Genomic DNA, 72,089 nt, shown 5'->3' with positions numbered 1-72,089 from the left:
CAATCATTCAGGCTAAAACCTCAATGCCATCCTCAACCCCTAACTCACCCCACAAAGCTAATCAGGTACCAAATATTGGCATTTTTGCCTCCTCAATGACTCTCATATTCAGCCCATTCTCTTTACTCATAGCTACTACCTTTGTACAGGACTTTATCACCTCTCTCTGATCTATTGCAGTAGCCTCCTACTTGATTTCCCTGACTTGTCGCTCTGCTTTTCAATCCATCCTCCAGCATCCAGAATTAGCCATTTCAACTCTCTCTCTCTTTTTTGGGGGGGCAGGGCACTGAGGGTTAAATGACTTGCTCAGGGTCACACAGCTAGTAATTGTCAAGTGTCTGAGGCTGGATTTGAACTCAGGTCCTCCTGAATCCAGAGCCAGTGCTTTATCCACTGTGCCACCTAGCTGCCCCCACCATTTCAACTCTACATGATCATCTGCTCTTGAATCCCTCCCTGCCTTATGATAACTTGCTAATCTCTTGCCAAACTTCAGCCCTGGATTATTCCCAACATCCATCCCCTCCATTTCTACCCTATAGATTGCAGAACAGATCTGTAGGAAGTCACATTATCTAAAATCATGTTATTTCATCTTACATATAAAAGGAGCCAAGAGGGTGGAGGAAAGGCAGTGAGCTCTTAAACTCATGACACGATCACTCCAAAAAACATCCAAATAAGGCCATAGGAAAATGCCCGGAGCAGCAGAACTCACAGAAGAATGTGCTGAAATCATCTTCTAACCAAGAATGGCTTGGAAGGTCAGAAGGAGGGAGCTGCTGTGCTGATACAGGAGTCGGGCCCAACCCCACAGTCACCCTGACACAGATCCAGTCTCAGGAAGGCCTCACCAGAGAAGGAGACCCCCAGAGCCTCTGAATCAGCTGAAGCACCAGTGTCATCTGGAACTAAGCTCACAGTCTGGTGAGTGGGCTGAGCCCTGGGCAGGGGAGAGACTACAGGGGTCTATGCTGGTGCTAAGGCAGAACTTGGATTTTACACCCCTGCTGAGAACCAGGTGGTAGGCTCGAGTAGAAGTGGCCTGGGTGGGGGAGGGGCACAGGCTCATTGGAGCTAACAACCACAACACACAAAGCTGGTTGATTGGCAAGTTGGTCTGGGATCATCTAGGACCAGGGAACAGGCTGGGCAGGGAAGAACCTGATCCTCCTTAAATCATACCACCTGGGACTTCTTAAGCTTGGGACACTGCAGCCTGGAAGTAGTGCCCACTTTAAGGAGCTAAAAGTCTAGTAAAAGAAAGGCAAGATGAGCCGACAGAGAAAGGTGAGGACCATAGAAAGTTTCTTCAGTAACAAGGAAGACCAAGGGGCATCCTCAGAGGAAGATGTCAACATCAGGGTCCCTATATCTAAAGCTTCCAAGAAAAATATGAATTGGTCTCAGGCCATAGAGGCGCTCAAAAAGGACTTTGAAGAGGAAAAAATGGAAAGAGAAATGAGGGTGATGCAGGAAAGACATGAGAAAAAAGTCAACAGCTTGAAAAGTCAAATGGAAAAGGAGGTACAAAAGCTCTCTGATGAAAATAATTTCCTAAGAATTAGGATTGAACAAATGGAAACTAGTGACTTTATGAGAAACCAAGACACAATAAAGCAAATCCAAATGAATAAAAAAATAGAGGGCAATGTGAAATATCTTCTGGGAAAGACTGCTGACCTGGAAAATAGGTCCAGGAGAGATAATTTGAAAATTATTGGTCTACCTGAAAACCATGATCAAGGAAAGAGCTTTGACATCATCTCCCAAGAAACTGTCAGGGAAAATTGCCCTGACATTTAGAAGCAGAAGGTAAAATAGAAATTGAAAGAATTCACCGATCACCTCCAGAAAGAGATCCCCAAAGGAAAACTCTAGGAATATTATAGCCAAATTCCAGAGCTCTCAGGTCAAGGAGAAAATATTGCAAGTGGGCAAAAAGAAAGAATTCAAGTACTGTGGAGCCCCAGTCAGGATAGCACAAGATCTAGCAGCTTCTACATTAAAGGACTGGAGGGCATGGAATATGATATTCCAAAGGGCAAAGGAAATGGGATTACAACCAAGAATCACCTACCCAGCAAAACTCAGTATTATCTTTCAGTGGAAAAAATGGGACTTTAATGAAAAAGAAGACTTTCAGATATTTGTGATGAAAAGACCTGAACTGAATGGCAAATTTGACTTTCAAATACAAGACCCTAGAGAACCATAAAAAAAATTGGAGCTGGGGGACATACCTGGGGTCATACAGTGGGCCACTGTCTTGTGTCTGAGGCCAGATTTTGGCTGGGATTCCCCTGGGTCCAGGGGTGATGATTTGTCCACTGTGTCACTTAGATAGATGCTAACATCTTTAGGGTTAAATTGAAGGGTGAAGGGAATCCATTGGGGGAGGGGGAAGGGCAGAAGTGAAATCCTACATGAGAGTAACAGGAAAAGGCTTATGGAGTGGGGGAAGAGATGGGAGAGGAGCAGGGCAGTAAATGAATTTTACATCTTACATATAAAAGGTCAATTTGGGGGATCTATGTATATATAAACAAGTGATGGACAGGAGTATACAAAAATAGAATGGGTAATACTGACCATATATAATATTTAAAAGTTGTTGCCCAAACAAATCTAATGCAGAGAAAGGAAACAGGTAGATGGATAAAAAACCAACTTTACACAAAATTTCTCTGATATGGTCTCTCACCCAAGATATATAAGGAAATTATGCAAATTTATAAAAGTAAGAGACGATAAATAGTCAAAGGATATGAATAGGAAGCTTTCACAGAAAGAAATATATCTTCCTTTGTATTTCAAGTATATATGTAAAAATGCTCTAAATCCCTAATAATTAGAGAGATACAACTTAAAGGAACTCTAAGGTTCCACCTCATACCCAACAGATTGTCAAAAATGCCAAATACTAGAAGGCTGTGGAAAAACACAGCAGACACTCTTGGTAGTGCAGTGAATTGATTGGTCCAGTCATTCTGTAAAGTAATTTGGAACTGTGCCCCCCAAATTTACTACTACTATGCATATTCTTTGACCCAACTATAACACTACTAGGCTCATACCCTAAAGAGATCAAAGAAAGAGGAAAAGGACCTTATGTACAAAAAAAATTACAGCAGCTGTTTTTGTGATAGCCAAAAATTAGAAACCGAAATGCAATCTTCCTATTGGGGAATGGTCGAACAAATTATGGTATGTGAATATAATGAAATATATTGTGCCATAAAAAAATAATGAAATGTACATTTTTGGAGGAAAATGGAAAGACCTCTATGAACTGCTGCAGAATAAAATGAACAGAACCAACAGGACAATTTATACAATAGCAACAAATGTGTATAGAAAAACAATTTGGAAAGACTTTAGAACTCAGATCAATGCAATGATAAACCACAAGTCCCAAAGACTGAAGGTGAAACATGTTACCTCCTGCCAGGTGATGAACTTTAAATGCAGAGAGAGATATGGCGTGGTCAATGAGAATTTGTTTTGCTGAACAATGCATGTTTATGATGAAGGTTTTGTTTGGGGAGATTTTTGTTACTGTTGTTGAATGGAGGGACTAAAATGGAAGGGAGACAGATTACTAAGTCTATGTAAAAAATATAAAATATAATTGAAATAATTTCACGTTATCCCACTTCAACTAGACCCTCATTGAAAGCAAGATAATCCTTTTATTCTCCCTAATTGATCCCTTTCTCACTCTCCACAAAAGTTTTCCCAATCCCTCTCTTCTAACCTCAAGCTTTTCACAACATCTCTCCCCACCTGTCTCTTAGCTTAGCATATTACGTCTTACTTTCTTGGCAAATTGGAGGCCATTAGATATGAGCTTTATCTTCTCCTTTTCATTTCAAAACCATTTGACCTCATTTCTCCTAACCATCCTCTCTCTTAATTTTCCCCAATCTCTGACAAAGAAGTGGGCCTTCTCCTTGCCTAGGCCAATCCCACTACATGTGTGTTCTCCCCTGTCTTCTCTAGCAGAGTGACCCCTCTATCATTCATCTGTCCACTGCTTCCTTCAAGACTCAGTGGCTAGAGAGAATGGCTAAATAAGTTGTGGTCTATGAATATAATGGAATACTATTGTGCTGAAAGAAACGATGAGCAGCAGGATTTCAGAGAAACCTGGAAAGACTTACATGAACTGATGCTGAGTGAGATGAGCAGAACCAGGAGAACACTGTACACAGTAACAGCAACATTGTGTGATGAACAATGCTGATAGACTTGGCTCTTCTCAGCAGTGTAATGATCCAAAACAATCTCAAAGAACTCATGATAGAAAATGTTCTCCACATCCAGAAAAAAGAACTATGGATTATGAATGCAGATTGAACCATACTATTTCTACTTTTTGGCTGCTTTCCCCCGCTTTTTTTGAGGTTTTTCCCTTGTATTCTGCCTCTTCTTTCACAATATGACTAATGCAAAAATATGTTTAATGTGATTGTGCATATATAACCTATATCAGATTGCTTTCTGTCTTGGGGGAGGGGGGAAGAAAAGGAGGGTGGGAGAAAAATCTGGAACTAAAAATTCTATGAAAACAAATGTTGAAAACTATTTTTACATGTAACTGGAAAATAATAAAATACTTTTATTATTAAAAAAAACATTACCTAAAGCATTGGCTCCGAAGTTGGGAGGACTTGAGTTCAAATATGACCTCAGATACTTAATAGCTGTGTGACCTTGTGCAAGTCACTTAGCACAAATTACCTTTAAAAATCATCTAGTCATCCTGATGTATGTATATCTTGCCACTGGACCCAGATGGTTCTGGAGAAGAAAGTGAGGTTGGTGACTTTGCACAACTCTCCCTCACTTAAATCTAATTCATTCCAAGTCATGACATCACCCCCATGTCATGGTCCCCTTTGATAAGGAAGGTCAAAAAAATTTAAAAATTAAAAAAAAAAAGATAAGGAAGGACAAACAACAACAACAATGGAATACTACCTTTGATAAGAGGCTTTTATCATTCTTGCTGCTAGTGTCTTCCTCTCTAAAGTTACCTTTCGATCTATTCTTGCATATACCTATCTTGTATGTAACTATTTTCTTCCAGTTAGAATGTAGACTTCCTGAGGGTAGAGAATGTTTTTGTTTTCTCTTTGTATCCCCAGTGCTTAGCACAGTATCTTATACACAGTAAATGTTGAATGAATACTTGATGCTTGTTGGATTGTTTTCCCTCATGAGAAATAGGAGTAGGAAAATTCTTCTGAGAAGAATATCTCAAATGACTCCAGAACCTCAGACTTCAAAGACTAAGCCCAGATTAGCGTCAATGCCCTTCCTCAGACTTCCTCCCTGTATTACTTCACTTATTTCCCATCCCTTTCTATTTCTTCTATTCCTCCAAAAAGATGAGGACTCCAGAAACCAACTTGATCAGTGACTCCTTAATGCAATCATTCCCTTGCAACTTTATTTCCAACTGTCCCAGCACACTTGGAATAACAGTTTGTTCCCCAAATCCTTCCTGTCTTGTTAACTTTCCAAATCCCCCTTTCTTCTTTGAAGACTTTCTGCCATGGAAAAAGAGCTGGTAATTTCCAAGATAATCACTCTGGTTGTCACACCTTGACCAGTAGAGAAGTGTCTGGTATTCTTACCTCCAGCCTGAATCTGATGGACTACCAGGCCCCTCAAATATCTTGGTGGTATTTGGGTTGGTAGGGGTCATTATTGAAGCCTGGTTCTACTCCTACTGTACCTCAGAGATATTGCAGGTCCCATTCCAGACTGGCACAATAAGGCAAGTATCACAATAAAGTAAGTTGCATAAATGTTTTGGTTTCCTATTGCATATAAAATATATGTACCATACTGTGGTCTATTCAGTGTACAATGGTATTATGTCTAAAATAAAACCCCAATGTACATACCTTAAATTTAAAAAAAAAGCTTTATTCCTAAAAGTGTTAACCATTATCTGGGCCTTCAATAATCTTTTTGGCTGGTGAAGGGTTTTGCCTTGATGTTCATGGCTGCTGATTGAACAGGATAGGATGGTGGTTGCTGAAGGTTGAAGTGGCCTTGTCAATTTCTTAAAACAAGACAACAGTGAAGTTTGCCACATAAGACTGACTTCCCAGGGGCAGCTAGGTGGCACAGTGGATAGAGCACAAGCCCTGGAGTCAGGAGGACCTGAGTTCAAATCTGGACTCAGACACTTGACACTTACTAACTATGTGACCCTGGGCAAGTCACTTAACCCCAACTGCCTCACCAAAAAAAAAAAAAAAAGACTGACTTCCTTTCATTTGAACCCTTAGAGACCATTATTTTCAGCTGTTGTTCATTTTCCAGCCATGTCCCACTCTTCATGACCCCATTTGGGGTTTTCTTGGTAAAGATACTATAGTACTTACATCTTCCTTCTGCAGCGCATTTACAAATGAGGAAACTGAGTAGTAAGGAGTAAGTGATTTGCCTAGGGTCACACACCTAAATGTCTGAGGCCAGATTTGAACTCAGGAAGATGAATCTTTCTGGCTCCAGACCCCAAGTTCTATCCACTGCACCACCTAGTTGCCCATAGAGGCCACTGTAGGGTTATTATTTGACTGGATTTCAATATTGTTGTATCGTGGGGAATAGGGAGACCCAGAGGAGAGGGAGAGAGATGGGTAGGGCTGGTTGGTTGGGGCAGTCAGAACACTTGAACATTTATCAGGTTAAGTTAGCTATCTTAGTGCGTGTGATTCGTGGTGCCTCAAAACAGTTATAATAATAACATCAAAGATATAATAACAGATATAATAATCATGATGAAGAAGTTTGAAATATTTTGAGAATTACCAAAATGTGACACAGAGACATGATGTGAGCACATGTTGTTGGGAAAAAATGGCACCAACAGATTTTCTCTATACATGGTTGCCACAAACCTTCCATTTAAAACAAACAAAAAGCAGTATCTACAAAGCACAATAAAATAAGGTGTGCTTGTGCAGTGGATTAGGGGGACCTTGGAAAAAAAATCCAAACCTGCTGCACTGTGCCCTCCTTCCAGTTAAAAGTCCAAACTTCCTATGTGAATGGGGATACGGCATCTTCCACCATCCACTCTCAAATTATGCCTAACCATAAATGTTGAGGATGCCTGAGAGGTGTCCCCTGAGTGCTAGGCAGTGAATACTACTAATAATTTAATTTCATGTGTATAGTGATTACTTTGTTTCCTGCATGGTACCAAGTGCTTTGCAGGTATTGTTTAATTTGGTCCTCACAACAAACCTGGGAGGTAGGTGCTATTATTATTTTTTCTTTCTTTCCTTTTTTTTTTTTTGGTGAGGCAATTGGTGTTAAGTGACTTGCCCAGGGTCACACAGCTAGTAAGTGTCAAGTGTCTGAGGCTGAATTTGAACTCAGGTCCTCCTGAATCCAGGGCCGGTGCTTTATCCACTGCGCCACCTAGCTTCCCCGGTAGGTGCTATTATTATCCTCATTTTATAATTGAGGAAACTGAGGCAAATGAAAGTTAAGTGACTTGCCCAGAGTCACTTTGATAGTAAGTATCTGAGACTGAATTTGAACTCAAGATTTTTCTGACTCTGTGCCCAGTGCCGCTCTATCCACAGTGCTACCTTGGTGCTTAGTGAATGACCTCTCATGTTGGCATTCTTGGGCCCTCAAAATATTAAAAAGGGGAGGCAGCTAGGTGGCGCAGTGGATAAAGTACCGGCCCTGGATTCAGGAGGACCTGAGTTCAAATTCAGCCTCAGACACTTGACACTTACTAGCTGTGTGACCCTGGGCAAGTCACTTAACCCTCATTGCCCTGCAAAAAAAAAAAAAAGAGAGAGAGAGAGAAAATATTAAAAAGGATAGGTGGTGTAGGAATGCCTGTTTCCATGCTCAGACTCTGCCCTATCCCAGCTCTTTGGTAAAGCCCAGCACAGTATCCTATTGTAACCCCCAGCCCTAAACACAAACATATATGGTGTCTGGAAGCAAATGGCTTTTTCTATCAGTGTACTCTCAGGGATGATGACTCCCAACTCTGAAATTGTGGCTCAGGAAACTAGTCACATAAGGGGTATGGATGGAGGGGGAAGAATTGAGAAGACAAACCAGGATTTAGGAAAATGGGGCAAGATGAGATATCTGAACAAATACTGCAATAGAAGATAGGAAGGATGTGCGTCAAGGGTGTGAGGATAAATGAGGGAGCAGAGAGGGGCCAGTTGGGGGGAAGAAGAAATGGGGTCCAAGGAGGCCTCGGCAATTTGGAATGATGGGGGAGCAGAGATGGATGAAGGAGGGGGTGAGAGAGGGAGTTGGGAGGACGACTAGGTATAGAAAGGGGAAACCTTGGAATCGGGGGGAGAGGAGAAGTCAAAGACTTCTGAGAGAAAGACCCTGTAGACCAGGGGTGGGGGTGGGGGTCAACTACATGAGAAAGGTTCTCCCTCCCACTCACCCCTACCCCCAATCTCACTGCCAGGGGGCTCAGGTTACCAACGGTGTTTCCTATTTCAGGCTTCAGGTCCCTGCAGATCCTCCCAGCCCCCTCTCTTTCCTCCTCCCCCTCTTCCCTGGGGAGGGACAAACACACTTGATATATGAAGTGTTTCCACCAAGACGCTTGGGAATCCCACAAAGGCTCCTGTGTGCAAACCCTGGCCCCACTCCTCCCCTTCCCCCTCCAACACCCCCCTCCCTTGCTTCCTCCCTCTGTCTGGGAGTCTGAGAATGCCTCATTTCCCTGGGAGAGCCAGAGGAGAATTTGGACTGGGATGGGTGGGGGGGGGAAGATCCTCTTCCTCAGGCCCTGGCCCTGCCCCAGAGAGGGTAAGGAGCCAGAGGTACTAAGTAACGTGTAGGCCTGTTAAAGGGAGAGGAGGTTAAGGGTTAGAAGGATCCACAGAAGGTTTGCCAGTATCTTCCCCATCCTTCCCCTTCCACCACCGCCTCCTCCACCCCACTCTCCACACTCACTCTCCATCACTTCTCACAGATGCCGGTTCCCACCCTCTGTTGGTGAAGGACAGTCTTGCAAGCCCTGGGGGGGGGGGGGCTTTACGTTCAGGTCCTAGAAAAAAGTGGGAAGTATCTTATTCCCTGGGACTAGTAGGTAGGATGTGCACAAGAAATAAGGGAGGGGGTTCTGTATTTCTATGAACCCTCTCCGGAAGGACAGATGGGCTGTCTGGCTCCAGGAGGGACGCAAGTCAAGAGGGCCCACGAGGACACAATTTCCCATCCAGATATCCCACCTCCCACCAGCAAGCAGAGGAGGAAGGGAAGACACACTCTACCTCCATGGGTGGTCTCTCCAAAGCAGCTTCTTCGTGCCCGTTTCCACCCTTTCTGTGCCTCCCTATGAGGGCCAAGAAGACAGAGTGTTCAATGGCTCCAGGCCACATTAGACATTCACGCTGCCACCTTCCACAGGAGTGTTTGTGTGGACCACTCTTTCTGAGTGTTGTTCCTATGAACTATATTGTTAAAAAAAAAAAAAAGGAAAAATTCAATTGAAAATAAACTGCCCACACACCGTGTGTGTGTGTGCGTGTGTGTGTGTGTGTGTGTGTGTGTGTGTGTGTGTGTTTGGGAAACAGGGTATATATTTATGTAAATGAGTCGGCTCCATATAGGTATATATTTTCTTTTTCTACATGTGAGGTATGAGGATCCATGCTCCCAGGTATGAAAGTTTAATAGAAAGCCACAGATACAAGTAAGATCCTTAGGAAGAGTAGACATTTGTAACATGTGTTAGGCTATGTATTCGCATGTCCACATGTGTGTGAGAGACTGAATGTCAAACACACTCCCTCCCCTGGAGCTGGGACTTAGCAGGAAGGGTCAGACGATGTCTGAGACACTTTCATATGTCAGGGAAACCAGTCTCCCCTTTCAGGAAGCCTTCCCAAGGAAAATAAACCAGCCCCAGATCCTGATGGGAGTAGGGAGGGGAGAAAGGTGGAGAGAAAGCAGGACTGAGAGGGGAGGAGAAAGAAAAGAGGTGGGGAAGGAGCTGGACAAGGGTGAGGGGGAGGTAAGGAAGAGGGAGGCCAAAGGAAATCACAAAAGGAACACAGCTCCTTTGAGCAGCACCCCCCCCCTTTAATTGCTGTTCCACCTTCCTCCCTCTGCCCACCTTTGTCCTTCCTCTTCCCCTTCTCCAGATTTTCCAGATTCTTCTCATCACAGCCATCTCTTCCTTTCCCTCTTCCATTCCTAGTTTCCCTCCTACTTCTCCCTTTACTCCGGGGTCTTCATCTTTCCATTCTATTTTCATTGCCCCCCCTGCACCCCCACCTGCCTGGGCTACCTCCTCACACATACCCAGGTATTTACCCCTCCTCTCTGATATTCTATATAGGAGCAGAGAAGGAGGAGAGATCCTAGTCTACACATGAGGACAGGTGGCAGTAACAGATCCCAGGGGAGCCATTTTTAACCTCTGAACTTCAATGCCACCCTGAACTGGAAGTCTTCAGTCTAGTGGTCAAACCATAGAAGGATCTGTTAGTAGCCTAGTCACCTTAGGGTGTTGTGTGAAAGGGATTTGCAAAAGGGAGTTGTGCATACTTAGGGAGAGAGAGACAGAGAGAGAGAGAAAATTTATTAAGTCTTTACTGTGTGCTCATACTGGAGCTACAAATTAAAACAAGATAGTTATACCACTTTGGGTCTTTTTCCCAAAGAGATCATAATAAAAGGGAAAAGGACACACATGTACCAACAATATTTATAGCTGCTCTTTTTGTGGTGGCAAGGAATTGGAATTAAGGCGTTGCCATCAATTGGGGAATGGCTGAACAAGTGTCGGTATATAAATGTAATGGAATTCTATTGTGCTGTAAGAAACGATGAGCAGGGGGCTGCAGCTAGATGGCGCAGTGGTTAAAGCGCTGGCCCTGGATTCAGGAGTATCTGAGTTCAAATCCAGCCTCAGACACTTAACACTTACTAGCTGTGTGACCCTGGGCAAGTCACTTAACCCCCATTGCCCCGCAAAAAAAACAAACAAACAAACAAACAATAAGAAACGATGAGCAGGAGGAGTTCAGAGAAACCTGGAAGGACTTGCATGAACTGATGATGAGTGAGATGAGCAGAACCAGAAGAACATTGTACACAGTATCATCAACATTGTATGTTGATCAACTGTGATGGACTAGATTCTTCTCACCAATGCAATGGTACAGGAGAGTTCCAGGGGACTTGTGATGGAAGGGGATCTCCAAATCCAGAAAAAAAAAAAAAAAGAACTGTGGAGTATGGATGTTGATTGAACAATACTATTTCTTTTGTTTTGTAGGCTGTTGTTTTTCTATTTTGAGGTTTTTCCTTATTGCTCTGATTCTTCTCTTATAACATGACTAATGCAGAAATATGTTTAATGTTATATATATATATATATATATATAAACTATATATGATTACCTGCTGTCTAGGGCAGGGGGGGAGGGAGGGAGAAAAAATTTGAAATTGGAAATTTTATATAAACAAATGTTGAAAACTATCTTTACATGTAACTGGAAAAAAATAAAATACTTTTATCAAAAAAAAAATAGGGGCAGCTAAGTGGGACAGTGGATAGAGCACTGGTCATGGAGTCAGGGAGCCCTGAGTTCAAAGCGGCCTCAGACACTTAACACTTACTAGCTGTGTGACTTTGGGCAAGTCACTTAACCCCAATTGCCTCACTAAAAAAAAAAAATAATAAACCAAGATAGTTTCTGTCCTCAAGGATCTAATATTCTAATTGTGGAAGATCACATAAAAGAGAGTGGAAATCTGCCTGTTCATTGTTTCTTATAGCACAATAATATTCCATGACATTCATATACCACAACTTGAAAGTCATGGAATACTATTGTGCTGTAAGAAATGATGAGCAGGCAGATTTCAGGAAAACCTGGAAAGATTTAAGTGGACTGATGCTGAGGGAAGTGAGGAAGGAGAACATTGTACACATAACAGCAACATTGTGTGGTGATCAACTGTGAAAGATTTAGCTCTTCTCAGCAATACAATGATCCAAGACAATTCCAGAAGACTCATGATGGAAATCGCTCCTCACATCCAGAGAAAGAACTATGGAATCTGAATGTAGATTGAGACATACATTTTCACTTTTTTCGTTTTTTTGTTTCTTCTTGTGGTTTTTCTCTTTTGTTCTGATTTTTTCTTTTACAACATGACTAATGTAGAAATATGTTTAACATAATTGTACTGTACAACCTATTATCAGATTGCTTGCTGTCTTTGGAGAGAGAGGAAGGGAAGGAGGGAAGTAGGAAATTTGAAACTCAAAATCTTATAAAATGGATGTTGAAAACTATCCTTACATTTAATTGAGAAAAAATACTATTAATTTTTAAAAAGTGAGCGAAAAGGAGTGCTAGAGATAGTTGAAAGAGATAAGCATTGACAAGGCATGGATATGGACTGGAACTTCTGTGGAGGCCTGGATCCTAGTAAGATAAGGTCCAAACTAGCCTATCAAGGCTTAGAGTAGTTCCATAAATAGAATCTCAATTTCCTGGTGGAGAGAGGGTAGAAATGATGGACAGGGTAGAGTATGGGCATGACCAGGCAATGGTGAGAAATGGGAAATAAGATCATTTCAGTGCCAGGTATGTATATGTGGAGGAGAGGGCTAGGTTTCAGTAAATGTTGCTTGACACAGGACATAGCGGAACAAAGGATAAATGTATACATTTATATGCACATGTGTATGTGTGTATGTGAGCATGTACATTTTTAGGCAATTATGTAGGGATTATATGTGTTGTATGTGGTGCTTTACAACTGGGGACGTAGATATTTATTTTTAACTATGTGCAAGTCCATGTTGTCATGTATGTGTACATTTATATGGGTAGGGGGAGTGAATATGGATGTGTATTAGAGGAGAATATTAAACTGCTTCTTAACAGTAGCCTTTAAACTTCTTTGATCCTATACCCAGCATAAAAGACTGTTTAACGTGTCCCCCATTTATATTTATATATTTATATAAAATATATAATATAATATAATATAATATATAATTTATATATAATTTATGTAAAATATTAATATAATATAATATTTATATTTATATATAAATATAATATATTTATATTAATTCATAGTCATTTTTCAGTTGTGTCTGACTCTTTGTGACCCAATTTGGGGTTTCCTTGGCAGAGATGCTGGAGAGAGGTTCGCCATTTTCCTTCTCCAACTCATCTACAGATGAGGAAACTGAAGCAAACAAACAGGGTTAAGTGACTTGTCCAGGGTATACAATAGTATTTGAAGTCTTTTTGAATCAGGTCTTTCTGACTCTAGACTTGGTTTCTATCCATTATACGACCTAGTGACCCAAAATTCTATGGAGGTAAAATAGATGTGTGTGGGGGGGTACTAATATATTATGTATTATATATTGAGTAGATATATCTTATCAATTGAATATTCTATATACAAGTATATAGAATATAGAATATATAGATATGTATGGAGTTTCTAACATATAGAGATTAGATTTATATAGTTATCTAGTCAATTGATGGTAACATAATTACATATGTAATATAATATATATTAGCCTCACAATATAGCTTACATGTATTAATCATAAATTATTTATTTATTGAAAAGTTATTTATGGATTGATAAATATACATATATTGGGGAATGTGTTAAAATCTTTTATTCTAGGGGTGCATATATTTATATGTATGTTGTGGTATATGTATATACACACATATATGTGTGTATGTGTGTGTGATGGTTGGCTCACAAGTGGCATGGAAATATCCCTGGTATGTGGCCCACTCCTGTCTGAAGGAGGCATAAATTTCTGCCTTAAGGGGAGTGAGGGAAAGGGTCTTGGTTTCCTTATCTCCAAAAGGGGTATTGGGCTAGATGACATCTATCACCACACCTCAAATTATCTACCTAATCTATGGTATGAAGTTCAGGATGAAAGAGGCACTATCCCTCACCACTCTTTCTTTCTTTTTTTTTTTTTTGTAGAGCATTGAGGGTTAAGTGACTTGCCAGGGTCATACAGCTAGTACGTGTCAAGTGTCCTGAGCTGGATTTGAACTCAGTCCTACTGAATCCAGGGCCAGTACTTTTATCCACTGCACCACCTAGCTGCCCCCCCCCATCACTCTTAATGTGAAGTTGACCCTTAGTTTCCACCGTGCAGCTTAGCTAGCCCCCTTCCTACCATCAGCCTATCACAAATCACAAATAGCGAGCTAAGCCCATTTATATCAGCAAAACAGCAAACAGATGGGCAGCTAGGTGGTGCAGTGGATAGAGCACCGGCCCTGGATTCAGGAGGACCTGAGTTCAAATCCGGCCTCAGACCCTTGACACTTACTAGCTGTGTGACCCTGGGCAAGGTCACTTAACCCAATTGACTCACAAAAAAAAAAAAAAAAAGAAAAACAGCAAACAGAAATCAGAGAAGTTTGATAAAGCAGCCCCAAATCCACAAGAGTGGAGTGAACTCAGTAGCTGGTAGTGAGATATGATCTCCATCAATCAAGGAGAGAGGAATGATCTCACCCAAAGGAAGTCCCATTCTCAGCAGTCTCTAAAATGTAGGCAAGTTCAGGGGCATGATGTGACAATGCATTTGGCTTATATACCTGTCTTTTAACATCTTTTTCTCTGGTAGCTAGGTGGTGCAGTGGATCAAGCACTGACCCTGGATTCAGGAGGACCTGAGTTCAATCCAGCCTCAGACACTTGACACTTACTAGCTGTATGACCCTGGTCAAGTCACTTAACCCTCATTGCCCTGCAAAAAAAAAAAATCTTTTTTTCTTTCTGCATACTTCCCTGGAGCTCCTTTCTCTATATGCTTCCTGCTTCCAAAGTATGTGAAACTTAGTTCAGTTGAGTCCTTTAAATGAAGGGATATAACATTTCACTCAGCTTTCTTTAAAAAATTTTTTTTTTAGTGAGGCAATTGGGTTAAGTGACTTGCCCAGGGTCACACAACTAGTAAGTGTTAAGTGTCTGAGGTCGGATTTGAACTCAGGTACTCCTGACTCCCAGGGCAGGTGCTCTATCCACTGTGCCACCCTAGCTGCCCTTCAGTTTCTTTCTAATAATTAGGAATCATGCCTCTTTCAATGTCATGAATATGCAGTGTGATTATTGCAGCACAGTGACCTGTCTTATTGAGGTACCACCCAAAGGGGTAATTATATTTATATTCTACTACATTAATAACTATGTGCATTCTAAAACTTATAGAAAACAAAATTTAAGGGTGATGTAAAGGTTGAAAATAATATTTGATCTTAGAGTCAAGAGGGAAGCCCTTAGATATGACTGAGTAGGGGAATGACATGGTCAGACTCAATCTTCATGAAAAATCACTTTGGCATTTAAGTAGAGGACAGATACAGCTCGGGGGAGAGACTTGAGGGTAGTCTCTTAGAAGGCTGTGAAATCTTGCAGGTGATGAGAGGCAGGGGGTGGCTGTGTGAGGAAAGAGAATTAGGTGCATAGAGATGTCATGGAGGTAGAAAGGACAAGATTTGACAAGTGATTGGATATGGGGTTCAATAGTGAGAAATCAAGGATATCACCATGGTTGTGAACCTAAGTGACTGGAAAGATGGAAATGTTCTCCAAAAAGGGATGGGTTTGGGGGAAAAGATAATGAGTTTAGGGGGCAGCTAGGTGTGCAGTGGATAGAGCACTGGCCCTGGATTCAGGAGGACCTGAGTTCAAATCCGGTCTTAGACACTTGACACTTACTAGCTGTGTGACCCTGGGCAAATCACTTAACCCTGTTGCCCCGACCAAAAAAAAAAAAGAAAGGAAGGAAGGAAGGAAGGAAGGAAGGAAGGAAGAAAGAAAGAAAGAAAGAAAGAAAGAAAGAAAGAAAGAAAGAAAGAAGAAGAAAGAAGAAAGAAAGAAAGAAAGAAAGAAAGAAAGAAAGAAAGAAAGAAAGAAAGAAAGAAAGAAAGAAAGAAAGAAAGAAAGAAAGAAAGAAAGAAAGAAAGAAAGAAAGAAAGAAAGAAAGAAAGAAAGAAAGAAAGAAAGAAAAGATAATGAGTTTAGTTTGGGACATATTGATCTTGAGATGTCTATGGTTATTCAGTTTGAAATAACTAATAGGTAGTTATCGAGATAGATAAATAGATAGACAGACAGACAGATAGATAAAACATTTATGAAAATGAGCTCAGGAGGGAAACAGAGGCTGGATGTATAGATCCAGAAATTACCATGATGGAAATGTTGAATGGCTCATGGGAGCTGATGAGATCATTGAGTAAGGAAATGAAGCAATAAAAGAATCAAATTAACAAGTATTTATTGAGTGCCTACTATGTGTCAGGCACTGTTATAAGTGCTGGGGAAACAAAGAAAAGGCAAAAAAACCAGTCCCTGTGTGATGTTTAAAATCTAAATTGCGGTCGCCTTAAATCAGAAGCTTCAACTCTAGTCTAGCCTAGAGTTCCAGCCTGGTTGGGTTCTTCCTGAAGTCCTCCTCCACGAGCCTGCTTTAATCAGGAACACTCCAGCAAGCTGTTTGTGGAAGCTTTTTTATAGATCTGGAACAGAGGCGGTCCTTACACTGCTTCAAGGTGATTGGTTGGCGTCATCCAAATCCATTGGCTTTGAAGATGTTCTCAAATTGAGTTCACAGTCTAGTTTCTGAGAACAATACCTTCTTAAGGGATAGCCAGGTGTGATTACAATCCAATTAACTTCAAGTAGGCTTAATCAGCAGCCAATCACTCTCACTTGATTCAATCAGTATAGATTAATCTCCAGGTGGGTCTTTGAGTATCTGCTAAATCCCATTATTTCATCACATTCCCCCCTTTGTTTCTTCTAGGAACAGTAAAAAATAATTAAGTCTTTGGAAGTCTTTTCTCAGTTCTCTTGTTTTCTTGCAGTGGTAAAATGTCATCAGGAGGAAGCTGGATCTCCTTCTTTAACTGTTTGAATTGCTGGATTTTTTTACTAAACCTTAGCATAGCATTGTCAATGATCAAATTTAATACATTCCATTACACCTGCCCTCAAGGAGCTTACAATCTAATGAAGGGGATGACAGGCAAATAACTATGTACAAACAAAATATATACAGGATGAATTGAAGATAATCTCAGAAGGAAGGCACTAAGATCAAGGAATACTGGGAAAGATTTTTTGTGGAAGGTAGGAAGTTATCTGAGACTTGAAGGGAACCAGGGAAGTAAGGAAGCAGTAGAAATAGTATGGAGAGTGTTCCAAGCATGGAGTACAAGCAATGACAATATCCAGTGTCAGGAGATGGGGCGCCACATTTAAGGATCAGCAAGGAGGCCCATATCACTAGATTGAAGAGTACTTGGTGGGGGGAAGATTAAGGAAGAGATCCTAAGACAAAGCTTTGGGAGGCACTCACTGTTAAGGGATATGCTATGGATAATGATCAGGCAAAGGAGACTGAAAAGGAATGGCCAGAGAGGAGGAAGAAAACAGGACAGCCCAAAGAGGAAAGAGTATCCAGGAGGACAGGGTTGTCAACAGTATCAAATGTTGCAAAGAGGTAAAAAAAGATTGAGGAAAGGCCATTAGATTTTACAGTCAAGAGATCATTATAATATTCATTTTCTCATGAATTGTCAACCAATCATAGTTCATTGCCACCCCTCAGGAACAACTACTCTTCCAAAGGCATTTAAACTGTGAGCCCACAGCCATTAGGGGTCTTTGGCCTAAGAGGGAGGGCCAAAGGACCATCCTTTTGTTAATAAACATGTTGACCTTATTAATAAATTATTAAATTACCCAGAAAAAAAGAGATTATTGCCAACTTTGTTTTTTCCTTTAAAATTTAGTTGATTACATGTTTCTTTTTTATTATTTTTTCCAAGTACACATAAAGATAGTTTTCAATATTCATTTTTTGTAAGATTTTGAGTTCCAAATTTTTCCCACCCTCCCCTACCTACCCCTTCCTGAAGTTCACAAGCAATCTGATATAGGTTATAAATTACATACATGTTAAACATATTTCCACATTAGTCATGTTGTGAGAGAAGAATCAGAACAAAAAGAAAAAAACACAAGAAAGAAGAAATAACAACTAAAAAACCAACAATCTGCATTCAGATTCCACAGTTCTTTTTCTGGATGTGGAGAGCATAAATTTTTGTGTAAGTGCCATGTACTACTGAGAAAAAGGTATATTCCTTTCTATCCCCATTCAGTTTTCTCCAGAGGTGTATCACATTTAATTTTTCTAATATTCTATTCAGCTCCTTAACTTCTTTCTTATTAATTTTGTGGTTAGATTTATTTAGTTCTGAGAGAGGGAGTTTGAGGTCCCCTACTAATATAGTTTTGTTGTCTATTTCTTAATTATTGGCAACTTTGAAGAGACAGTTCCTGTTAAGAGACATTGTTAAGGTCAATGATAAACATAGTATAACAAGGAGATTGACAAACTGAGATGCGCCAAAGGATTGACAGAATATGAAAAGTTCAGAAAACAGGTGTATTTGCGGGGCGGGGGTGGGTGGGAATAATGTAATCTGATGTGATATGATTGTGGCCTACCATGCCTACTCATTCTAAGTGACTCTTTCTTTCCCACTAACAAGGGGGTGATGATGTCTTCCTCCTGATGCCCTTGATGTCTACTTGTGGAGGGGAAGCCTTTGGCAGGCAATGAGATAACCTAGAAGAAAGTACTATAGCCTGTATGTAGTATGTGTGTGGCTGATATATTATATTATTCCATTATCATATATAATATATTCGACATAATATATAATTATATTTTAATTCTTATGAGCCAACTCACCAAATTATGGATTGTTATTTTTGTATTAACATTTTCTATAAATGTGGTATTTAGATATTAATATTTATACAATAACAGTGAATTATTATTATTTAATTTACCTGTTATATAACTATATATTATATTATATATTACATATATGGGAGGCAGTATAGGAGAAGGGGACAGGGAGAAAATTTCCTTGCACAGATGCTAGGGATCAGTACCTAGATCCATTACTAGGTTATAATCAGCATGAGGGACTGATGCCTAGAAAACCCAAAGGTCAGCTGCTGAAGGGGGTGGGTTGGGTGAAGGGGGTAGATAATGTAGTTTCGTTGGAGACAAGCCCTTCAGAAAGAGAGGGACTGTGACCCATCCTCCTACCCTCCAATTGGTAGTATACACATACACACACACACACACACACATATATCCTGCCTCCCAGATTACCTCAGATTAGCTCAGATAACCTCAGCAGGTACCCCATTGGGCCTAGGGCTGAAGAGTGAGGTGTGTATGCATGCATGCATGCGTGCACACACACACACACACACATTTTCATTTTTTGCTGGGAAAGTAACACAAGATAAGCAGGGATGTGGAAGGATTACAATTACACATGAAGCTATTAAAGTTTAAATCTGCCCTAAGACTTTTGGGACACCCTGTATTATCTTCCCTGATACCCTCCTCCCCTCCCACCAAAACTGACCATTCTTCAAGAAAGGTTCTATCTCTTTAGACGGCCTCACCATCTTTCCAGTCTTCCTGGTACTCAACCTCTTTGTTGTACTTACCTCATCACTCAGCTAAAACTGCTCTGTCCAGAGTTACCAGTGCGTCCTTAGTTGTAAAATCTGGTGTCTTTTTCTCCACCCTTATCCCTTTTGACCTCTCTGCAACCTTGGACACCATGGATCACCCTCTCTTCCTGGATATATACTCTTTCCTCTTTGCACAGTCATCATGCTCCCCATTCTTGGTTCTTTCTCTATGTATCTGATCCATTCTCAGACTCCTGGGTAGGATCTTCATCAATATCATGTGCTCTAACTATGGATGTACCCTAAAGCTCCATCTTGGGCCCTCTTCTCTTTTCTCCCTATGTTCTCACTCAGTGACCCCCATCCATTCTAATGGGTTTTTATTTTTCCTCTACAGATGACTTCCTGATTGATATATCCAATTCTAATCTCAATCTTTTTTTTTTTTTTAGTGAGGCAATTGGGGTTAAATGACTTGCCCAGGGTCACACAGCTAGTAAGTGTGTGTTAAGTGTCTGAGGCCGGATTTGAACTCAGGTACTCCTGACTCCAGGGCCAGTGCTCTATCCACTGCGCCATCTAGCTGCCCCTCAATCTTTTTTTAAAAAAAATTATTTTTATCTATTCATCCATCCATTTATTTATTTATTTGTTTGTTTTGCAGGGCAATGAGGGTTAAGTGACTTGCCCAGGGTCACACAGCTAGTGTCAAGTATCTGAGGTTGAATTTGAACTCAGGTCCTCCTGAATCCAGGGCTGGTGCTTTATCCACTGTGCCACCTAGCTACTCCTCTAATCTCACTCTTTTTTGTTTTTTTATTTTATTTATTTATTTTTTTTTGGTGAGGAAGTTGGGGTTAAGTGACTTGCCTAGGTTCACACAGCTAGTAAACATTAAGTGTCTGAGGCCAGATTTGAACTCAGGTCCTCCTGACTCCAGGGCCGGTGCTCTATCCATTGCACCACCTAGCTGCCTCCTAATCTCACTCTTGAACTTCAAGGTTGAGCACCCAGCCTGGAATCTGGAAGACCTTAGTTCAAATCTAGACCGTAGAACTTTACTAGCTGTGGGACCCTAGGTAAGTCACTTGATCTCTGTCTGCCTGTTTCCTCAACAGTCAAATGGGGATAAAAAGAGCACCCATGTGCCAGGGTTGTTGTAAGGATCAAATCAGACATTTGTAAATCATTTAGATAGTGCCTGGCATATAATAGGTACTGAATAAATGTTTATTTCCCCTCCAATACCATACACTAACAGCTTATTAGACATTCTGAACTATATTGCCTGTAGGCATCTCAAACCGAACATGTCAAAAATGGAACTCACTATCTTCCCCACCTCCACCCCACCTGCCCACTCCTGCTCCCAAGCCGTTCTACCTCCCAAGTTTCTCTAATTCCCTATTGTTGTTTGACCTTTGTTTTCAAAAAGGACGAATATTACTAAGGACCAATTCCATATTATTGTTTTTTTGTTTTTGTTTTGCGGGGCAATGGGGGTTAAGTGACCTGCCCAGGGTCACACAGCTAGTAAGTGTCAAGTGTCTGAGGCCGGATTTGAACTCAGGTACTCCTGAATCCAGGGCCAGTGCTTTATCCACTGCGCCACCTAGCTGCCCCCCAATTCCATATTATTGTTAAAGGAAACACCATTGTTCCAGTTACCACCAGCTCAAAGCCTCCGTGTCTGATTCCCTCTCTCACCCCATATATCCAGTCACTTTCAAAATCTTGTCATTTCTACCTCCACAACATCTCTCTCACATCTACCCCCTTCTCCCTACCCACTCAGTTACCTCTCCAGGCACTCATCACCTCTTACCAGCAATGTTACAATAGCCTCCTAATTGGTCCCCCTGCCTCAAGTCTCTCCTTTCTCCAATCTATCCTCTACACAGCTGCCAGTGATTTTCCCAAAGTACAAGTCTGACCATGTCACTCCCCACTCAATAAATTCCATTAGCTTTCCATTGATTTAAAATAAAATATTATTAGTTCTTTATCTCATCCTTTTAATGTTTTTGTGTTGTTTTATTTTACATAATTATTCATATAGTAGTATGCATCCATGATTTTTAAATGGGCAAATATACATAGATTGTAATGCATGCTCAAAAATGTCTTAGAATGGGGTGTTCGATGAAGAGAGTTTGGAGACCACTGTTCTGGAACACATATGTAAAGTGTAATATGGAATTGGGGGGAAGAGGAGGTTTTAGTGAAAGTGTGTGACCTTGTATGAGTGATGTTGTGTGGGTGAAATTTCAGCTTGGTATAGTAGAAAGTTTGCTGGGTTCAGAGAAGAGGGTCTGAGGATACCTGTGTTTAAATCTTGGAGCTGATATTTACTAGAAAGGAAGGAAAGGGGGAAGCTAGGTGGCACAGTGGATAAAGCACTGGCCTTAGCTTCAGGAGGTTCAAATCTTCCCTCAGACACTTGAAACTTACTAGCTGTATGACCCTGGGCAAGTCACTTAACCCTCATTGCCCCACAAAAAAAAAAGGAAAGAAAGAAAAAGAAAAAAAAAGAAAGGAAGGAAAGAAGCAAGCACTTATTAAATGCCTACTATGTGCCAGGCATGGTGCTAAATGCTTTACAAATATTACTTCATTTGATCCTCACAAAAATACTGAGAGGTAAGTCGGTCAGTCAATAAACATTTATTGTTTATAGATAGGGGCTATTATTGTCCCTAGGGCAGCTAGGTGGCAGAGTCAATAGAGTCAAGGTCTGGAGTCAAGAAGACTCATCTTCAGGAGTTCCAGTCTGGCTTCAAATACTTACTAGCTGTGTGACCCTGGGTAAGTCACTTAACCCTGTTTGCCTCAGTTCCTCATCTGTAAAATGATCTGGAGAAGAAATGGTAAATCACTCCAGTATCTTTACCAAGAAAAGTCCCAGATGGGGTCACAGAGAGTCAAAAACAAACTGAAAAATAATACAATAACATTTTAAAATCCCCATTTTACTGTTAAGGAAACTGAAGCAGACAGAGGTTCTAAATCTACACAGCTAAAAAGCTAACTGTGAGGGGGGCAGTCTAGGTGTCGCAGTGGATAAAGCATTGGTCCTGGATTCAGGAGGACCTGAGTTCAAATCCAACTCAGACACTTGACACTTACTAGCTGTGTGACCCTGGCAAGTCACTTAACCCCCATTGCCCTGCAAACAAACAAAAAAGCTAACTGTGGGAGTTGAAATCTTAAATAAGTTCCCTCCCCTTGGAAAAGTCCCTGCTTGGACTTCTCTGAGTCTCAGTTTTCCATTCTGTAAAGTGAAATAGTGGACAAAGATGGCCTCTAAGGTTCCTTTCAACTCAAATGACCTTTCAACCCAAGGCTATCTGCTGAGGTTGGGCAAAGTCCCAGAAAAGGGAAGCAATTGAGCTGAGAGAAGAACATTGAATTCTTTTACCTCCTTGATTTCCTCCCTGACTTTCCTCTCCCTTACCCACCCCACACCAGGCCTTGTCTGGCTTCTTGTTTGGGGCACTTGGAGAACTCTACCCTCTCCCCTGTTCTGGGATGGCTCTCAGGAGAGTGTCATTCTGCTGCCTTTTCGACAAACCCATTTATCCATCCCCTCCCCAGCCTTCACACCGATCTCCACCCACACATCCACACATTCAGCAGCTGCAGACTCGAAACTGATTCTTAGCCTGAGCCTCATTGTCCTCATTGTCCTCTAGCACAGGGGAAGCAAGAGTTCAACCTGTCCCTCCCTCTCAAGCCCAGCATGTGAGAACCAGACCCACCGCAGACTGGAGGCAGCCTCACCCCTAAATCCATTCTGTCTTGTTCACTCATGAGACATTGCACATAGTAGGACTTCCAGTTTACTGAATAAATTTTAGACACTGACTCTGATTTGGTAAGCTGACATAAGCCGAGCTCCCTAAGTCAAGGGTTTCTTGTTCAATCCCCTCCAGGCCTATCAGTCCACTTCGGTGGATCCTGTCTCCACTTCTGCCCAAGCAGCTGATTGGAACCACCTGCCTACAAGGGAGGCCATGTGGAGCTCAGATGGGAATAGGCGGGGCACGGAGGAAATAGAAATTGTGGGGTGGGGGAGGTAGAGTCAGAGGAACACCTCTTTAAAAAATTTTTTTAATTAGAAAAAAAATTTTTGGGGGGAGGGCGCTTCTTTTGCGGGGCAAAGGGGTAAGTGACTTGCTAGGGTCACACAGCTAGTAAGTGTCAAGTGTCTGAGGCAGATTGAATTCGGGTACTCGTGAATCCAAGGCTGGTGCTCTATCCACTGCACCACCTAGCTGGCCACTCTCAGAGGAACACTCTTAAAAAAGAGCTGAAAAGGCCAGAGATATCTGCAAGATGGTGATTGGTTGGAGGGGAGCTGAAGGGGAAAGCAGGGAGCGATGCGGTGTTGGTGTTGCTCTTCTCCGCAACGTTCCAGGAACTGGAGCCAACTTCATTAACTCCCTGGACCTTTCCAGGAAGCTTTCTTTAATACCATTATTTCCTCACCTCTGAATTTCATTCATTACTCTATACCTTAGATTTGTTACTTATTCTGTCTTTGGCCAGGTCCCTAGTGTTGGTTCTCTTACACATCAGACTTGGGAACTTCCGGACTCCCTGAGGGAAGGGACTATATCTTCCTCCATCAGACAATCGGTAGCTTCCTGAGGACAGGAAAAGTACCCCTATTAGTTTAGTGAATTTCTGTATATTCTTTAACTCAAATGCCACCTCCTCAGGGAAGCCTTCCCAAATCGATCTTTCATTGTCCCTACCTCCCACTCCTGTAGTAACAAGTGTCAGAACTCACATAGGATTTTGTTTATAATTCTTGAATGTACTTTTCATGGTAAGAATAATAATAATATTTTATATAGCATCAAGCACTTTACAAATATCTCATTTGATGCTATCCACATCTAGAGAAAGAACTGATGGAATCTGAATGCAGATTGAAGCATATTCTTTTCACTTTATTTTTTAATAGTTTTTCCCTTTTGTTCGGTTTCTTCTTTCACAACATGATATAGATATGGAGAAATATTTTCCATGATTGTACATATATAACCTATATCAAATTGCTTTCCCTCTTAGGAAGGGAGAAGAGAAGGGAGGGAGGGAGGGAGAAAATTTGGGAACTCAAAATTTTATTTTAAAAAATGAACGTGGAGGGCAGCTAGGTGGCACAGTGGATAAAGCACCAGCCCTGGATTCAGGAGTTCCTGAGTTCAAATCTGGCCTCAGACACTTGACACTTACTAGCTGTGTGACCCTAGGCAAGTCACTTAACCCCCATTGCCCTGCCCCCCCCCAAAAAAATGAACATGGGGGCAGCTAGGTGGTGCAGTGGATAGAACACCGGCCCTGGAGTTGGGGGGACCTGAGTTCAAATCCAGCCTCAGACACTTGACACTTACTGGCTGTGTGACCCTGGGCAAGTCACTTAACCCCAATTGCCTCACTAAATAAATAAATAAATTTATTTTAAAAAAATTGAACGTGGGGCAGCTAGGTGGCGCAGTGGAAAGAGCACCCACCCTGGAGTCAGGAGGACCTGAGTTCAAATTTGGCCTCAGAAACTTTACACTTACTAGCTATGTAACCCTAGGCAAGTCACTTAACCCCAATTGCCTCACACACACACCAAAAAAAGAGAATGTTAGGGGGTAGCTAGGTGGCACAGTGGAAAGAGCACCAACCCTGGAGTCAGGAGGACCTGAGTTCAAATCTGGTCTCAGACACTTGACACTTGCTAGCTGTGTGACCCTAGGCAAGTCACTTGACCCCAATTGCCCCTCTCTCTCTCTCTCTCTCTCTCTCTCTCTCACACACACACACACACACACACACACACACACAAGAATGTTAGGGGGCAGCTAGGTGGCGCAGTGGATAAAGCACTGGCCCTGGATTCAGGAGGACCTGAGTTCAAATCCAGCCTCAGACACTTACTTGACACTTATTGGCTGTGTGACCCTGGGCAAGTCACTTAACCTTCATTGCCCAGCCCCAACCCCCACCCCCAAATGAATGTTAAAAATTATCTTCACAATATATTGGAAAAAATAAAATATATTTAAAAGGAAAAGAAATAAATATCTCATTTTAATCTTCACAACCACCCTGTGAATTAGGTGTTATTATCCACATTTTACAGATAAGGAAACTAAGTCAAAAATGGCTTAGAATGACCTTCTGGTTTCTTGAGGAAAAGTGAAAGTTTTGGTAGGTCCTACTGAGCCAGAGATATCCAAGACAGGACAAGTGATAGATTGGTATTGTATGCTTATTGTCCATCTCAGCTAAAATCTAAGAGGGTGATCTGAGAGGGTGTAGGTTAGGAAGTCCTGTGTCTCAACAATCTTAAGTATGATCACAGTCCCAGAGGATTTAGGATGTCTGGAGGAAGTGCCCACCTTGGCAAATATCACAGATCATGTTCACGATAAGTGAAGTATTGTATTGTCTAAACAGGAGGCCCTGAGTGCAGGGACTGTGCCTACTCTAATCTATATAGATCTCCCAGCAATCTTGCTCTGATATGCCATTCCTTTGACTATGTAAGGAACCTGTGTAAATTCTGCCACTAATTATTTACCATGTTCCTCTGGGACCAATCACTTTATCTCTCAGAGCCTCAACTTTTCTCTTCTATATAATAAAAGTTTTCAATTAGAACAGGGTTGTCAACCTGTGTGTGTGTGTGTTTGCCCATGTATGTCATGGCACCCTTGGGCATTCTGACGAAGCCTGTGGTCCCTCTTTTAAAAAATGATATTTTATTTTTCCCATTACATGTAATGACAATTTTTTACGTTCAATTTAAAAAATTTTTAAGTTCCAAATTTTTTCTCTCTTCTTTCCTTACCTCTCCCTTCCCTAAGACCGTAAGCAATCTGATATTATATATGTGCAATCATGTAAAACATATCTCCATATTAGTCATATTATAAAAGAAGAAAGACTTTAAAATGTGAAAAATAGTATACTTGGATCTGCATTCACACCTCAATCAGTTCTTTCTCTGTATATGGGTAGCATTTTTCATCATAAATCTTTTGGGATTGTCTTAGATCATTGTATTGCTAAGAACAGCTAAGTCATTAACACTTGTTCATCTTACAATATTTTTGTTACTTTGTACAATGTTCTCCTGGTTCTTATTTCACTTTGCAACGGTTCATGTAAATCTTTCCAGGTTTTTCTGAAATCATTGCTCATAATTTCTTATAGCACAATAGTAATCCATTAATATTATATATCACAACTTGTTTAGTCATTCCCCAATTGATGAGCATTCCTCAATTTCCAATTCTTTGCCACCATAAAAAGAGCTGCTATAAAATTTTTGTACATTTTGGATACATTTCCCTTTTTCTCCTCTTTGGGATACAGACCTAGTAGTGGAATTGATGGATTGAAAGGTATGCACAAGCCCCTTTGGGGCAAAGTTCCAAATTGCTTTCCAGAATGGTTGGATCAGTTCACAAACTCACCACAGTGCATTAGTGTCCCAATTTTCCCACATCCCTTCCAACGTTTATCTTTTCCTTTTCTGTCATATTAGCCAATCCAATTGGTGTGAGGTGGTACCTCAGAGTTATTTAATTTGCATTTATCTAATCAGTAGTGACTTAGAGCACTTTTTTCATTGGACACCTTCTCAGAAGAATGTTTTTAAATGCATGAGTTATATTGAACTAAAAGTTATCTCAAATATTTATCCCACACAAGTTCATGGACCCCATGTTAGAATCCCTGGCAGTTGGGGCAGCTAGATGGCACAGTGGATAGAGCACTGACCCTGGAGTCAGGAGTACCTGAGTTCAAATCCGGCCTCAGACACTTAACACTTACTAGCTGTGTGACCCTGGGCAAGTCACTTAACCCCAATTGCCTCACTAAAAAAAAAAAAATCCCTGGCAGCTAGGTGGTGCAATGGATAAAGCAATGGCCCTGGTGTCAGGAGGACCTGAGTTCAAATCTGGCCTCAGACACTTGACGTTTACTAGCTGTATGACCCTGGGCAAGTCACTTAACCCTCACTGTACCGCAAAAAAAAAAAAATCCCTGGAAATGGTCTCTAAGTACTTGCCCATCTCTAAATTCTATGACTCTCTAAAATTAAAAGACTCAGAGATATAGTATACCAAGGGCTAAAAGAAATCATACCCCACAGGTCCTGGACAAGACTCTGACATCACAAAAAGACCAGAATCGGGGATTCTCAGACTTCTACTTCCCCTCAAGTAGCAATTTTTAGATCACAGGGGTTGCCACCACCAACTGGTTATTTTGGTTCTGTGCATCTTGTCTCCATTTCCCCTCAAAATTTCGCTGGAACCATTCTTAGGATGAATTAACTCAACCAACCAGAGGCGGAGAAGGGCTCCCTTTCTTCCCTTGCTGGGGGCCTCTAGGGATGACTTGAAGGGGCCAAACTCACTTACCTCAGGTACATGCCTTTCTACACTAAGCCTCCTTGGCTTTGGCCCTGGCCTTCCTTCTCTTTGTCTCCTGGTAATGAAGACTTCAGGGAGAGGGAGGGCTGAAGCAGAGAGATATTTCTGAATCTGACCATCTGGTACTTTGGAGGCTATAGTATGGGAAGTCCTCAGGTCCATCAGAGAGCCCAAGGACCAGGAGCAGAGATGACTTGATCAGAGTGGTAACAACACACACATCCCACAGGAAGCTAACTCCCTGGCTTTGTACCTAGGACAGAGGTTCTTAGATGTGTGTGTGTGTGTGTGTGTGTGTGGTGAGAGAGAGAGAGAGAAGAGAGAGAGAGAGAGAGAGAGCGAGAGAGAGAGAGAGACCCCTTAGGTACTCTGGTGAAGCCTATCTAGCCCTTCTCAGAAGAATGTTTTTAAATACATCAACAAAAGACATAGGGTTATAAAGGAAACCAATTATGCTAAAATACAGTTATTAAGATAAAAGGGGGGGGCAGCTAGATGGCGCAGTGGTTAAAGCACCGGCCCTGGATTCAGAGTACCTGAGTTCAAATCCGGCCTCAGACACTTGACACTTACTAGCTGTGTGACCATGGGCAAGTCACTTAACTCCCATTGCCTAAAAAATAATAATAATAAAAAAAGATAAAAGGGGGCAGCTAGGTGGGCGCAGTGGATAGAGCACCAGCCCTGGAGTCAGAAAGACATAAGTTCAATCCAGCCTCAGACACTTAACACTTACTAGCTGTGTGACCTGAGCAAGTCACTTAACCCCAATTGTCTCACTAAAAAAAAAAAAAAGATAATAAGGGGAAAAAAACAAATTCGTGACTCCCAGGTTGAAGAATGCCTTCACATAGAAGCTCAGAGCTGGGAGGAACCTCTCAGGTCTCTCCTTGAGGGGGAGCCCAGTATCCCCAGGAAGTAGCCCTGCTGGAAAGGGTTTTAGTGCAGTTAGCTCTCTGAGCTTGAGAGAACCCCCTTTCCCTTTCCTGAATGGCACACTGCCTTCATCCCACAGCTCCTCATCCATAGGGGCGCATATATTCCCCTTCAACACATGCACACATGGCTCCTTGCTCTCGTGTGACTCTGTACCCTGCCCACACGTGCAAATCAACAGCCTTGTACACACATGTGCCTAAGCCGTGTGCCAGGTGCCAGCACCCCAGAACCAAATGACTCTGCCATATTGCTGAGCCCAGGCTAGTCGAGTCTGAGGCTGGGGGCGGACACCCCGCACTGGAGCCCCACTCCCTATCCCTTCCCCCAGCCCCTCCCAGGGAACAAGGCTGAGATTAATAAACGGCCAGGCTCCCTCCCCTAATGGGCTCCAGCCTGTACAACATTCCCAGAATTCAGAGCCGCCTCTGTCCTGGGACAACCCAGCCTCAGCCCTAGCATTCCTGGACCCCCCCACGCTCCCCCCCACCCCCACCCCCAGCCAGGGACAGCTGCTCCGGAACTCCAGCAACTCACAGGGGAGCACTCCCAGTTCAGCTTTTCCAGAGGTGGGGAGGCCAATGACCTGGGGCTGGAGACCAGCAGGGGACATGTTGAAAATTGGACAGGGTGAGCAGGAGCCCACTGAGCTCAATCTAAGGGAAAGAACAGACATACTGAGCAATGGGTCCTGGGAGAGGCGCTGCTCTCGCTCATCTGACCTGCTCCAGGAGGCCCATGAGCTGACAATACCTAGGAGGAGGTGATGGGGGAGGGGGGCAGGGAGGTAGGACTGGGGGGGGGGGTCGTCTTCCTTCCTTCTCCTTTAGAGATCCAGCTGTGGCTCCTCTGGAAATCCGTAGCCTAGGCTGGACAAGCTTCAAATAGATCCTTATCAAGACAGGGGGAGAGAAAGAGAGGGAGAGAGGTGGAGGGAGGGCCTGGGGGGAAGGGGAGAGTGAGACAAAGCGAAACAAAATACAGCTGAGGAGAGGGAAAGGCAGAAGAAAGTCAGGCCCCTCTATGTGCCCCCATTCTCTAACCCGAGGAGAAAGGGAAGCTACAACTTTGTCCTATGGGGGAAGTCGAGTCCAGACTGGCACAAGAGGGCTGAGTTCTGCTTGTGATTAAAAAGGCCACTGCAAGGGTATAATAGGGTTTATAGATGGAGAAGTAGAAGGGGCCATAGAGCTTGTCTGCTCCTCATAGATGAGGAAACTGGGGCTCAGAAAATCCCCAGGTCACCCAATAGTGAGCAGAGAGGGAATCTGAGCCCAGGTCTTTTAATTCCAACCCCCCCCCCCCCTCCGTGCTCTTTCCCAGGTCCTGTGTTGCTGATTCCTGACTCACAAAGTGATGAGGTTACATAATTTCGAATTCCAACTCATTTCCAAGTAAAATGCTCTTCTTTCTTGCCCAAACTGTACCTCTACCTTTTAATCAACTGTACTCAGACTTCACTGCTCCAGTCAGTCAGGAAACATTTATTAAGTACCTACTATATGCCAGGTCCTGTGCTCCTTTTAAATTTTGCAACCACTTTTTAAATGTGCAGTTCCAGAGGCTCTGTTCTCCCTGTGTCTTCCTCATCCCCCTCCAGCTGTAATGTCTACAACTCTGTTCATCCAGAGAGTCTGCCCATATTGCTCTATCTCTCAATTCTAGTGGTATGTCTGGTCTTGACTTTTTGGCTACAGAACTGTGCTGTTAGCAGTATTGGGAAATCCCAGCATGGAAATACCCTTCACAAATATATATTGGTAACTCCATTGAGATTTATAGTCTTAGTGAGGGCAATTAATGGTTGGAGGGATAAACAATTAGAAATCAAAGGGATGTTGATCAACTGGGGAGCAGCTAAACAAATTCTGGTATATGAGCATAATAGAACACTACTGTACCATAAGAGATGACAAAGGGATAGTTTTAGTGAAAGCCGGGAAGAATGAATGGATACAGATTGAAGTGAGAACCATGAAAATAATTTCTACAATAACATTGCAATGACAAGCAATTTTTTCCCTTTTTCGACATTTTGTTTTTCCTAACTACATGTAAAGACAATTTTTAACATTCGTTAAAAAAAAAACACAACAACTTTTGAGTTCCAAATTTTCTCCCTTCTTCTTACCTCCCCTCTTCCTAAAATGGTAAGCAATTTGATATAGGTTATACATGTGCAATCATGCAAAACATAGTTCCATATTAGACAATTTTGAAACACATAAGAGCTCTGATCATTGTAGGGACCAGCCAGAGGACCAAAGCTAAAAGCATGCTACTCACCTCCTGACAGGTGATGGACTCAAGATGCATTATAAGACATACAATTTTTAGACATGGTCAACATAGAAATTTGTTTTGTTTGACTAAGAGTCACTCTTGCAAGAGGTTTTTTTGGTTTGGGTTTTATTTGTTTGTTTTTTAAGTTAAAAAATAGTGGTGGGGAAGGAAGGGTGTGGATTTGGGCTTGGGGAAGATCATATTGATAGCTAAATGGAAGGCGGATTGGAGTAGAGAGAAACCTGAGGCAGAGAACTCAGCTAGCAGGCTATTTCAATAGTGCAGGACGGCAAATGATAAAGGCCTGAATGGGGACAGTGACATTGCAGAGGAGAGAAAGAAGTTTCTCTGTTATCTACCAATCTTTGGCCTCTTCCATTCCTTCTTCCGGATCCTGATATATTTCTTACCATCCTCACCCATCAGCCACTTTTCCACTGAAGTCACTAATTATCTGACTGTATGTTGATTCGATTAGGAGAGTGCTGAATAATTTCCCTACCTTTTAATCCTCTGCTATCATTGTTACTGCATAAGCTACAATTATTTTCAGGGTGTTCTTTTTGCTAATATTTGTCAGCTCAGTGACACAATAAATAGAGTGCTGAGTTTGCAATCAAATCCTGCCTCGGGCACTTACTTGCTGTGTGGTTTTTAGTCTCAGTTTTTTCATCTGTAAAATGGGGATAACAGTGGAACCCACCTCTAGGGTTGTTATGAGGATCAAATGAGATAATATATGTAAAGTACTTTGTGAACTTTAAAGTACTGTATAAGTCCTAGCTCTTCTTATCATGAGCACTACAATAGAAGATTGATTTAGTGTCCCATAGGAAAAAAAAAGTTGCTATTGAGTGTATAATAAAATTCATTCTACTCATTCCTTTCCTTGCCTCTCCGGGGAGTATCCATCAGCTACCTTTCCATTTAGCACAGCTTCTGTCTTTGGTTTTGATTTATAAAAGAAAATGCCAAGAGGAAAAGATTCAAATCCTACAGCCCATCAGCTCATTGGTCATTGGATAGAGAGCTCACATTGTAGAGTAACAACTGTTAAAGTTTAGAGATGGCCTAAAATTAAGAGCTCTTAACCCAACATTAATGGATCCTCAAAGGGTATATAGATAGATTTCAGGGGGTCTGTGAACTTGTATGGAGGAAAATGTGGTCACTGCACTTACCGCAATATAATTGGTTTCCTTTATGATCATGTATATTTCATTTTATGCATTTAAAAATGTTATTATGAAAATGGATCCTCATATTTCACCTGTATGTGAAAAGGGTCCATGTAACCCACCCCTGCAAAAAGCTAAGAATCTCCTGGTCCAGGGGCAGCTAGGTGGCACAGTGGATAAAACACTGGCCCTGGATTTAGGAGGATCTGAGTTCAAATCCAGCCTTAGAGAACTTGACACTTAACACTTAATAGCTGTGTGACCCTGGGCAAGTCACTTAACCCTCATTGCCCTGCAAAAATAAATAAACAAACAACCAGATAGATAAATAGATGATGGATGGATGAGTAAATGAATGAATGAATAACTGAATAAATAAATAGATGAATAAATGAATGTGTATACATACATATATGTATGTGTGTGTGTGTGTGTGTGTAGAAAAGAAGAATCTCCTGGTCCTAAATACTATTCTTAGAACTCTCCACCTCCATCACTGAAGAGGCAGCCATAGGGAACTAAGGACCATATTGTATTTTTCTTTGTTTTCTAGGTTGCCATAGCCATAGAATTCATCACCAAATGGTCAACCTACTGGGGAGATTCTCTATACTCAATCAGGCTGGGCCTCAGAAAACAGACTTGGTTTGTAGTCAATATCATATATGAGACCTTAAAAAAAAAGCTCATTAAAACCTTCCAGAGCTGATGGTAGAGAATCGGGAACCTTTTGTTTGTTGATAGAAAATGACAGCATTTGTCTAGGTTTCTAACCAAGCCTGGGACATTCTGCATGAGACTCCTTCAGTTGGTGGAGAGAATACTGACACATCATTGCATGTCTCCATGAGATCCAAAAGACAGACAGTACAGGAGCCTTGGAGAGAGAATCTTTATATTCTTCAAGAAAGCCCATGCATGGTTTGAGACGTTCACCAGGACCAACACCAATCATGGGAGAGGGAAACAACTGATAGAAAGCCCACCAACTTCCTTTAGCTCAAAAGAGCTGTGACCAAAACAAAAGATGCTATGAAACTAAAAAAACATTTTCAAGGCCTTCAACATAGAGATGAGTTCTGTGAGAAACCTTAGCATTCCAGGGACTCATAAGTTAGCTGACAAATGGAAAGTTTCATACAAAGTTGTTGAGAGCAGGGCAATTTGCCTGTTTTACAAAATAGCCCCATGGAATGGTGGGGACCTTATCAAGACTATTCTCGACAACCACCAATGCCTAGCAGAGAGTTAGTTTCATTTTTCTAATGAGCATATAGAGAGATATAATGGACACTCACCTCCTCAAAGGCTGGGGAAAAAAAAACCACCAATTAGGAGAGTCTCATGCCAAATGCGCCAGGCTTGGCTAAAAAGCTGGGTTACATATGTTTGTTTTCAATAAAAACAAACCTTCTCCACCCCACACTTACCGTGGATTATAGCTATGTAGACCTCCATATATAGTCTATTCCTTCATATATCCACCTACTTGCTAATAAAGAACATTGTGCTAGGGCATGGGGATTCACGGCGGGAATGGTGATAGGAGATGACCCCTTATATGACACAAGAGGAAACTGAGGTCTTGACCAAGGCCCCAGGGGCAGTAGATCATAAAATGAGAATCAAACCCAAGTCTTCTGACAACTATTGCCTTCAATAAACCTATCTTTGAGAGTCCTGGGATAGATCAGAGATTTAGAGCTAGAGGGGACCTTAGAAGCCACAGAGTCCAATCCCTTCATTTTTAGGATGAGGAAAACTGAAGCTGAGAAAGTCTAAATAGCTTGCAGAAGGGATGGGGGCCTAAAAGGGCATAGATATTACTTCCCCCAGAGACAAAGAACTCAGGAGAAGGCTCATTCAATCTACATTTACTTAAATATGAGTAGTACTGTGTATGCTAATTGCCATAAGGGATACAAAAGCCAGTGAAACTCAACCCCCTAACCTCAGGCTCCCCCAGAGAGAATGATTCATTAGAAATCTCCGTGCTCGGGGGCAGCTAGGTAGTGCAATGTATAAAGGCACTGGCCCTGGATTCAGGAGTACCGGAGTTCAAATCTGGCCTCAGAAACTTGAGACTTACTAGCTGTGTGACCCTGGGCAAGTCACTTAACCTTCATTGCTCCATGCAAAAAAGAAAAAGAAAAGAAATCTCCATGCTCTCCAAAATAATTTATGGACTTGGGAATAAGGGAGGGAGCAAGGAATAATTAATATATAATTGGTTTTAAGACGCTAATGTTATGTTTATAGAGGAAGTCTGACAGTGGATAGAATAGTGGCCTTGAAATCTGAGAAACCTGGATTCAAATCCTATCTCTGAGATTTATTAGCTATGTGACTATGGCAGAGATGAGTTAGTAGGAACTGAATGAGTAGGAGTTCCTTATGCTGTTGTTAATGCTAATGTTCTCCCTGAGGAGAGTTCAGGAGACATCCCTTTATTTCTCTGGGCCTCTATTTCCTCCTCTGCAAAATGAACTATCACGGGTTATTAAGAGTTTTGATAACTTTAAAGAACATTTAGATCAGAGGTAACAAATACTTAGCTCACAATATTCCTAAGTGCGGACCAAACCAGATTAAATCATAATTGGGAAATCTTTAGCAAAATAAAACTAAAATAAAACATAGATAATGTTAATATGTGGTTTTCTAAGTCAATGTGTGGTTCACAGGGATTCTTATGTATTGGTTTAGTGGTCCCCAGTTTCTATTTGAGTTTCACCCTACTGGTATGAATCAACACCCTCATTTTACAGGTAGAGAGCTAAGCTGAGCTAGGGTAAATGACTTGCCCAAGGTCACACAATCAGTGACGGTGCCAAGACTCAAACCCAGATTTTTCTTGACTGCCAATTCAATTTTCTCTCTTTTCCCACAATATCATGGTGCTCCTGAGGTGATCTTTAAGAGCCCTCCCATATGTACATTCCTGAGAGGCAAGTAGGGGAGGAAGGAAATAACTAACATTTCTTAAGTACCTACCTAAAGAACAAAGGCCACGACAATAACCTACTATGTGCCAGGCACTTTTTATAACATATCTAATTTGATCCTTATAGCAACTTAACCTGTCTGCCTCAGTTTCCTTAATTTTAAAATGGTGGAGTTAATTATAATACCAGTCTCACAACAACACAAGGAGATAGGTGCTGTAATTACCCCCCATTTTATACTTAAGGAAACTGAGGTAGATGAAGGTTAAGTGACTCCACATGGGACACAAAGTACCTGGGAACTGGATTTTGACGTGGCTAGATTATACTTTAGGAACATCATAATAAGTTCCCCAACTCTCGGGGGCAGCTAGGTGGCGCAGTGGATAAAGTACCGGCCCCTGGATTCAGGAGTACCTGAGTTCAAATCTGGCAATCAGACATTTGACACTTACTAGCTGTGTGACCCTGGGCAAGTCACTTAACCACCATTGCCCCATCAAAAAAAAAATAAGTTTCCCCAACTCTCAAGTGGGGGCTGTAGTTCCCTCTAGCTCAGTTGATGTATTTATCATAAGGCACTAAAGTGATTGTAGAGATGTGTCTCCTTTCTGGGCTCCTGAATGATGTGTGAAAATCTTTCTCCACAGAATTAAAGGGAGTGTAACGATTGGAATGACGCCACCTGCTGGAGACTTACTGTAGAGGAGTTCTGCCATGAAGCGAAGGTCTTGAGGGCAAAGACCAGGCTTCAGGAAGTGACGCCGACTAGTGGGAGGAGGAAGGAAGAGACTGGCGCTCAGTCTCGCTCTCTTTCCTGAGGATGCTGGCGGAGAAGGGAGCTAGAAATGTGCTCTCCCTTTAATAGATAGGAATCTAGGCCTTTCTCTCTCTCTTTACCAAATTCTTATTCTCCTTAATAAATGCTAAAAGCCTAACTCTTGCTAAAGCTTATAATTTATTGGCGACCACTCATTAGATATTTTAAAACAGTTTAGCTAGAATTTTAACCCTTAACAGGAGTAATCTAATTGTCTGAAAAAAAAAACAAATTAGCCCCCCCACAATTTGAAAGTTACAGGTAATTGTGTAGGAGGTCCCTGAGTCTGTATTAGAGGGCAACAACAAGAGGAAGAGAAGATTTCTCTTCTTCCCAGCACACATTGTCCAGAAGCAACTTGCCCAGAATTAGATACCACATCCAACCATTCAAGACTTCATTGGTCTAAGGGAGCGAAATGCACTATTGAGGTAATAGACACATTCCAGATACACATACAGAGAAACAGTTATCCAAAAGAGGGAACAGTTTTAGGGAATAGGACTTATGGCATTTGAGAATTCAGAAAAAGAGAGAAGCAGATCCTAGAAACCCAGTGTGGGAACTCTATGAAGAAAGGAATTCCAGCCCTGCAACACCAGAAATTTAGTTGCTTATGCTCATGTGAATCCTATGTATGTATGTATGTATAGGAGAATGAACCCCAGGTTTATGGGGGAAATATTTCATAACTACTATTCTTGCTATGCCATTTGAGTAAATGCCTTTTCTAAGAGCTAATAGAGTCTATGGGCTAACTGTTTATGGGAAGCACACTAGTAGGGGCTCATGGACTATAGTGTTATGAATTCTATGGGCTTACCTCTACAAACTGAGGTATCAGTCACCCTCTAAGAATCCAACCTGAAAAACATGAATGCAAGTTGGGGGAGTAAGCCCAGAGGGGATGCTACCTAAGATACTGAGATATACGACAGTGCTTATTTCACCCCACAGAAAATGTATACCACACAAAGGCTCAGAATCCAATGCAGGAGCTCACAAACCATTCAAATAACATTCCTGTCCTTGTCTCTTGCTAGAAGGGAAGTAAACTTGGAGTTGCCATTGACGGCAACCTTGCAGAGAATGATGTGAATACCTCTTTCCCATCATGATACAATGTTACCCCTAAGACTCATAGTAACATCCCAGTGATTTTTGGAAAGTAACTACTTTGGTGATTGCTGAACAAGCAATGACCCTATTGAACCTGTCCAAACTTGCTGGCCTTGCTTTCCAAGAAAGTAATTCTCCTCTGTCCCCAAGGAACACGATAAATAGAAATCTCATTCTTTCTCTCTAGAAGGTCCAATACCTGAACTCTTGAATCCATAAACTCCTCTTTGGGGACAGCGGTGCGCAGAGGGGAGGCAAACAAGATTAAGTGACTTGCTCTTGGTCATACAGCTAGTAAGTATCTGAGGCCAGATTTGAATTTAGATCCCTCTGACTTCAGAGCCAGTGCTCTATTAGCTTCCCCAAACCACGAACTCTTGAACTTGAATAATTACCAATGAGGTAATTCCCAAAAGCTGGGACTCCCCTTTTTGGGCAGAAACAGGAATGCATATGTGTGCTCTTGTCGTGTATTTCTGCAGCAATATCTTGGTGCCGTGATTGCCACCAGCTCTTGAGCTAGGAAAGTCTACTCTCAGATTTCAGATCTCTGATCTCAGATCTCTTATCTCTGATGTCTGGCTTATGCTCAAAACAGGAAAGCAGAATGCATTGTTGGTGGAGCTGTGAACTTATCCAACCATTCTGGAGAGCAATTTGGAATTATGCCCAAAGGGCGATAAAGCTGTGCATACCCTTTGACCCAGCAATACCACTTTTGGGTCTTTTTCCCAGAGAAATCATGGAAAGGGGAAAGGGATCCACATGTACAAAAATATTTATAGCTGCTCTTTACGTGTGTGGCAAGGATTGGAAGCTGAGGGGGTGCCCCATCAATTGGGGAATGGCTGGACAAGTTGTGGTATATGAATACAATGGAATACTATTGTGCTGTAAGAAAGATGAGCAGGAGGAGTTCAGAGAAACCTGGAGGGTCTTGCATGAGCTGATGATGAGTGAGAGGAGCAGAACCAGAAGAACATCATACACAGTATCATCAACATTGAGTGTTGACCTACTGTGATGGACTATATTCTTCTCACCAATGCAATGGTACAGAAGAGTTCCAGGGAACTCATGATAGAAGACGATCTCCAAATCGAGAAAAAAAAAAAAAAAAAGAACTGTGGAGTATAGATGCTGAATGAACCATACTATTTCTTTTGTTTTTGGTGCTGTGTTTTTTTCTATTTTGAGGTTTTCATCATTGCTCTGATTTTTTCTCTTATAACATGACTAATGCAGAAATAGGATTAATGTTATTATGTATGTATGTGTGTACTATACATATATATATATAAAACCTATATCAGATTACCTGCTGTCTAGGGGAGAGGGGAGGGAGGGGAGGGAGGGAGAAAAATCTGAAATTGTAAAGCTTGTATAAACAAAAGTTGAGAACTATCTTTACATGTAACGGAAAAAAATAAAATACTTTATTAATTTAAAAAAAAAAAACAGGAAGCAGAAAGCAGCCAGGAACTCTCTTCTTTAGGACACCTGGGCAAACACAAGCAGCTTGTCATGTGCTTCCAAGAAGAACTGCATTACCTGGGCCCATGCACAGGTTTCCTTTTCTGTTGCAAAATGGCCTACTTACTCCAAGTCTAACAGTGAATGGGATGGGGGGAAGAGACAGAGACAGAGAGACAGAAACAGAGACAAAGAGAGAAATAGAAAGAGACACAGAGACAGAGACAGAGACAAAGACAAGAGACAGTGAGAGACACAGAGACAGACAAGAGTCAGAGAGTAAATTGGTTTCCCAGCTCACATTTATATACCTGGTCAGGAGTAAGTGCCTGTGTCCTATCCAAAGTGGGCACGCCCCTATATTCTGTGTGAAAGTACCTCTTAGATGCTTCCAAACAAGGATGGATTGAGGAACTCATCAAATTGATTGATGACTCCTCCATCCATCTCGTATATATTCCATGTCCCCAGGTTAAAATATATACCGTCCCTGGGGGCAGCTAGGTGGCACAGTGGATAAAGCACCAGCCCTGGATTCAGGAGGACCCGAGTTCAAATCCAGCCTCAGACACTTAATACTAGCTGTGTGACCCTGGGCAAGTCACTTAACCCTCATAGCCCTAGGGGGGGAAAACAATAACAACGACAAAATATATAGTGTCCCAGCAAATCAAGCTAAGGTGCCTTTGAGAACAATGACCCATGTATCCCCAGCAACCCTCACAGTGCCTGATACATGATATATAGTAGTTTCTTAATACATGCTTGTTGAGTTGAATGATTGCATGTGCCATATCCCCAATTCTGGATAGCTCTCTGGTGCCTTGGGTAGGTTTTAGCAGCGGTCTCTGAGCCAGAGCCATTCTTGCTGTTTGCTCCCTCTCCCCCCAATAGACCCTGCTTCATCACTAAGGGACCCAAGGCTAAGCCTTCATTTCCTGGTGTTCCCTAGAGGTTGGGGAGGAGTGGAAAAGAATTTGAGGTTTGTACCTACAGTTTCATTTTCATCAACTGTTTCTGATTAGTTTCACTAAAGATCTCATCAATATGAAGTGACTATTTAGAGCCAGAATATGTATTTTATGTCATTGCTAGCCAGAAGGGAAAGCCATATGCTCTGCACCTAAAACAAAATCATTTACCGGGAACCAGAGCCTACCTGAGTATCTTGCCATCTGCCATGCTGATTTCCCCTCCCTGACCCCACTTGGAACAACTACCCTCCAAGCCTCCAGTAATGCACTCAGCTTTGGGATTCTGTCGTGGGGATAGAACTAGGGCCTGGAATCAGGAGGACCTGAATCCAAATCTAGCCTCGGACACTAGCTATGTGACCCTGGACAAGTCACTAACCCTGTTTGCCTCAGTTTGCTCATCTCTAAATAATTTGGAGAAGAAAATGACAAACCACTCCAGTATCTTTGCAAGAAACCCCAAATAAGGTCACAGAGAGTGGAACAGGACCTGAACAAAACAACAACCTGGGGTTGAGCTGTTTTGATTGGTGGGTGAGTGCAAACTCACCCACTATATCTACCTGGGCTCAGACCTTATTTCACATCTCACTTATACCCTGTAAACACTCAAACTTCCCTTACCACCACAACCACCACCATCCCCCTGTCCACCTTTCCTCTGGGAACAGTAAGCAAGTAAATATTATAATTGCTACCTGAAAGGTGGGTCAATAAACTCTTCTAAGGCTCTTTCACTGTCTCTGGGACTTCTCAGATCACATTTCCTTTCCCAGTGCCCCCTTATTAGAATGCAAAGTTCTTAAGGGCAGAGACTGTCTCACTTTTGTATTTTTATCTCCAGTGCTACAATACCTGGATCATAAGAGGCAATTAATAAATACTTGTTAATTGATTGTAAATCTTTAAACACTATATAAATGAATTTGAGCTTTTTTCTTTTTAAACATTATGTTGCTTCTAAAATCATCCCTATAACTGTGCCTAACAAACTGCCCAGCACATGGTAAATGCTTAACGAATGCTTTTTCATTCATTCATCAGGCACAGTTCTTGACTGCCTCCTCCAGTGCTGAGTACTAGGTCCCAAGCAAGTCCATAACAATACAGTTAATTCATTGAAAGTCCTCAAATTAACAGTCTTTTGTGAAGTTCTAGACCTCTTACAGTTGGTGGAACTGGAGATTACATTCATGCCAATACCTAATTATATAAATTTGGCAAGCATATAAAATTTTACAAAGTTGTTACAGCTCATGCCTGCCTGCCTTGGTGCTTCTAAGTTTCTGTCCCAACCCCAAAACAATGAGAATTTTTAAAAAATTAAGCAGAACAAAACATGGATAAAAAGAAAACAAGGAAATTTAAAAAATTAACCTCTCCTCTGAGGGAAGTCTAGTCCCATATGAGGTCTCCAAAAATGAGTTTGGGATTTGAAGCTAATTACAATCAGTACCTCAAATTATTTTGCTTCACTATGCATATTTGTTACAAGGGTTTTTGTTTTCTTTCTTTTTTAATGAGGGTGGGGACAGAGAGAAAAAAATAAATGTTTAATCATTGGAAAAATAAAATAAATGGTTTTGTTTTTTATTAGCCCCTCACCCTTAGGTGACAAACCAAACCATCCTAGACAAAAATTCTATATTGGATGTCTGCAGTAATTAGGGTAATCCAAAATAAAGATCTGAATAGATGGTAAATCACACCCTGGTGAAAAAATGAACAGATCAAATTTCCCTCTGTAAAACAGAGTTTTCTAGGTTTTCTTGAGCGTCAGGCTATGGGCCCAGAGTCCATAAGGATCCCAGACAAATTGTCCAGATTCCTGCTATGCAAGGCCAATGAGTCTAGAATTGCTGAAAGAAACAAACCTGGATGGAACTCTAAGATGTATAAGGATCCCTCAAAGCATTAGGAAATCAGACCACTTCTTTGCTTTTTGTTTTGTTTTTGTGGGGCAATGAGGGGTTAAGTGACTTGCCCAGGGTGACACAGCTAGTAAGTGTCAAGTGTCTGAGGCGGATTTGACTCAGGTTCTCCTGAATCTAGGGCTGGTGCTTTATCCATTGAACCACCTAGCTGCCCCCAAAATCAGATCACTTCTAATCCATCAATTATTCCCATCCCCATTGAGTTCTTAAGAGGTCATACTGCTCTAGGAATTTAAAACTTCCATTCCTCCAAATAGAGGTGGAATTTCATATAATAGGAAGATGAGTTGTAAACTCCAATTCCATGAATTGCGGGAGATCTAAGCCTTCACAAAAGACTCTTAATTTGGAGAGTGTCTTATTGACTATATCTTCTCTTTTCTTTTCTTTTTTTTTTTTTTTTGGTGAGGCAATTGGAACCAAGTGACTTGCCTAGGGTCACACAAGCTAGTAAGCATTAAGTGTCTGGTGCCGGATTTGAACTCAGGTCCTCCTGACTTCAGGGCCGGTGCTCTATCCACTGCGCCACCTAGCTGCCGCTTGATTATATTTTTAAATCTATGATCCTATCATTTCATTGCATAGAGAACTCTTGATGAGGAAAATTTCCCTCAATCAATGTAGTATGGGAGAACAGCATAGATAAGTTGTTGTTCAGTCTGACTCTTCAGTGTCTGACTCTTCATGAGGCCTTTTTGAGGTTTCCTTGGGAAAGATACTGGAGTGGTTTGCCATTTCCTTCTCCAACTAATTTTACAGATGAGGAAACTGAGGCAAACAGGGTTAAGTGACTTGCCCAGGGTCACACAGCTAGTATCTGAGGCTATATTTGAACTCAGGTCCTCCTGACTCCAGGCTTGGCACTCTATCCACTGTACCACATAGCTGCCCCAACAAATCAGTACCTCCTTCATAATTTACAGTCCTACAGGGTGGCCTTGGGAGCACTTGGAAACTAATTGACTTGCCCAGGTTCATACAGTATGTGTCAGAAGATAGAATTGACTTAAAGACTCCAAGTCAGGCTGATTCTCTCTCCACTATACTATGCTACGAAAAGAGATAGAAAAGATAAAGGGGCTGTCCTGGACCAGGCCTGACTGAGTCCAGTGCAGTAGTTCCGGCTCAGGATTAGGATGAAATAAGACATACTCATTGACCAGATGATATTTCACAAAAAGAAGTTGATTGAACAATAGCATGGGGGGAAATATACACCAAAGCACAGCATTAGGTCAATTAGAAGAAGGGCCCCACATCTCCATGTGGAAAAACCCTTGAGTAGGTGCCTCATTAGGAGGAAGTCCATTAAGTCTGGAGAACATCTTGTGCCCATTAGGCAAAGAGGAAGCAACCTCAATGATTCTAGATGGTCCCCTGGACCAGTTACAATTCAGAGATAGTTCCATTACCTATCCTAAGTGGAAGAGATGCTGTTCCTCCCACAGGAGCAATGGCTATGTCAGGAAATGAGGATGTTGGAAGATTTCATAGACCTTCTTGAGCCATAGGAGGAAGAGGACAGTGAATGTCTGACTCATTCATACTGGCCCTTGAATTGGAAGTCTCCATTTGGGTTCTTTACTGACACTTGAGCGGGTTCACAACTAAGATGGACCAACCTTAGCTTTGTCCCCAGGATGCCAATATCTACCAGAAGGGTGGAGTGATGTGTGCTTTTCTGGAGGCTGCTATATCCTACCACCTTTTACTTTATGGTGCTCAGTGAACCTGAAATGCATATTACAACCCCATTCCCTCATCTGGCCTCAGGCTTCGATCCCCATGCTCCCATCACTGAAATCCTTCTTTCCCAAGGCCCACCTTTCCCTCCAACCTCATCAGGCTCTCTAAGGGCTGGGCTGCCCCCTCTGCTCCTGGAACTACAACTATGATGAAACTGTCCTCTGCACAACTGACTCCTTTACCTCCCTATTTTTTTCCCCAGTTAAGGAATTCCTAGTTCCTGCTCTGTATTTAAGAACTGAAACTCAAAGGGATAGGAAAGCCTTTAACTTATAGCCATGATCTTAGGGTTCAAGGCTTCCAAATGGTAATGACATGATTTTTTCTGCCTGTCACCTTTGGTGAGCATAGAGTAAAAATGTGTATATGTGTTAGTGAGGGTGCAATGGCCAAGAGAACCATAGTGATCTGAATCCTGGAGGTAACAGGGAGACACTGGAACTTACTGAATGGGATGGGAAATACACCCACTGACCCCATAATTGAGACTCGAGGAGAAAGGAGGTCAAAGCACTGATTTTATTTCTTTTGAAAGAAAGGTGCAACACACTCACTGGAGCAACCAGGAGGTATGACACACAGAGATAAAGAATCAAGCAGGGGGCAGCTAGGTGGTGCAGTGGATAAAGCACTGGCCTTGGATTCAGGAGGACCTGAGTTCAAATCCAGCCTCAGACACTTGACACTAGCTGTGTGACCCTGGGCAAGTCACTTAACCCTCATTGGCCTGACAAAAAAGAATCAAGCAGTTTTTTGTTTTTTTGGTTTTTTTTAGTGAGGCAATTGGGGTTAAGTGACTTGCCCAGGGTCACACAGCTAGTAAGTGTTAAGTGTCTGAGGCCAGATTTGAACCCAGGTACTCCTGACTCCGGGGCCGGTGCTCTATCCACTGCGCCACCTAGCCACCCCTCAAGCAGTTTTTATACCCTTTACAGACATCTATTTTAAGTAGGATGCAGTAATTAGGTTGAAACTATATGTTCAGCAATAAATCTTTCTCCTAGGTCAGAGTGCTTCACCTGAGGAGTCTAGCCATGGGTTATTTTGCAAAAATATCCTAAATTTCCTGTTTCAGCAAACATTCTGTCATGTCTGCATGCAGACCTTAGTATGAGGCAACTTCTAAGCCGATATGCCTATATTTAGCAGGGGGATAGTAACCTCCTGTTTTTTCGAGCTCTAGAGAGAGAGAGATGGGGGGGGGGCTTCTAAGACCTTGGGATCAGATCACTAGACTGAGAGAGGGGCATTTTCCCTCTCAGTAGAGGGGCATATCCCTATATCCCTCTCATTACTGAGTAGGGGGCTGACATAGTCAGACCTAGGCTTTATGACAATCTCTTCTTCAGATGAATAGAGTCTGGAGGCAGGGAGACTAATTCGGAGGCTGTTTTAATCATCCAAACGAGAGGTGATGAGAGCCTGAACTAGAAATGGAATTTTCACCCCCTTTTATATTCCTAAATTTATCACAATACTTATACATAGCCTAGGATGGGTCTGTGCTTGGCATGGGGAACTCCCTGGATAAGGAAAATCTCTCTATCAATATCCATTGACACCGTATCTGCAACTTGTAGTCTTGGCTAGTTGTCTAGAGGATGGAGAAATTTTAAAATGATTTGTCTAGGATCATACAGACAGCATGGAAGATCATAGGATTATAGATTTAGCATTGGAAAGGACTTTAGAGGCCAGTGAATCCGATCCCCTCATTTTACAGATGAGAAAACAGACACAGATGAAATAATTTGCCCAGGGTCACAGAACTAGTCACAGTCAGAGGCAATATTTCATTCCAGTCCTTCCTAATCCCAAGGCATAATTCTCTCCACACACCATGCTGACCACTCTATCTTATACATAATAGGTGCTTAATGTTTGTTGAACAAATGACCAGTTAACACATACATGTAACATTAGGCTGTCCTTCCCCAATCTTGCCACACACCACAGAACACAAGCACACAAACACAAACTTTCATTCAAGCCACATTACAATTCTGAAAGCTTCCTTTGAGGTCCAGATTCTAGGAAGAGCTCATGAATCTGGGCCAATACCCTTCCCCCCTCACCTCCAGGGCACTTAGGAGTAGCCTGCCTGCCTAGAGGAGATTCTGACTCTTGTCTGTCCTACCCCTTACCATCTGACCGCCCCCCCCCAACAGTGAATATACACTATCATCTTCACAAGAAGTATTCTTGCACACTTAACACTTACTAGCTGTGTGACCCTGGGCAAGTCACTTAACCCCAATTGCCTCACCAAAAAAAAAAAAAAAAGAAAGAAAGAAAAAAAAAGAAGTATTCTTGCTTCCTTTCAGAGCTGGACAGAGGGAGCGAGGCACAGCCACAGGCCCAGAGGCAAGAGATAAGGGGAGGCCATCCTCTGGGCCACAGCCACTCCCAGCCTCCCTCTTCATTCAGTGACTCCACCATCCAGATATTTCTGAAATGCAAGCTTAACCCCTCAGCACTGCTGAGCCTAGGATGCCTCAGACAGCAGCTGGGGGGGATGGGGAAAGAGAGAGAGAGAGAGAGAGAGAGAGAGAGAGAGAGAGAGAGAGAGAGAGAGAGAGAGAGAGAGAGAGAGAGAGAGAGAGAAGAAAAACAGAGAAGTATCTAAGGGGAGTGGTGGCTGCTAGCCCAGTGGTGGCTGGCCTGGCCACCCCCCTCCCTCCACCCCAGGGGCTGGGGCTGGTGATTATTTGGGTTAATTATGTCCAAGTCATTTCCGATTGGCACAAGCCCACCCACCCACAGAGTCTGCCAGGAAGGCCAACAGCTCCAGGCTGGGGGTCAGGATGCTGGGGCTCCTTCCTGACCCAGCTAGTAACCCTGCAGAGTGACACTAAGAGGGGCCTAGCAGTTCCAACATTTGTGAAACCAGGAGGACAATTTCCCCTCCCCCTTCTCTTTCCCCCCTCCCCCCTCAGCCTCATTCCTCTCCTCACCAACTTTCTCCTCCCATCCTTCCTTTGCCCCCCCATCCCTTCCCACCTCCCACCTCCCCTCTCACCATGGCCCCCCTTCTCCCCATACGTAGATACGTATCCCATTTCTTTAACCCTCCCTCTCTTCCCCACCCCCACCCCCCAGGTCTGGAATGAAATCACAGTTGGGGATGTGAGTTCCGAAAAAGGTCCCGACATAAACACAAATAATCACCCTGATTGGGACTAATTATAAGGGCTCGGTTTGGGGGCTGGAGGCTTCAGAGAGCTTGGCTTTCAAACAAAGGGGCCCCGGCGTCCAGCCCCCAGCTAGGGTGCTGGCTCTTCTCCACAGCTGGGACAGGAATGAAGAGGAGTAGGAAGGGAAGAGAATGCCCCCCAAGGCCTGTACGGAGGCAAAGGGGGAGGGCAGGAGGAAGGACGAAGATGCTTTAAGTACTGTTTAACTCTGAGAGTTTATGTCCCGGCTCTTCAGATAAATAAATAAACACGCACACGCACACGCACACACACATATATGCATTTTCGCCTCCCCAAAGCACATTCCACTTTCTTTTAGCTGCTCAGCTCTTCCAGTCCCCAAATGCAAGGGCCTCCTCAGGTGGTTTCAATGAGCTGCAGGGTCTCAGGAGGAGGAGGAGGAGGAGGAGGGACTGGGCAGGGGTTCCTCTGATCGTGACGGAGAGAGGGGGAGGGGGAGGGGGCTCAAAAGAAGCCAGCTGTGAAAAGCTCCAGTCCTAATTAGCCAGCTTCAAAGCCCACCGCCCTGATGAAGAGTGTTCCTGAATGTATGCCCTGTGCGCTCAGGCGAGGAGGACATCTCTGTCCAATCAGAGAAGGGAGAGGGACCTAGTCCATTTCTCTCTTCCCCCCACCCCCTTAAAGCTGGGGCAGGGCCCTGAAAAGCAGAGCAGAAGAAAACAGAGCAAAGAAGCCACTTTGGTTCTGTTTTGTTCAAACTAGCTTGGCCTCCAACCTCTAGCTCCCCGCCAAATCCAACCATCCTATCCTAGCCACTGAGGAATCTCCAGCTCTCATCCCCGTTTGAAAGCAAAACCCTCTAAAGTAGCTTCTTCACCGTTTTTGTGCAAACACCCCCTTGGCAGTCTGGTGAAACCTGCGGACCTCTTTTCAGAATAATGTTTTTAAATGCCTAAAATAAAAGATTATACATAAGACTACAAAGGGAACCAATTATACTCGGGAGGGATGTAACTTTTTTTTTCATTCAAAGTCACAAACCCTCTAAAATCTATCTCCTTTCCCTGGAGGGGGGAATTCTCACTCCCCACCCCCCACCAAGGGGTATCCTGTACAACGCTTTTTGCCCCACAGACATGTTCCCCATCCCCATTGGGGAATGTGGGTTAATGAGTGTTTCCCCCACTTCCCCTCCCCCGATATTTCCAGGGCATCTGTGGACTTTAAGTTAGACCCCCTTGCATAAGGAACCCAGAAATTCCTCATCCCACCTACTCTCAGAGCCTATTGCTATTTGCCATTCCTAGTTCCTTCTACAATGAAAATGACGAGGGGGCAGCTAGGTGGCGCAGTGGATAGATCACGGGCCCTGGAATCAGGAGTACTTGAGTTCAAATCCGGCCTGAGACACTTAACACTTACTAGTTGTGTGACCCTGGGCAAGTCACTTAACCCCAATTGCCTCACTTTAAAAAAAAAGAGTTTACTGTGAAAATGACGAAATCTTCTCACTTTCAGATCCCAAGTTAAGTAACCATGTCTCTAGCTAGATATGTGCCCCAGTGAACCTGCAGATGAGCAGGTTTGTGAAGTGCTCCACAAATATTATCTAATTTGATCCTGACAACAACCTTGGGAGGTAGGTATTATTATCCCCATTTTATAGTGGAGAAATGGAGAAAAACAGGTTAAGTGACTTGCCTAGGGTCACACAGCTGGTAATGATCTGAGGTTAGATTTGAACTCTCTTTTTTGTTTGGTTTTTTTTTTTTGCGGGGCAATTGGGGTTAAGTGACTTGCCCAGAGTCACACAGCTAGTAAGTGTCAAGTGTCTGAGGCTGGATTTGAATTCAGGTCCTCCTGAATCCAGGGCTGGTGCTTTATCCACTGCGCCAACTAGCTGCCCCTTGGATTTGAACTCTTATCTTCCTGAATCCAGGTCCAATGCTCTATCCACAGTCACACCTAGCTCCCAAGGGGCAAGAACAGGTTTAGAAGACACCTGGGTTCCTCAAACTTAGCACGCATGACTGAATTGACCATCCTCGGTCCTCTCAGTTGTGGGTTACCTGAGTACCCTGACCCAGCACTCTTTTGAGACAGGGATATCAGGAAGGAGGGTGGCTTTAAAGAATATGGAAATAGGTTTCTTAGAGAAGCCGGTACCCCACAGTGGGACCACCCTGTAGACCTAAGATAATGATTTCTCAGAGGCATAAGCCTCTACTTCCACTCTCACTTTTCAAAAAAGAGACATCCAGTCCAGAGCTTTTGCCCAACAGACATGGTCCCCATGGGGTGGAACATGGGGGTAATGAGTGTTTCCCCTACTCCCCTCCCCAGACATTTCCAGGGCCTCAGTCCAGGTGGAGGAAGTGACCTGCCTCTTGCTGGGATTCTTGGAATAACCCAGGAGCTCAGTGGCTTGGGGTTCTATTTGAGCCTGCCCCCATCCCTGCTCCCTCCCAGGATTCACACAGAAGAGTTTTGTCTTGGAAAACTGAAATGGCTTTTTCTGGCATTGGCTCTTACAGGAGCCTCTTAAAGGGGAAACATTTTTTTTTAAACTAATGGAAAAGTTTTCAAGTGCAGTGGGGTGGGCACGGGAGGAAAATGGTAGTGCCTTAGGAGGAGCTCAGTGAAAGGAGGAGGGGGATCAAGAGGAACTCAGCTAAACCCTGGGAGGGAAGGAACAGGCCCCAGGAGGTTGCCCAGGGCTAGTTTAGCCAAGTGTTCAGCACAGCCCTGCAGGTGAGAGCATTTCTCCTTGGTGCCAGCCCCTCCACCAAGGCTTGGGCCTAATTCTCCCTGAGAGGGTCTCTTTTTTTTAGGGGGAGGGGGAATGAAGATTAAGTGACTTGCCCAGGGTCACACAGCTAGTAAATGTCCAGTGTCTGAGGTCAGATTTGAACTCAGGTCCTCCTGAATCCAGGGCCGGTGCTTTATCCACTGCACCCCCTAGCTACCCCCCAGAGAGGGTCTCTAACCAGCCCATTGACTTTATGGAAAGATTTCTGTCGCTGGATGATTTGGAATCTCAAAAGCACAACTCCAATTCCACATTTCATTTTAGTTTTCCTATCATGACAAGAGAGGAGTGAGGGAAGAAGGTTTAAATGAACTTTTTCTCATATCTCCCCTTACTGCAAGTTCAGATTTTTACCTTTTCCTCTTCTATACATTCATTCCATGATTCACGTCTGCTTCATTTCACCATAAAGTGGCCTTCTAACAATTTTTTTAAAAAGTTAAATGGACAGGGGAGGCTTCCAGACCACTTTACTCAAGGTCAGTGTTTTCACGTATTCCCTTGAAAAGGGGGGAGGGGAGTGGATTTCCCCAAAAAGAAAATTATAAAATTACCCCCCCCCATTAAGTCTCCTTCCTTTGTGGAAGGGGGTGGAGCTTGCATTGTGCTTTTTTTCCTCTTGGCCAGAACCCCAATTCAGCCTTCAAAATTACCTCACTCCATCACCCCTAAAATAGACAAAAGGGGAAAGGAGAGCATGATAGAATTGTCTCTGAAGGAGGACATAAGTATGTATATACATAAAAGTGTGATACATATTATACATTTATGGTATATTTCAGTGAATATACACAAATATATATATATATTGTGTATATTGTGTATCACACACACACACACACACACACATATATATATATATATATATATATATATATATATATATATATATATATATGTGTGTGTGTGTGTGTGTGTGTGTGTGATACACCAAAGCCTCAGCCTGGTTCAATCTAAGCATTTCTCAAATCAACAAAAGGATTATATGTATCATCCTCCTCCTCCTCCTCTTTCTCCTCAAGTCCCGCCCCCACCCCCACCCCCACCCCCAGCCACTGGAAAAATCAAAGCAGATCCAAAGGGTTTTTCCATCATTTTGAGGGGGGTCACACGTACAGGCTAACAACTTGTTTAACTCTTTCCTGGTGATTCTGTTTGAGTTACTTTTGAATCTAGAAAACACAAGCTTCAGGCCCTTCCAAATTCCTGAGTTTGAGGAGAAGCCTTAGGCCTGGGCTCCAAAGAGACTTGGCTATTTAGTGAAAGTTCTTTGCAATCCACAACCTGGACCATCAGAACGCTGGGTTTGGAGGAGTGTTTTTTCCCTTCCCTCCTTCTGTTTCATTATTCCAAACAATTCACTCACTGGGCTTCCATTAATAGCAAACAATTTCTAGTTCCCCACCTCTTCTATCCTTTCCACCTAAAAACACCCTTATACAAATTCCTGCAAGAATTTTAACTTTGTGGTCCTGGCCCATCCTATTCCTAAAACGGTACCCTGACAAAGGGCAGAGTGAGGAAGGCTAAGGGGCTATTTTTCTTTTTCCCATATAAAAAGAAAGGCCCATAAAGGCTCCAGATTCATTATCTACCCATCACCCCCTCTCCTATATAGCTAAGGGTGGGAGGGGGAGGAGGTGTGGTTTAGTTAAACCAATAAAATGTTACAGCCCAGTTAAATACAATTAAAGGGCTAGATCTCCCAAAGATAATTAAATACACTTTATTATTATTATTGGCGTTTAATTTGTACGATTGACACATCAAGATGGTGAAAAAAAGTGAGTTGTGTCCGACACCTGACTGCCCGACCCCTTTACTTCGTTTAAAAACACCCGATTTGTGCCAGTCTTCAATAGTTCTCTTAAATTGAAGTTCCTGCCTCCACCAAGTCCAGAAATCAATGCTATGGAATCAAACTGTAAACTAGTCCCAAGTAACCAGGAAAGGGAAGGGTTAGGGAAGGACGGAAGAACCTGGGATTTTTCTATCAAAGACAAACACAAAGAAGATACTTTATATATCACTTTCAAGCTCGTGAGTTTGGTTTTGGGGTTTTTTTTCAGTCTTGAATTTTATTTCAGGAAAAAAAAAGATAAGAAACATCTGTTATAAACATTCTCTGGATCTTGGGATATAGAATGTCATGTAAACACCTCTGTTCAGCCCAACACCCCACCTTCACAAACAGCCAATACCCACCTTTTCTTCTGGTCAAGTTTGAAAAGAAACTTGAAAAGAAAAGCAGTCTTTTGTTAGGAAGGAGAAGTCTCAAATCCCACCAGTCCCTCCCCACCCCTTACACACTTTTATTGCTCTTCAAAAAGGCACACATATGCGCTCCAAGTGACAGTCTGTACCAGGAGTTTAGGTGGTTCTGGTGGGGGGTTAAATTTGGGGGGCTGGCTGAGAGGGAAGGCAGGGAAGTAAGGGACAGTTTGCCAGGCCCAGGGACCTCAAAGCTCCTTTTATCTGGGGACATTGTAGTTCGACCTCTTATCTTGACACCCCCCCCCCCTTTAAACCAACTCTCATGGGTCACTGGCAGAAGGGGGAAGCTGGTTGAGTTTCAAGGTGGGGATACCCTTTTGTTTAAAAAACCCACACTTCACAATGCAACTGCCCACCAAATCCAAACTGGGGACTGTGGTGGGGGGAGGTGTAGTTCTTCGAAAACAAAGTTAAAAGGGAGAGAGATTCTTGCATCGGCCGGAAGGGAGGCTGGGGAGCTCAGGCTAGGCCATGCCATACTCTCAACCCACCGATTCCCCCACCTTTTTTTTTTTTTTCCACGTCTTCATCTCTCTTGGTAGATTTCCAGAAAGAGAGAGAGGAGCAGAAGTGGAGAGTGGAGGGAGGGAGGGAGAGAGAGAGAGAGAGAGAGAGAGAGAGAGAGAGAGAGAGAGAGAGAGAGAGAGAGAGAGAGAGGAGGAGAGGAGAGGAGAGGAGAGGAAGAGAATGAAGAAACAAAATATTTTTCCAAGTCTTGTCTATTAATACAGAACGGCTTCCACAACTCCGGCATCAGGGGAAAGGATCACAAAATTTGGCTTTTACAGAAGTTCAACTGCAAGAAATTCCTCACAGCCAACAAAAACAGCGTTCAGTCTTGGTGGCTCCTCCGACAGGCCCAGCCCTGCCAAATCACCAAAAACTTCGTACCTTAGGGGGAAAGGGAGGCTGTCAAGAAAGGGGTCACCTCACCCCCACCTCCCCATTTACCCAGCCTGTGGTGTTTCTTGCTGGTCTTTTTTTCCTTTTTTTTCTTTTTAAATAGAAAATATATAATTAAATTTACAAAGACTATTTACAGTTTTAATTACAAACCTTGGGGGGAGGGGCGCAAAAAGTTTTTTGGGAAAAATACAACCTAAAAAAAACCCGAAAATGGTTTAGATTTATTTTAAAAAAATAAAATAAGTTTGTGGGCCTTCCCCACCCCCTCCCCATTCGCACCCCTTGGTCAGAAAGTCACTCTTGCTCACGCCCCGGATTGGCACTTTCCCCAACGACTGGGGGGTTGGAGAGAGGTGAAGGAGGGGGAGAGGGGCAGGGATGGGGTGGGCGGGAGGTGTGGTGTCCTCAGACTGTAGTCTCCCCGTGTCTGCTGTTAGTAAGCCGGGTGTAAAACTTTCTCCAGGAATGGAGAGTCTTGCCGGACCAGATCCAGAACCCCGACGTGATGCCCACGATGAGGGTCATGAGGTATTTGATCATGTAGACGGTGAAGTCGGGGGACATGCGCGGCGTGTACTGCAGCGGGCACGGGATGGCGAGACTCTTGCAGTGCTGGCTGACCCAAGAGCGTTCCCAGTGCTCCCGAAACGCCTGTTCGTAGAAATAGCAGGCGATGACGATGGTGGCCGGCACGGTGTAGAGCACAGAGAACACACCGATCCGTACCATGAGCCTCTCCAGCTTCTCCGTCTTGGTACCGTCGTGTTTCATGATGGTGCGGATACGGAAAAGGGACACAAAACCAGCCAGCAGGAAAGAGGTGCCGATGAACAGGTAAACGAAGAGGGGAGCCAGCACGAAGCCCCGCAGCGGGTCCAGGCTGTTGAGCCCCACGAAGCAGACCCCGCTCAGCAGGTCGCCATCGATCTGCCCCATGGCCAGGATGGTGATGGTTTTCACGGCAGGCACTGCCCAGGCTGCCAGGTGAAAGTACTGAGAGTTGGCCTCGATGGCTTCGTGGCCCCATTTCATGCCAGCCGCTAGGAACCAGGTGAGAGAGAGGATGACCCACCAGATTGAGCTGGCCATACTGAAGAAGTACAGCATCATGAAGAGGATGGTGCAGCCCTCCTTCTTGGTGCCCTGCACCACCGTGCGGTAGCCGTCGTCCGAGAAGCGCTCGTTGCAAACCACCCGTTCCTGCAGCACGAAGCCCGCGATGTAGGCCACCGACACCATCGTGTAGCAGCCCGAGAGGAAGATGATGGGCCGCTCCGGGTACCGGAAGCGCTGCATGTCCACTAGGTAGGTGGTGACGGTGAAGAAGGTGGAGGCGCAGCAGAGCACGGACCAGGTGAGGATCCACAGGCGGGCAAAACGCGTCTCCTCCTGCGAGAAGAACATGGAGCCGTCGGTGCGCGCTGGCTCGCAGGGGGCGGCGCAGTCCCTTTCGCCCAAGAACTTGTAGTTGAGGTAGGAGGGCACTTTGAGCACCCGCGGGCAGTGGAAGGGGTGCTCCAGGGTGGCGTAGCGTGGGGAGCCTCCCCCGGCGCCGCCGCCGCCTCCTCCGCCTCCGGGGCCTCCCGGGGTGCCCCCACCTCCAGGTTGCAGTCCCGGGGGGGCTGTGGTGAGCAGCGCCGGACCGCCGTCCTCAGAGTGATTCTGGCCCACGCAGATCTGCTCGGCTCCGTGGCGGGGGAAATTCTCGCAGCGTAGGCGCTCGGGCCACTGGAAGCCGAACTTATTCATGAGCGCCTCGCAGCCCTGGCGGGCGCGCTCGCAAATGGAACGGCACGGCGGGATGGCCTGCTCCAGGACAGTGCACACGGGCGCGTACATGGAGCACAGGAAGAAGCGCAGCTCCGGCGAGCACTGCACCTTCACCAGCGGGTAGAACTGGTGCACCTCGAGCCCGGCGTCCTCCTGGTTCGTGTGGCCCAGCAGGTTGGGCATGATGGTTTGGTTGTAAGCGATGTCCGTGCACAGAGGGATGGAGATGGGCTGGCAGAAGCCGTGGTCCGGGATAGAGATTCCCTTTTCCCCGTGGAACTGGGCCCGGCCGGCGGCGGGAAGCAGCAACAGAGGCAGCAACAGACGGGGCAGGGCGCTGGGGGGCCGCATGCTGGCCGCCCCCCCCCTCCACTTTCGATCACAGGTTCCCCCCCTCCCCTCGCCCCGAGATCACTACAGCTCCCGTCGGCCGCCGCCTCCTCTTCCAAACTTTTCTCTCTTGAAAAAGTTGGGGAGTAGGGGCGGGGGAGGGGGGAACGGTGCCTGCCTGCTTGCTCTCCCGGGCCAGACTGAGCCGCTGAAGCTGCTTAAGCTAGGCTTCCTTTCCTCTCCTCCTCTTCCTCCTCCACTCGTCTATCCTCTTCTCTCTACCCCCCCCCTCCCAGCCCAGCGACTCCTTTGTGCCTATTCCAGCCCTCACCTCGGCCTCTCCGTTCCCAATTAGTCGGTTTCAAGGGGGCCCCCCGCTTGCCGCCCCGCCCTCTCCTCGGCCCCCCCAAATGGAAACCTTGAAACCGCCCCTGCGGGCTCTAAGCCCCTTCCCAAAATGTATTCTTGGCCAATCAGATTCAAACCCAGGGACCAGCCCCGAGGGCAGGATTGGTCAACCACAACATAATGAGATCAGAAACCAGATGCCAACAAAACTTTCCTCCCCACCCCCCACCCCTTTTGCTTTTTAAAGAGACAAGCTATTATTATATTCGGAGCTGTTGGCCTGAGCCGGGATCTCCCCGGAGTCTCGGCGGCGAGACCCAAAGACAGACACATGGACAGACAAAAGCTTCAGAGAATCTAGGCCCAGACCGATCCCTTTTAGGGAAAGATGGGACTCCATCCAACCTATAGTTTCGGGCCCTTTAAATCCGCTCCCCTAGCCCCACTTCCATTCTTGCTTCCAGGCCCCTGAGACCCCCTGGTTTTCCAGAACTTTTCAAATCAATTGAAAATAACTTTCTTTAAAGGTCCTGGAACTTTTGGTTTAATCTTGAAACTTTTTCTTAAAAATAAAAATAAAGCCGGATTTTCTTTCTTTCGCCTTTTCAAGGAGCAAGACCCTATAGGAATTTCATTATCTCACCCTAAATATAGATCTGTAGGCTTTTGTATCCCTACCCCCCCCCCCTCCGCCCCACACCCTTAAATAACCCTTCGAGAAATGGGAGCCTGTCTCTTTAAGAGGCTCTTAAAGGGGCCAGGACTCAGGGGCATAATTGCCCCGTAGCTAGCACAAAGAAACCCATTATGGTTCTCTGTGTACCGAGGCTCCTTAAAGTGAGAAAACTCGGGAACTCCTTGGGCTGGGAGGTGTAGAGTTCTTTCTGGGTGGGGGAGGGAGAGAGAGAGACCGCCGGGGAAAGAGGGGGAGGTAACTCCTTCCCTCTCCCTCCTCCCTCTCTTCCCAAGTGAATTTTAATTGTGCAAAGCAAAGTTTAGTTGCATTTACAAGAAGGTCTTAATCGGAGGTCAATGGGGGGGAGTGTAAAAGGAGGGAGGGTGAGGAGGAATCTGGACACTAGCAGAGAAGAAGGAAGTTTAGCTATGGGGAAATTTCCTTTCCCTTCTAATGCCCCCCCCCCCGCTTTTCCCCCAGGCAACTTTCAGGTACTTTCTCCTGGGAAATGGGGGCTTTGTTTAACCCCGCCCCCAAACCTTTGGGAGCTTGGATGCATTAAAAAGGGCTGGGGAGGAGGGAGAGGAGGTGGGGGACACTGCCTCCTCCTCACTCTCCTGGGGGCCTCTCACCTCTGGGCCCTCCAGCTGCGGTTCCCGCTGGCCCAGGAGAAGGGTTTTCTTTGATTTCCTCTGCCTGGGTTTTTAATTTGAAGAGTTGGGGGGAGGGGGAGTTGGGGGAGAATGGGACATTTGCATGTAAATCTCCCTTGGGGCCTGGAACTGGATGATGAATCAATTATTTCTATTGTCTCCCCCAAAGGGATGGAGATTTGAAAAAAAAGAGAAGAAAGAAAATTGAGTTTCGAAAGCCCCTTTGCCCCTCGGTTTGGGCTAAAGCAGGCCCTTTCTGCCTGGTCTGTTGTTTTCCTACCGGGAGAGGAGAAAGCCTTTTAAGACTCCATCCTCAGTCAGATAGATACGGGGGAGGCAAATTTAGCAAGGATTAAACTGATATTTTTAAAATTCTTCAGATCTTGTGTTTTGTACCCAAAAGGGTGTCATTTTATGACCTGAAAATGTGTTCAGGCCTCCTTCCCATTCCTGAGAAGAAGATTCCCCTAAATATCAGGGCGGATTCGTGTCTTCCCTCCAATCCAGGATTGGGTTGCCACATCTGTTCTCTTCTCTCCTCCCCACTCACTCCCCCCACCTCCCACATACCCCGCCTCCCCAGGCTCTTATCTCAACTTCCCTCTGGCTTTTACTTTTAACCCTCTCTTCTTCCAAACTCCTTCCCCTTCTAAGAAACCATCCACCCCCCACCCCTTTTATTTCCTCATCCTCTCTCCAGTCTGAAGCCTGCCCCTTACCTTCATCCTCATCTTCCCTCTACCCGACCCCTATCATCTTCTTTGTCACCCCACTCACACCCCGCCCAAATGTTTGAGTGCCTTTAATACTTAACAGATTTTTTTTCTTTTTTAGCATTACAATAATTTATTTTTTTCTAGCACCACTTTTGGGGGGGTGGGTAGAATCAGACTTCTAGAGAACTACTTTCTAGTTCGAAACATCTTTTCGAGACCTAATTCCCAGTTCAGCTACAAAGGAGAAGGAAGCTGAGGTCGGGTCTTCTTCGGAGTTTTTATAAGATTTAGAGCGGGGACTTTTCTTGAAAAGCATCTAATGGCCAAAGATAGATAGATAGATAGATAGATAGATAGATAGATAGATAGATAGATAGATAGATAGATAGATAGATAGATAGATAGATAGATAGATAGATAGACAGATAGAGAAATAGATAGAAATGGGGCCGTTTCTCAATACTCATCTCTCTCTCTGATACACTCTGTACTGTTGACTCAAGGATACTCTTATCGGTTTTATCACTACGTTCTTCTGGTTCTTTTCCTATCTGGCCATCCAGTATCCTTGCCTGAATCATCATCCACGTCCCACCCCTGAACTGTGGGCAAACCCGATATTATTCGAGAATGCCTTCTCTCTGTTCTTTCTCTAGGTAATTTCATCAGCTTCAGGAGGTTCAACAGCTGTAGGCAAATCACCTCTCAATCTGTATTTCTGGTCCTATTCTTTCTCCCAACCTCCAGTCCCGAATCAACAGCTGCCTATTGGACTTTTCCAACTGTATATCCCACAAGTACCTCAAATTCAACATATTTTTTAAAATGCAGTTATCATTTTTTCCCAAAAACTCACCCTTCTTCCTAACGTCTCCATTTCTATTGAGGGCACCATTCTTCCATTCTTCTAGTGATTCAAGTTCATAGCCTTGGAGTCATTCTTGCTTCCTCACTCTCTTACGCCAACATATCCAATTAACTTATTGATTCTTCTTCTACAATTTCTCTTGGGTCCATTCCCTTCTCTTGATTCACATGGCTTCTTGTTCAGTCCACCAGACCCCATTTGGGATTTTCTAGGTAGAGATGTTGGAGTGGTTTGCTATTTCCTTCTCCAGCTCATTTGACAAATGAGAAACTAAAGCAAACAGGGTTAAGTGACTTGCCCAGGATCACACAGTTAGTAAGTGTCTGAGACTAGATTTGAACTCAGGTCTTCCTGACTCCAGGTCCAGCACTCTAACCAGGGAGCCACTTAGCTGTCCCTGACTCACAAGGCTAGCACCCTAGATAGCACACCTCTTACCTGGTCTATTGCAATAGCTTCTTAATTGGTCTCGCTGCCTCAGGTCTTTCCCCTTTCTTTTCCCTTTCCAAGCCTTCAGCCACATCAAAGACAAAGTGATGTTTCTCAAGCATAAGTTTGATCAAAGAGCTTCAATGGCTCCCTATTGCCTCCAGGACAAAAGACAAAGTCCTCTGTTTGACTTTTAAAGCCTTTTACTTCTGACTCCATCCTACCTTCTTCAATTCAATTCAGCAAGCTTTCAAAGTACCTCCGATGGGGGTGGGGGGACGGGTAGTGTGATGCGTGCTGAGTGACAGGTAGTGAATAGTGGAACTGGGATTTGGACTCAGGTCTTCTAACTTCAATTCTACCCTTCTTTCCACTTTGATTAGAGACATTATTATTAATAACAATAATAGCTGAAATGTATATAGTGATTTAAGGTTTACATGTGACTTTGCTCAACCCTACAAAGCACTACCAGTGATCCATTAATTCAATTTTATAATAGAATTTGATTATCATCTTTTTACAAATGACCCCCCCTCCCCCACTCCATTAGATTGTAAGCCGTTCCAGGACAGGCGCTAATTTTTTTTTTTTTTTTGCGGGGCAATGAGGGTTAAGTGACTTGCCCAAGGTCACACAGCTAGTAAGTATCAAGTGTCTGAGGCCGGATTTGAACTCAGGACCTCCTGAATCCAGGGCTGGTGCTTTATGCACTGGGCCACCTAGCTGCCCCCAGCACTATCTTTTACTTTTTTCTCTGGATCCGATCCCCAGCACTTAGAACAGTGTCTAACACTAGCCTTAATAAATGTCTATTAAATGGTTGACTGACTATATTTCCAAGCCCAGTCTCCATTCCTACAACTTCCCCATTTCTGGCTAGGGTACCCGCCCTCTTTCCAATCTTTCATGTTGTCCTCCTTGAGGTCTTTGTGGACTCCAGACTCTCTTCACTTATGTCCAATTGATTGCCAAATCCGCTCATTTCTTTCTTTCTTTCTTTCTTAGTAATAAACATTTTTATTTATAGTTTTGTGTTCCATTTTGGGGGGGCGGGGCAATGAGGGTTAAATGACTTGCCTAGGGTCACACAACTAGTAAGTGTGTCAAGTGTCTGAGGTTGGATTTGAACTCAGATCCTCCTGAATCCAATGCTTTATCCACTGTGCCACCTAGCTGCCCCCTTATGTTTCATTTTTTATCCCTCCTTCCTTCCCTCCCTTCCCACCTCCCTGGGGTACTAAGTAATCATATATGGGTTATACAGTACGATTATGTAAAACATTGTCATATTAGTCATTTTGTATAAGAAAACTTGAATAAAAAAAGAAAGAGTGAAAAATAGCCTGCTTCAGTCTGTGTTCTATAATATCAGTTCTTTCTTTGGAGGTGGATAGTATGTTTCATCATTAGTCCTTTGAGATTGTCTTGGATCATTGTATCGTTGGGAATAGTTGGCATTCACAGTTCTTCATCAAACAATGTTGCTGTCTCTGTGTTCTGCTCACTTCACTATATATCAGTTCATACGAGTCTTTCCAGGTCTTTCTGAAATCATCCTACTTGTCATTTCTTATAGCACAATAATATTCCATATAAATCTTCTCATTTCTACTTCTACAACATATCTCTAATCTGTGCCCTTCCTGAAGCACCCCCCTCCAAAAAAAAAAAAAAAACACGTCAAGGGGATTCATCCCAGTTCAGCCCCTATCTCAGCATAGGCACAGCCCTTCTGATCCTTTAATGGTGAGGCCAAGACCCACGTTCTGAGGTTCTGAGTTTGCACAGCTTCAATACCTTCCTCCTTGGAGAGATTCAACCTGACAACTACCTTTCTGATCGTGTGGTAGCATCTACCTTAGCAAACACAGCTACTGAAGACCCAGGAAGAAAGATGAGGCCATCAAATTCCTTGACATGCCTAAAAAGTTCAACATGAGAAACAGTTATGCTTTTCTCCATGGAAATGACATTAAAGAAAATGTCCCTCCCTCCCTAGGGACTACTGGACCTTTCCATCTAACCTGTAGCCTCATATCTGTGGTCCCTCTCCCTACCCTGTCTTAGAACTTGAGCTTTTCAAGATCTGGTATATATATATATATATATATATATATATATATATATATATATATATATATATATATATATATATATATATATATATTTTTTTTTTTGGTGAGGCAATTGGGGTTAGTGACTTGCCCAGGGTCACACAGCTAGTAAGTGTTAAGTGTTTGAGACTGGATTTGAACTCAGGTCCTCCTGACTCCAGGGCCAGTGCTCTATCCACTGTGCCACCTAGCTGCCCGTATCTTTATTTTTAAAAGGGAGAAATCCAGGAAGTGAAGAGACTTGCCTATGGTCGTTTAGGACCCTATAGGGGGGCAACCCTAAGACAGCGAATGCTGGTTCTCTGACTTCTGTTACACCCCCACCCCCACCCCAGCCCCAAAACCTTTCTCCCATACACCAAGCACTTCCCTGGGAAGAAAGTGGTGTTGGGGGGGGGGGGGGAAGGAGAGAAGGAGGAAGAGAGGGAAAGGGAAGGCAGCTTGTTACTCATAGGAAATGGATTTTCATGTCCAGGGTGAGCTATCCAGATTAATTATTGTCTCCTCTCCCTCCCAACCCTTCTGTCCAGAGGAGATATCTCCATCTTTTTCCCCTTCTTCCCAAACACTTCCCTTCTCCCTCCTTCCCAGCTCTATCTGATTACCTTGACATAACAAAATCACAGAATACTAGAGCAGGAAGGAAGCAGTGGGAAGGAAGGCTGGAATCAGAAAACCTGGGTTCAGGTTCCAGCTCTTACATGCTTTCCCGTGACCTTAGACCAGTTACTTAACATGTCTGGCAATGAAGGGATTGCACATCGTCACCATCATTGAATTGACAGAGCACTGCAAAGTTTTTGCAAAGTGCTTTCCAAATATTATCTCATTTTATCCTCACAACCACCTTGGGAGGTAAGTGCTATTATTTATTTATATTTATTTTTTTGCGGGGCAATGAGGGTTAAGTGACTTGCGCAGGGTCACACAGCTAGTAAGTATCAAGTGTCTGAGGTCAGATTTGAACTCAGGTCCTCCTGAATCCAGGACCGGTGCTTTATCCACTGTGCCACCTAGCTGCCCCGGTAAGTGCTATTATTATCTTCATTTTACACATGGGGAAACCGAGGCAGACAGAGGTTAAGTCATGCATCCAGGGTCATGGGGTTACTATAGGTGTCTGAAAGGCAGGATTTGAACTCAGGTCTTTTATGAAACTCAAATTTGATAATGTTGATTTTAAAGCTCTTTTCTAACCTTTAGATATGGGGTAAACACCCACTATTATTATTAGCCTTCCTCTCATCCAGCCCCCTCATTTTAGAGACAATAAAGCTGGGAAATTATCACTTTCTCTTTAACCTCTAGAATCCTGATAGAGAGGCAGAATTCACTCCCTAATCCCAGAGGGCATTTGACATCTTTCTAAAGCTTCCCCCTAGAAACCAGTAGAGGAAGGACTAGTGATTGAATAGATCAAAGATCATAGGTGTATTACCGCGTCATCCATCTAGAACTGAAAGGGACATCAGGGGTATTTATGGATGGAGAAACTGAGATCTGGAGAAATGAACAGGATTGCTCATGACAGGACTGGTAGCCAGTGGAAGAGATACAATTTGAACTCAGGCTCCCTTGCTCCAAATCCAGTTCTTTATCCTATATGGAGTTGGGCAATTCTCCTCTCCCCCTCCCCCTCTCCCTCCCCAGCCCCACTTCCTTCTCATTTGCAATGATTCCAGAGTACTCCTTGCTTCCCCTGCCTTTTACGACCCCAACACAAAACCTTCCTAGACCAGGAGTAGATTCTTTCATTTTCAGATTTCTGTTTAGAGGGGCAGGTAAGACCACTCCAGGGCCAAAACTAGATTGCATATTTACCTGCTCCACCCCAGAAAAAAACCCACAACATCCCTATTTGCTGCCAGTCACTGGACTTTTGCTGGGGAGGTCAGGGAAGGGGGAGCTGTTCTCAGAAGTTCTTCCCTTTTCTTTATCCCTCCAGCTCCATCCACAACTCCCTTCCCCAGTGTCCCTGAACTGTAAAATTCGACATAAAAGGATTAAGCAGATAGAACAGATGATCTATTAATTAAGGATCTTGATTAGTCCAGGCCCAGACAGGAGAAGACGCTCAGGAAATGCTGTCTTGGCTCAGGAGATGCTAAGTAAGAGGAAGAAGATTATTGATTATCTGAAGTCATTGCCTTGATGACCCAGATTTTGGGCAGAGAGGATTTTGTTGTTGTTCTTGGGTTTTGTTTTGTTTTATGAGGGGGAGGAGGAGGGAGAGGAGAGTATTGGGCAGAGACTTAGATGCCCTTCCTATTAGTCTGGTCCTAATCTCTATGTGGGGAAAATGATCTGGATAAAGAACTCAGGTACGACCTCCCCATGGGTTCCCTTTCCCCATAATCTGCTGGGTTCAGGCAGGAGTGAAGGAAATGAGAAAGCCAGGGGCAGGGGGGATGGGAGTGGGCAGGAATAGGGGAACCCAAGACAAAGCTCTGCTTTGGGGGCTTCCCCCCACCACCACAGATGCTAGCAGAGTCTAGATGGAGGGTGTCTTTCTTTCCTTTCCTCTCTTCTTTAGCCACTCTCCCTTTCTCTTCCAGCTCTAGATTCAGGATCCCATGATCCCTCTCTCCCCCTCTCCCTTTTCTTTGCCCTCTCCTCTGCCAGAACTTCTTCTCCCCCTTCTTTCCAGTCTGGGCCCTCTTTCCCCCCTCCTCTTCTTTCTTTCCTGTAACCTAAGCTGTTGTTGGGAGTTGAAGGAGCTGGGCTGGTTTGAAAGGAGGCCCCACTGCTTTTCAGGGAAGAATTGAAACCATGGAACTCAGGGAGGAGGTGGGGGGAGAAGGGAGAGGGGGATGACTTCAGAAATCACAGGGAACTCGATCTGGGAGACCAACTCTGATTTACTACCCCAGGACCCAGCCTCACAGCTTCTCCCCCAACCCCCAACCCCCTTTCTTCTCCTTCTCTCGGTACTTTGCCTTTAGAGTAAATGGGGGAGGAAGAGGTGTTGCTTTCCCCATCCCCCCACCTGAAGTCCTCTAGCTATGCTAGTTATCCAGAAAGGCTAATTAGGAGATGGTTGTGGGGTGAGGTTTGGTTGGGGAGTCAAGCCCTGGACAATCCAGAGGACTTATAGGTAGTGGAGGCAGGGAGCAGTGTGTAGAGAATCTAGGATGAGACGAGAATTGGGAATGCAGAGTGGGGTAATTCAGGCACTGCCTTAAAGTTGCTAAAGTCCTTCCCCCCCACACCCTGGAAAAATGAAAAAGTAAGGTAGCAAAGAGGACAAGGTCCCTCTTTCACTAACCATCCCTTCCCTCCCACCACCGAACAGGGGAAGGTGGAGTATGAGCTGAAAGAAGGAAGGGACAGACAGAGAAGGGGGGGGGGGGGATCCACTTCTAACAGAGTCAAATTATTTCCAGCCTAAAATTGGAATAACTGACATCAGTGCCATTAATGAGCACCTTTTGGGTTTTGTGACAACCTCAGGTGTCATTTTTGCCACTCTCCCCCTCTCCCCCTTCTTTTTTTTTCTTCTCTTTTTCCTCCCGTCTACAACCAGTCTCCCTAATTCTCCTCAGACTCACTATCCCACTCTTCTCCTGTCTATATGTAGGGTTCCAGAGGTTGCCAAACCCTGATGCCAAGGTCTAAAAAGAGCACAGACTGAGTTATAATGGATATAGGTGAATAGACCAACAGCTGAATGGCCCCTCCCACCCCCATTCCTATATTAAAAAAAAAAAGTAGAGATGATAGTCCACTGGCCAGTGAAGTGGACTAAAAATCAGAAGACCTGAGTTCCAGTTTGAGATCTACCCAGCCCCCCCCTCCCCCCCCCCCCCTTAACAGCTCAATGACCTGGATGGAGCAAGTCATCTGATTCCTGTGAGCCTCTCTGCTTCCAAAGTTGTGAAAAATAAATAATAAATAAATTCCCCAGTCCTTATGCATAGTAATCTTTCCCTGATGACTTAAGAGGGTTAATGTGAGGATTTAATGTTAATATGGGGGAACTTCCAGTTGAGAAAACTCCCTCTACCAGTGCAGGTGGCACCTTCTGTGCAATTTATTGTCTGAGGGATACCCAGAGCACTGAGAGGTCACACAATCCAAGGTCACACAGCCAGTGCATGTCAGAGGCAGGACCTGACCCAAGGTCTAATGAGCTCCAGCACCAGCTCTCTAACTACTATCACATTGCAATTATGAATTGCCATAAAAATATTATATGGATGTAAAGGATTAGGAATATGTTATTTTATCATCAATAAAGATTTGCCAGTGACTGAGGATCTCTTTCTAGGGTTAGTTGATGTTGTTCAGTTGTGTCCGACTCATTGTGACCCTGTGGACCCTAGCAGGGAGGCTCCTGCTGTCCTCCATTATCATCCATGGAGGTTTTCTTAGCAAAGATACTGGAGTGGTTTGCCTTTTCTTGTTTGTTTTTTGGTTTTGGTTTTGGGTTTTGGTTTTGGTTTTGTGTGGGGCAATAGGGGTTAAGTGACTTACCCAAGGTCACACAGCTAGTAAGTATCAAGTGTCTGAGGCCGGATTTGAATTCAGGTACTCCTGAATCCAGAGCCAGTGCTTCATCTACTGTACCACCTAGCTGCCCCCTTGCCTTTTCTTTCTCTAGCAGATCACCTTTTGTCAGAACTTTCCACTGTATCTTGGGTGATCCTCCAGGGCAAAGATCATACATAGCTCATTGAGCCATGCAAGCCCCTTTGCCACAAGGCAGTGATCCAGGAGGGGCTGGGGTTGGTATGAGGTGCTAATATAATCCTTCCCTGGGATCTTTGGAAAGTACATGAGTAAATGAACCTACCCTCTACCCTGCTCCCCACCTGAACTTCTACACATAATGACCCTCTCCATGTTTTCCAATTTTCTCACATCTTCTCCAACATTTATCATTTTCCTTTTTTGTCATATTAACCAATTGGATAGGTGTGAGGTGGTACCTCAGACTAGTTTTAATTTGCATTTCTCTAATCAGTAGTGATTTTCATATGTCTGCAGATAGTTTTAATTTCATCATCTGAAAACTGCCTGTTCATATCCTTTGACCATTTTACAATTGGGGAATGAATGACTCTTGACTAGTTTGTTGACCTAGCCTATGCTTCAGTTTTCTCCCTCCTCTTCCTCCTTCTCCTTGTTCTTCCCCTCATCCTCCTCTTCCCCATATCCTCCTCCACCTTTTCCTCCTCCTCCAAGAATTCCTCCCCCCATATGCCATCTTCTAGTACTGGACATGCCAGTATAACTGTTTAGCCCTAATCATGGATTGAGAACTCTGCTACTCCTTCCACCCTACCTTATCTTATGATTAGGGGCCAGGGTGGTCAAAGATACCTTAGGTCAGGTAGAAGAAAGAGGTATGTGTGAGAGCATCAAACCCCTCCATCTATACAGTATTCACAAGATGCCTGGGACAGTGCCCAGATTTCATGGCTGTATCCTTCTCTACCTATACTATCAATGGCTACTCTCTCAGATTATAGCTGCTTCTCAGGCTCTGACCCCACTCACTTGTTACCCAGCTCTGTTTTTGCCACAGATTGAAGTCTCTGCTGCGTGATGGCCCTTTTTCTCAAGTAGGGTAGTCATGCAAGATAGGGTAAAGACATGAAGGAGGCATGATTGAGGTAAGATTGAGCCTGGGCTAGGAGTCAAGAGACCAGGGTTGCGGTCGAAGTAATGTCAATAAAAAAAATCATGTGACCGTGGGTGAGACTACTTAATGTTATCCAGGCCTTAGCTTACCCATCTTTCTAGAGAAGTCACCAGATGGTCACTTCCTATGGAGAGATTTCCAGACCAGTTAGAGGCCTTCTTGAGGGGGAAAGGGAGCATTTTAAGAATGAGTGGAGGGGCGGCTAGGTGGCGCAGTGGATAGAGCACCGGCCCTGGAGTCAGGAGTACCTGAGTTCAAATCTGGCCTCAGACACTTAACACTTACTAGCTGTGTGACCCTGGACAAGTCACTTAACCCCAATTGCCTCAATTAAAAAAAATTTTTTTTAAAAGAATGAGTGGAGCAGCTAGATGGCGCAGTGGTTAAAGCGCCGACCCAGATTCAGGAGTACCTGAATCCCAAGATTCAGGAGTACCTGGGTTCAAATCTGGCCTCAGACACTTGACACTTGCTGGCTGTGTGACCCTGGGCAAGTCACTTGGCCCCCGTTTCCTGCAAAAAACAAAACAAAACAAAATAAACAAACAAGAATGAGTGAAGGGCAGCTAGGTGGCGCAGTGGATAAAGCACTGGCCCTGGATTCGGGAGTACCTGAGTTCAAATCTGGCCTCAAGACACTTGACACTAGCTGTGTGACCTTGGGCAAGTCACTTAACCTCCATTGCCACACACAAAAAAAGGAATGAGTGAGTAAAACCTGAGGTCTACTAGGACCATTTTCCCTTTTTCCCCCCATCTAAGAGTAATTTGGTGATTAACATTTGATGTTCCAATTAGCTGGATGGGAGGCGAGATGAAATAGGACAAAGTCTGAAAAGGCAGTGAGGAAAATAAGAGTCCTCAGGAGTCTTGTTTACCTTGAGGGAATAAGGAGAAAGAAACTAATGAGACATTATGCACTTTAGAGCTTGGACTGGGAATGAAAGTGATGGCTTAGTCACACCTCAGATCTTGCTTCCATTAATCTGCAGGAATCAGAGCACTTTGAAAACTCTTGAATTGGTGGGGGCAAATTAATCTCTCAATTTATTAATCAATCAAGAAACATCGATTGATCCTTTATTGTGTACCAGGTGCTGGAATAGAAGTCCAATAAATGATGAAGCAATCCCTACTCAAAAGAGCTTATATTCTAAAGGGGAGGGTGGGGACAAAGAGAGAGAAGGAGAAACACCAAGGCCATACACTATATGCAGAACACACATAAAGAGAATAAATACAAAGTATTTAAATATAAGTTGATTAGGAAGGGAGGGCACTAACAGTTGAGGGGACCAGGAAAGGTTTCACATAGAAAGTCATACTTGAGCTGTATTTTGAAGGAAGAGAGAGGTATTATATTAGAAGAGGTGAGGAGGGAAGGCATTTCAGGCAAGGAGTACAGCCAGGATAAAGGCAAGGTGAGAGTAGACTGGAGTACAAAGTGTAAGGAAAAGAAAGAAGGCCAGTTGGGTTGGATCAAACAGTTCAAGAGAGGAAGTAATGTCCAATGAGCCTGGAAAGATAAGTTGGGGCCAGATTGTAAAGGGCTTTAAAAGTTAGAACTCAGAGGAGGTGAAAACTGAGGAAAAAAGAGGGATAAGCTGAGTTTCTGAGTGATCTGCCTACATAACTTCATTTCATGGCAACTTGAATAAGTTCTTAGGAGAAAGCGGACAAGTTGTTACCCCTCTCTGTAACTCAGTTTCCTTATCCGTAAAATGAAGGTGTGGGACCAGACCTTTAAGGCTGCTCCCATGATTCCAAATGTTTCAGAGTGTGTGGGAAAGGGTATTACATTTTGGGAATGAAGGTGGTCAGTACCAAAGGAGGGGGAAGGAGTGGCTGTTTCCCTATCTGTGAGGGAGACCCTTTCTCAGCCTCCCCAGGAAGTTTTCCTTCCCTGCAGCTGGTGCCCTAAGGGCTCCTACCCCACTTCACCCCTTCTTTAGCCCCTCCCTTAGAGAGAGCCTGCGGGGCCTGGAATGACAAAAATCTGAACTACAAACAGACCTCCTCACCGCACTCCCTCCCCCCCCCCCACCATGGTCATTCCCTCCCTTTACAACTCTTAGCAAAAGTTTGGCTTCCTGGAGTGAAGACTAGTTAAAAAGGACTGGGGTGGAGGGTGTTTGGGGTGGGGGGGAGGCGGGGAGGGAGAGGTTGTTGGAGAGAAGTATTAGGAAAAAAGGGGCAGTTCTAGAGAGAAAAAGAATGAAAGAAATGATTAAAAGGGGTGGGTGGGAGAAGATCCAGGGTTTGGGACCTAATAGAAGGGGGAATTAAGAAGGAAGTCAGGATGGGGGCCAGGAAGTGATGCCAAGTCACATCCCCATTCCAATGAAGACCTTCTGCCTAGCTCCTTAGGAATCCTCCAGAAAAGAGAAAGCCCAGCCCCCAGCTTCCATCACTCAGTTCCCAGTCATCACCATCTCCCCTACTACTCCCCTCCCTACCAACTACCCTTCTCAACAAGCCACAGAATCTCCCTACCTTTTCCTAGGCACCTTTTCCTCCCTTCCTAACTACCTCCACAACTGATCTGATTGAGGGTGGGGTAGTGTTATGGTGAGAGAGGAAGATAAGGACACATTTTGAGTAACACCTGCTGGGCACACTTTTGTCTTGGTGAGGTAGTTAACTAGTAATGTAGAAGCAGGGAGTACTGGCCCTTACAGCCAGAGGGCTATAGGGTTTTTGCCTCTTTTTTTTTTTTTTTTTGGTATTCCTAGCACAGTGTCCAGAACATAGTAGGTGCTTAATAAATGCTTGTTGACTGATCAACTGTCAAGTGTGATACTCTTACTTTCACTCTCTCCCCATCCAGACTTCCCCCTTTCTCCAGCTTGACTCTGCCCCCAGTCTGAGAGCTGGATGGAGAGTGTGTATGTGGGGATGGAGCCAGGATAAGACCAGGAAAGAGGAGAAACCCTGGGGAGGTGGGGGAGTGGGGGTGCTGCCTTGCTTTTGGTCTCTAGAACTGGCTGCGGGAGCTGGAAGCTGCCTTAAGCACCGATGATGACCTCTTTGCAGGGGCCTGCTCTCTTCGGCTTGTACAACACAGCTCCTGCCAAGGGTGGTATAGAAAGCTGCAGAACCCACAGCAGGCTGGGGAAGGCAGCGGAAAAGGCAGCTTAGGGGCTTCCAGCTGGGTGAGATGGATTAGGAGTCTTTGGGGAGGGATCGGGGGCATGGGGAGGGGGAGCAGTTTGGGGCTTGAACCAGAGCGAGTGCCTTTGCAGCCTGGGGCTTGGGTGATGGAAGGAGGGGGTGGGCCTCTAATTGAAGGGGTCTCTTCATACTCTGCTAGCAGGACCGGTGAGAGAGAAGACAACATGGAGGAGAAGGAATCAAAGGGACTGGCTTTGGGTTATGGGGATAAGCAACCTAAGGAGGAGGGAGGTGGAATTCCAAGGATGTAATATATAGAATGAGGATCCTGGAAGAGCTTCTTCCCTCAGAAATTGGTAGGGATTTGTCTATACCTGAAAAAGAGGAAATTGAGACAGTGGATTTGGGCAGGGAGGGAAAGGGGCAGTAGAAATCGACTTCTGGACAAGAAAAGGGAATTTTTGGAGACAGTACTCCTCATTGTTTTCCCTTTTCTGCCCAATTCCTAAGAACCAAGTAAGAGGAGGACATAGATCACATATACAAAAAAGACTTTCCCAAGTCAGGTCAGGTCAGGTCAATAAGAATTTATTAAGCACCTACTATGTGCCAGGCATTTCGTTTAAGTTTTGGAGATACAAAGAAAGGAAAAACAGAACAAACAACCCTCCCTCAAATCCTGCTCTCAAGGTGTTTATAGTCTAATGGGGGAGACAAATGAAAATAACCATCTACAAAGGTCACAAAAAGGATAAAGATATAGAAAGGGCACACTGGAGATAATCTCAGAAGGAAGGCAGCGATTTACTTGGATTTACTTGGATTTACTTGTGTCTTGTTCCTCTTGAGTGATGTCTTCATTCTAGTTTATGATTAGGGATTAGGGGCTCTCCTTCCTGACATTTTTGTCCCCTACTGGCAAATAGAGCAAAGTGGACCCCATAGAGGTGTCTTTTTGATACTGTTAAATCGTTTTAGTTGTGTCTGACTCTTTGTGACCCCCCCCATTTAGGGTTTTCTTGGCAGAGATACTGGAGCAGTTTGCCATTTTTCCCCCTCCTGCTCATTTTATAGATGAGAAAACTGAGGTAAATAGGATGAAGTGACTTGCCCAAGGTCACACAGCTAATGAGTGTCTGAGGCTAGATTTGAACTCAGGTCTTCCTGACTCCAGGCCTGGCTTTCTATTGGTGGTGCCCCGTAGCTGCCCATGGAAGTGTTAGCTGTTGAAATAGTCCAAGCAATTAAGAAACTGTGAGATAGACTGAATTTGGTATCACCCCAGAGGAATTTGGCTCCTCAATATCTAACCTTGGATATCGGGGCAGCTAGGTGGCACAGTGGATAAAGCACTGACCTTGGAGTCAGGAGTACCTGAGTTCAAATCCGGCCTCAGATACTTAACACTTACTAACTGTGTGACCCTGGGCAAGTCACTTAACCCCCATTGCCCCACAAAAGAAAAGAAAAAAACAAACAAACAAACAATATCTAGCCTTGGATATCAATTGTACCATCTGTGTATAGAGAGGCTACATCAAGGAATTTCAACTCCATACCAGGTAAAAAGATATCAACAAAATAAACTTAATCTTAGCCTATGGAGCTTCTGCTAACCTTTTCTGGTTCCTGGCAAAATGAACACTTAGGACATCCAATGCACTTTCTTACTATATTCAAAGGACTGTTGTTGTTTAGTCATATGTGACTCTTCTTGATCCCACACACCCTACTGCCTATGTGGTTTTCTTTCTTTCTTTCTTTCTTTCTTTCTTTCTTTCTTTCTTTCTTTCTTTCTTTCTTTCTTTCTTTCTTTCTTTCTTTCTTTCTTTCTAAACTAGCACACAGGAATGGTTTACCATTTCCTTCTTCAGTACATTAAGACAAACAGAAGTTAAGTGACTTGTCCAGGGTCATACAGCTAGTAAGTGTTTGAGACTGGATTTGAACTCAGGTCTTCCAGACTCCAGGCCCAGCACTTTATCCACTGAACCACCTAGCTGTTTCCTATATTCAAAAGATACAACAGATTTAAGGATCTACAATGAGTTCAGATTACCCTGTTTTCCTAGTTTCCTGTGAAGATTGATGCACAGTCCCAGAATGATTGGTGGTCTCTGTGGAGTTGTCTCCAGGTCTGTCTGGTCTGAAGAGATACTTCCCACTCCTTGCCCTGGCATGATAAGGGAACTGGTAAGCTCAGCCCCTTGGGGAGCAGTGTACCTTATCTCACCCTATCCCCCTGTTCCTTATGATTGGAGTGTCACTATATCATATAACTTTCTTCCTCCTTCTGGGTGGGAGTGGTCAGAGCTCCTAAACTCACCACTCTAGCAGAGTGCCATTCATCATGCTACTACAGGTGGGCTAGGAGTATATCACATATATCATGATCATATTCCATATACTAGGATACTATGAGTATGCTACTATAGGTGGGTTAGGAGTATACTACATATATCAAGAATATACTATGGGGCAGCTAGGTGGCACAGTGGATAAAGCACCGGCCCTGGATTCAGGAGTACCTGAGTTAAAATCCAGCCTCAGACACTTGACACTTACTAGCTGTGTGACCCTGGGCAAGTCACTTAACCCCCACTGCCCTGCAAAAAAAACCAAAACAAACAAACAAAAAAGAGTATACTATGTATACTAGGATACTATGAGTATGCTACTATAGGTGGGCTAGGAACATATCACACATACAATGATTATATTACATATACTAGGATAATATGAGTATGCTACTATAGTAGGATCACACTATTGAACTATGAGTAGCTCTGGTCTAGGCAGTAAAGGAGCTTTAGCCCTCCCTGGACAGGGAAAGAAAGGCTTACTAGCCAACATCCATCAGGTGGTAGC

The 72,089-nt window shown here is 43.8% G+C and overlaps 1 protein-coding gene and 1 long non-coding RNA gene across 2 annotated transcripts; one reads left to right on the top strand and one right to left on the bottom strand.

Annotated features, from left to right (window-relative positions):
* Positions 1 to 29,455: 29,455 nt before the first annotated feature.
* Positions 29,456 to 36,051, top strand: LOC122753220. Its single transcript, XR_006356260.1, has 3 exons — positions 29,456 to 29,573; positions 32,958 to 33,049; positions 36,000 to 36,051. It is a non-coding gene; the product is annotated as an uncharacterized LOC122753220 (long non-coding RNA).
* A 15,397-nt stretch (positions 36,052 to 51,448) lies between these two features.
* FZD2 (frizzled class receptor 2) lies at positions 51,449 to 54,919 on the bottom strand. The gene has a single exon (XM_043999766.1). It carries the CDS (start codon positions 54,678 to 54,680, stop codon positions 52,965 to 52,967), a length of 1,716 nt encoding a protein of 571 aa, XP_043855701.1. The 5' UTR covers positions 54,681 to 54,919; the 3' UTR covers positions 51,449 to 52,964.
* Between the last annotated feature and the right edge of the window lie 17,170 nt (positions 54,920 to 72,089).

The sequence above is a fragment of the Dromiciops gliroides genome, chromosome 4 (genome assembly GCF_019393635.1).
Source record: "Dromiciops gliroides isolate mDroGli1 chromosome 4, mDroGli1.pri, whole genome shotgun sequence".
NCBI lineage: Eukaryota > Metazoa > Chordata > Mammalia > Microbiotheria > Microbiotheriidae > Dromiciops > Dromiciops gliroides.
The sequence above is the reverse complement of the archived record's forward strand: the minus strand, read 5'-3'. Positions and strand labels throughout refer to the sequence as shown.

Coding starts and splice junctions, on each gene's coding strand:
- FZD2 (XM_043999766.1), bottom strand. CDS start 54,680: ATGCGGCCCCCCAGCGCCCTGCCCCGTCTGTTGCTGCCTCTGTTGCTG.